The sequence below is a fragment of the Malaya genurostris genome, chromosome 2, assembly GCF_030247185.1.
Source record: "Malaya genurostris strain Urasoe2022 chromosome 2, Malgen_1.1, whole genome shotgun sequence".
Lineage (NCBI taxonomy): Eukaryota > Metazoa > Arthropoda > Insecta > Diptera > Culicidae > Malaya > Malaya genurostris.
Window position 1 is genome coordinate 258,392,954 of NC_080571.1, and position 55,261 is coordinate 258,448,214.

Genomic DNA, 55,261 nt, shown 5'->3' on the forward strand with positions numbered 1-55,261 from the left:
TTTGGTATAATTTTCATTTGGCATAATTTTAATTTCCTTTCGATATTCGATATTTTCTAATTGCGTGATTCTTCTTGAGGACTCGTCGCATGATGTTTCCGTAATCAATTACAAATAAAACGAAATGTCTGCTACTACTACTTACTTTGTATAGTGTACTTTGAAAGTCTGAAATACATAGCGTTGGTCGTTGTGCATTTGTTGAACGACATATCCCAAGTAACAATTCGAATGCCTTATGGTTTTGATTATAATTTATTGGAGTTTTGAAATTGATTTATCAATCACTACCTGTTTTATGACAACTATAATAAGTGTCTCTTTTAACCAGTAATATCATAGTTTTCAAAGCTTCTATAAAACCCTTTACCTACACTAAAAATAAAATAAAAATAAAACAATTTGCACTAGAATAAAACCATGCAAACACTCTTAATATTGCTTAGGTTAAGTGTAATTTGCATTAAAAGAAATTTCATGACCGCCATTATGATGCTCTATACCGTAGCATTTATTGACATCAAATAAACTTTGAAATGCAAAAACGAGGAAATATGTTGGACTTTCATGATTCATTTACAGATCGTATGCACAAGTTTTATCGCCACAGAATAGTTTTATACAAAAATGACGATGAATCACAAAAAATAATTTTCATAAATCATGGAGACTTTCACAAAAACCGCATTTATTTCAAGGCGATTAGTTATAATTCTTATTTTTATCCTTACATTCACGATAAAAATAAAAGCGCATGAAGTTTTTACGTTCGGAAAAGGTCTCAAACTCGTAATTAAAATATATATTCTTACTGATTGCATTCAAAGTAGACATGACACACATAGTCAAGAAAAATATCATCATAACGACAGTTTATTCATAGCGGAATTCATTCCATCCAAAGAAATTTAATGTTGATCGTAAAGCTGGTTTCAAAATTTTCTTGAATTTGGAGTTTTAAAGCAGGTTTATGCTGATTCTTCATTTTGATTTATAAACCTTATGAAGAATGGTCCACTTTGCAGGAACATGCTCTTATAGAGGTTTTCAGTAGGCTTTCGTGGAGTTTAAAGTTTTATTGCAAGATTTATTATGTAGCATTGAAGACAGCTACAAGTATTTAATAATATTAAAAATGTTACTTGGGATTGCACGAAATAGTCGTTCAGTTTGCTGGAATGATTTGTTGTTGTTTTTTCTCTTGCAAATATAGTGTGGAAATTAGGTGTTACATTCATATGGAAAGAAAATGTGTTGTTATACCGCGTGAAGTAGAAGTATTGTACAGGTATGTAGTGTTAGTTTAAACAAAATAAATGGAAAAACTTCGAAAATTCTCCAGTAAAACTAGTTTAAAGAGGCTCGACTTTACATATTAAAAACACAGACTAACAGACAGGACACTCAAATTAGATTCTTCAATCATTTTAACGGTCATTTCGAATATTCCTTTATTTGGGACAGTACTCACATGTGTCATGATGGCGCCACGTTACCCTATCAAAAACATCCTGTCTGTCATCTAGACTGTGTTTATTTTTTCATTTACCAACAGAGTTGCCATTCATACAGAATTACCTATAATGTATTGATTTGTATACGTCCATGCGAATTTCATGCAGGATACAGATTTAATACATATTGCCAAAACTATATACATAATTGTGCCTACTTCTCATCCTCCAACGCAAGACAAAATCGAACCCGTTTTGTTACAATATTTACTTGCTTCTGGTCTGCCGCCACTTAATTTCGGGTGATAACTACCAACACAATAAAAAATAGTCTAGATGAACAACGTTGAGTCAAATAAATGGTTACCTTCCAACATCGCGAAAAAGTTAAATATATTATCAACGTAATCCAATAATTTATTGTAACGATTCATTTTCAAATATTTTGATGAAATCAGGCATCACTGCAAGCAGCTGATCGGTGTTGACAAACGAGGGGAAACCAACTAGTAAAAAAACTTTTACATAACACAAGGGGTGTACAAATAGTAAATAGTTCGCGCAGTACAATATAGGTGGAGCTAGTGCATAACGAAAAATTTTTTTTATAAGAATTTACTCATACTGTCATGTCTGTTAGTCTGTGTTAAAAATGCCCCTAGTTTTGGATAGAACGGGTAAACAGGTGGATTACAGGTTACAATATGCTAAAATTTATAGAAAGTACTCTAGAAGAATTTCAACTTTATAATAAAAAGGCAAGAACATTTTATTAGAAGTACAATAAAATACATACGATATGCTGGTCTGTATGCAGCACAGTTAAAACTCGTGTGAAAAGTATTATGGATAAAACCCACATATGCTTACACTTGCATCGAAAATGAAGTTTATTACACCCGTTATCAGGCCTTCCGAATGCTCATGCGTGCACAAATGCGACAGCGAGAGCGCACCGAAAATGTGTGTGTCGCATATATATCCTATGAGCGTGAGCGCCGACTAAAAGAGCAAACCAAAAGCGTGTACGAGACGCGTAGGGAGCACATAGAAACGGGATGCGCTGCTTGAAATTTCAGAGCATCGCATTTTCTTCTGCGCGCGACTCGTGCGCTTTGGTCTCACGAGACAGCGCACGAGATTTTTTATGAGCGCAGCTTGTGTGCTATGTGAGCCACAGTAAAAGCTGCTGTTATTATTATTTGTTCGTGCCTAGAGCGGTTCGTGCGACTTGTGTCCTATCCTAAAGAAAGAGATGAAGAGGATGAAAATAACATACAAACCTCTCGTAGATCGCATGAAACGAGCGCGCCGCGCTATCTCATGCGACGATAGCGCTTGAGCCTCGCTCTTGGCAGAATGCGATGAGACTTTACAACGAAGCGTGCATCAGTTTCTGGTGCGGTACGTAAATGTGCCAAAGAGTTCTCTTGAGAGCGGCAAAAGTACGTCGCATGCGCGTGGTTGTCTTATGAGAATGAGAATTTATTTGTCTCAGCGCAAAATAAAGAGCGCGCGTGCATAAGGCCTGCCCGTTATTTATTACATAGGATTTTTTTCTCATTTTTTGGACGTAAGAGTACACTCAGAAAAATATTATGGTAACAGTTACTATATAGAGGGCCAACCTGACCATGCGAGTATAGTGGTTTTCAGCCGACTAATAAATCAGATGATTTCAACAATAGTCAAGTTCATGTTTACTATAAATGGTATCGGCTCTAGAATAGTAATATTGAACAGTATATTGTATGAATAACTAATACGATTGAGATGGTTAGGCTAACCATGACCGAATCCTTATTTACATTGTGGTTTTCGCTATAACCAGAGCCATGGTATTTTTGACATTTCACTCCTAGTTATTTCGAAACTGAAGGCAGTGGTTGATTCAACAATGCTGAAGATCAGCAAAACATGAGCTAATGTTAAAAAGTTTTATGAATTTGAATTCTAGAACAAGAACAACAAAATAGTTTCATTGAATTCTATTTTATTTTTGCAATTATTACAATTTTATTATGATGATGTGCCTGGTGAAATATTGATTATCAACGTAGACATGGAGCAGCATTGCTTGGTTGCAACTGTTGATCCCAGGCTCTGTTCGGTGAAGTTTTTTCTGAAGAAGAAATGGAAGAAATTAATAGCCAAGTCCAGAAACAAACCTCAATATCCACCTGCCATATATTGTTATTCTTTCCGTCGGATTCGAGCGATTTGAATCCGGGAATCGGATGATGTTCGTCGTTTTTAATCAATCGCTTGATGTTGTTTCTACAGCGACCGATAACGAATAATAAAAATTATACAGGACGACGATTTCACTAGAAAACAGCCATTACCGGCAAAATTGTTGAAAAATTAAATTTCAACGACGGAAACTAGTAAGGCTACAAAATTTACTCACCTGCAAGACCTTCCAAATTGCACAATATAAGTAACAATATACATTTTTTTTAAATCATTCACTGATGTGTTACGAAATTGTCTGCTGTATTGTAACTTTATGTGACAATAACAAAGTATATCCGTTTATTGACAATTTGTATAGTCAGCACAAATGAAAAACATAGTCGGTTAAAAAACACTATACGATAATGTGCTTACTACATAAATTCTGTTGGTATGGACTACATGAATAGTGTTTTCAAACTTCATAATTTCATTTAAACCATGTATCTATTTATGGTAACATTATTATACTGTGTACATATTTACATGGTAGCGATAACTATTCAGCTCCTCATATATATCAAGGCTCGAGAGCAATTTCACCTTACTAGAAATTGTGATTTTAACTATTTGAGATGACTACCATTGTCAGGATGACCATGCCAGAAAAGTCATAAATACAAATAGTTTAGTCAAGTCGTTGTCTTTGTTGTCTAGTAATTTATACAATACAGATGGTGAATAGTCATATATCATGGTTGTTGCTACTATTTAAGCGTACACTCAGAAAAATATTATGGTAACAGTTACTATATAGAGGGCCAACCTGACCATGCGAGTATAGTGGTTTTCAGCCGACTATTAAATCAGATGATTTCAACAATAGACAAGTTCATGTTTACTATAAATGGTATCGGCTCTAGAATAGTAATATTGAACAGTATATTGTATGAATAACTAATACGATTGAGATGGTTAGGCTAACCATGACCGAATCTTTATTTACATTGTGGTTTTCGCTATAACCAGAGCCATGGTATTTTTGACATTTCACTTCTAGTTATTTCGAAACTGAAGGCAGTGGTTGATTCAACAATGCTGAAGATCAGCAAAACATGAGCTAATGTTAAAAAGTTTTATGAATTTGAATTCTAGAACAAGAACAACAAAATAGTTTCATTGAATTCTATTTTATTTTTGCAATTATTACAATTTTATTATGATGATGTGCCTGGTGAAATATTGATTATCAACGTAGACACGGAGCAGCATTGCTTGGTTGCAACTGTTGATCCCAGGCTCTGTTCGGTGAAGTTTTTCCTGAAGAAGAAATGGAAGAAATTAATAGCCAAGTCCAGAAACAAACCTCAATACCCACCTGCCATATATTGTTATTTTTTCCGTCGGATTCGAGCGATTTGAATCCGGGAATCGGATGATGTTCGTCGTTTTTAATCAATCGCTTGATGTTGTTTCTACAGCGACCGATAACGAATAATAAAAATTATACAGGACGTCGATTTCACTAGAAAACAGCCATTACCGGCAAAATTGTTGAAAAATTTAATTTCAACGACGGAAACTAGTAAGGATACAAAATTTACTCACCTGCAAGACCTTCCAAATTGCACAATATAAGTCACTATATACATTTTTTTCAAATCATTCACTGATGTGTTACGAAATTGTCTGCTGTAGTGTAACTTTATGTGACAATAACATAGAACATTCGTTTATTGACAATTTGTATAGTCAGCACAAATGAAATACATAGTCGGTTAAAAAACAAAAAAATCACGATAATGTGATTACTACATAAATTCTGTTGATATGGACTACATGAATAGTGTTTTCAAACTTCATAATCGTCTATCAAACCATGTATCTATTTATGGTAACATTATTATACTGTGAACATGTTCACATGGTAGCAATAACTATTTCGCTTCTCATATATCAATGCTCAAGAGTAATTTCACCTTACTAGAAATTGTGAGTTTAACTATTTGTTTTTATATTTGAGATGACTACCATTGTCAGTATGACCATGCCAGAAATGTCATAAATACAAATAGTTTAGCCAAGTCGTAGTCTTTGTTGTCTAGTAATTTATACAATACAGATGGTGAATAGTCATATATCATGCTCTTTGCTACTATTTTAGCGTATAGTTGAAATGACAATGAAAAACAGGTTGCGGTTACTATGGTTCTTTTCTCAGTGTATAGTTGAAATGACAATGGAAAACAGGCTACGGTTACTATGGTATTTTGCTCAGTGTATACATGTTATAACTTAGCTAATAATCGGTAAATCGAAAAATCCGACATCCCTAACCGTCAGAGATGCCAGGTCTGCAGATTTGTCTGTAAATCTGCAGATTTGGGGTATAGTGCTGTAGACATTTTTTGTTGTGCAGACTTTTACAGACTTTTGAAATTCTCGCAGACTTTTGCAGATTTTTTTTAAATTCTCACAGACTTTCGTCTATATTTACAGATTTTTGAAATTTCCGCGACCATTTTTTTTTTTTTCTCGCCAAGTCAGTTTTGCGTGTCATACTTTATAGAGAAATTGCTGCCAGCAAGACATACTTCTGACTGCAGATTTTTTTTCAGATTCACAGACCCTGTCTGCAGATATTTGAAATTTTTACCTGGCATCTCTGCTCAGAGATGCCAGGTCTGCAGATTTGTCTGTAAATCTGCAGATTTGGGGTATAGTGCTGCAGAAATTTTTTGTTGTGCAGACTTTTGCAGACTTTTGAAATTCTCGCAGATTTTTACATACTTTTGAAATTCTCGCTGACTTTCATCTATATTTACAGAAAAATTTGAAATTTCCGCGACCTTTTTTTTTTTTTTTGCTCGCCAAGTCAGTTTTGCATGTCATACTTTATAGAGAAATTGCTGCCAGCAAGCCATACTTGCTGACTGCAGATTTTTTTTCAGATTTACAGACCCTGTCTGCAGACATTTGAAATTTTTACCTGGCATCTCTGTCTCTGCTAACCGTATTCAATCTTCTGTCAACAGGCTCTGCGAGAAACAACCTGCATAAGCATAATTATAAATACTTATGTGCAATTTTCTTACGCTGCGCTAAACACACACACATACGTACAATGAATGCAAGTATTCGGTCAAAGTGTGAAGCTAGGCTAGACGTTTGACTACCTCAAAACAAAGTAAAACGCTAGATAAGCTAGTTCGCTTCTATGTGCATGATTTGAAGTATCATACATTTCGGTTAAATTGATTATTTAGTGCTTGAATAATTAAGTAGTGTAATATTTGCAAGATTGTATCTATATGAGATAGCCATATGTGCTGTTCTGTTCCTAAGCCGTGTGTTTGAAACATAGTTTTTAATTTTGTCTTTATTTGGCAAGTAGGGAATGCAGTCATTTTTGCCGTTAGGACAGGATACTCGGGATGAAAACAAAATGAAAAAGGTACGGAATCCAACGCATCAGTAAAACAAATTTCTGTTTAAACTCACATATATTACAGGTACATAGCGGATCTAATTCTTCAAATGAAAACGATTATGAATGGGAAGACAACGAGAAACAGAGGTAATTGAAAAAATGAATGAAAAGCAGATTTTTAAAACTGAAAAATTTTAGTTTATCGTTATCAAAATGGTGCAGGCCATCGTGTATTCCGATTTCTATGGTGCTTATTTTGATAGTATTAGTTGTTTTGTTACCTTTGCTGGATCAGAATGAAAAATTGTATTATTTAAGAGCAAGGACAAATCGACTAAAAAAGGATATATGTGATCAAGGATGCAAGTTAGTGTTGATAACAGTTACACGATTAAACTATAGATATACTCTCGAATTATATTTTTAGCATACAAATAGTAGAAAGCATACCGGAAGGATTAATATATCCTAAAGGTAGTCCAACATTTATGTCAACCTATGACGCATGGAAATCTTTGATAGGTTTAGCAGAACATACCATTGAAATAGGATCGTTCTATTGGACAATGAAAGGTGAAGATGTCTATAACCATTCGAGTGCATGGCAAGGAGAAGATATTTTCAAAACTCTCCTTGAAACAGGATTAAATGGTAAAATTGCGATTAAAATAGTTCAGAGCGCACCAACCTCTGCTAATCCGAGTATCGAAACGGATATTTTGATGAAGAGAAATGCAGCTACAGTGCGGTCAGTTGATTTCCCACGATTGTTTGGAGGAGGAGTTCTACATACAAAAGTGTGGACTATCGATAGAACTCATTTTTATGTGGGAAGCGCGAACATGGATTGGCGATCGTTGACCCAGGTTAAAGAACTTGGCGTTTTAGCAACTAATTGCTCTTGCTTAGCTACAGATATAGCAAAAATATTTGATGTATGGGTTCTCACAATTCGTAAGCTGTCAGTTTTAAACTAAACTTCTTAATATTGGTAGGTATACTGGGCCATGGGAATACCCAATGCACAAATTCCGTCTCAATGGCCTGAAGCTTATGCAACCAAATATAATGCAAACAATGCGCTTTCGGTTCAATTTAACAACAAATTCAAAGTGGACACATATTTTGCGGTAAGATTTTTGGCAGAAATTGAGGTCAACCTAATTTTCTTTTTTGTTTTGAAGAGCTCTCCACCACCTATGTCAACACAGGGTCGCACAAATGATCTGGATGCAATACTCAATGTGATAGGACTTGCAGAAACATTTATTCACATATCTGTGATGGATTACTTTCCTCTTACTCTGTATACAGCTAAATCACAGTGAGTGAAAAGAACAACATTTTTATAATACTATCGAATTCTCATTTCATACACATTCATTTCCTATTTGCAGATATTGGCCGATAATCGATGACGCTCTTCGTAAAGCAGCTATTGAACGGAAGGTGACCGTGCGACTGCTTATTTCGCACTGGAAACATTCACGAAAATCTGAACAATACTTTCTTAATTCAATTGAGGCATTGTCAAACAGTATCCCAGGAGTAACGATTGAGGTCAAACGTTTCATAGTTCCCGCCAATAATGATCAAGACAGAATTCCATACGGCAGAGTAAATCATAACAAGTATATGGTCACAGATAATACTGCCTATATTGGCACTTCCAATTGGTCAGGAGACTACTTCATCAACACTGCAGGGATTGGTTTAGTGATGTCTACTTTTGAAACCAATGGAACTATGGTTAGTGATCTGCAGGCTATTTTCGATAGAGATTGGAGCAGCAAATACGCTGTCAGAATGGATTAGTAAGAATAATTTTATTACGTATCTCACATTTGTAGCAATATAATGCGTACCACGAATATAATACTGTTCATTAGTTTTTTGAGAAAGTGGCCTCCTCACTACGTTCATGTGTTTTCAAATGTATTAAAAGTGGTTTTTGCTCAATGAACCCTTTGGGGCAAAATGTACACTTGAAACTTTGTATTCCCTCGTGTTTGTCTCGAACATGTCTCCTTAGGGCTCGTTGATGAACATATGATGCAGAGCAATGACTACACTTGAATGATTTGAGACCGGAATGCTCAAGAATATGTGAATTCAGTCGGTTTTTCTGTGTAAAAGTCAAAGGGCACATAGAGCATTTATGTGGCCTATCCGTGGAATGAATGCGTAAATGAGCCTTCATTAGACCTTTCTTGCGGAAACCTTTTCCACAATACTCACAATGAAAGTTTTCCTGAGCATCATGATATTTTACGTGTACCTGCCAAGATGCTTTCATGGAAAATTTTGCTTGGCATATTGGGCATTCATATTTACGGACGTTACGGTGGGAATCTTCGTGACCCTCTAGCTGCGATCTTTCTCGAAAACTTCGACCACATTGAGAACAAATTAGATTTTTCTTCTTGAAAAACCGCAAACGATGATCTTTGAGATATTTGGCTGATTTGTAGCTTTTGTAACAAACATCGCATTCAACCGTATTACTGTTGTAATTTTGCTCGCGTTGAGGCAGGTGCACATTTCTTGCATGCTCTTTCAGTTCATGCTGAGATCCAAATTTAACACGGCAACCGCAACAAATATTGCTTTTCGTACGCATTTCTTCGAGTTCATGAATTTTAAGTTTTCGTTGATGATTGTTTTTCATATGTTTTTGAAGAACATAGAAATTAGCAAATTCTTCATCGCACTGTTTGCATGGATGTAACATTTCAACGTACATTTTTCGCTGATGCTGGAGATATGATTTCTTATTGTCGAAGCGCATGAAACACACCAAACATTCAAATATTTTGTCTGTATAATCCTTCGAATTTACGATACGCAGTTTAGAATGATATTTGATAGAATGTTCCACAACTTTCTCCGGTGTATCCAAGGGTAAATTTTTACAAGCGCAGCAACGTTTGGGCAAGGAATTCGGTTTGACACCATAATAGAGTCGTTTTTTCTCTTGGCTTTCATCAGCTTCGGTATCCGTGTCGTCAGAGTCACTCGACGATGCATAATTTTCATCATCTGATTGAATTATAGGAGTATCTATTTTTCCAATGTTACTGTGTTTTGGGGACTTCTGGCATAAACCATTATCTGATCGAGAATTTGTTAAAGAATCAGAATCGTCCATCAAATTTTTTTTTGGTACTGGAGTGTTAGGAGCATTTTTTCTAGTGCTGCCATCGTATAATTCTAAGCATTCTTCTTCAGTCTTGATGTTCGTTTCAGCAATAAAGACGGAAACTATTGTTCTGTCTGTAGGCTCTCTAAAAAGATATGTTTCTATTTTAATCTTATTCATACTATTGAAAATAGAAAATTACACAATTTCCAGCTTAGTTGTTTCTTCCATTATCAATGAAGTGCATTGTAGCCTATGTAATGATTCGCGTATTTTCTTTACTAGAACCAAAGCGGATATAATTTCCTTTCTACAGCAAGAACAGCATTCATTGATTTCTTCGTACTCTGATAACTGTGAAATGTTTTTGAAATTTCAAAAATATACACCAATCTAGGATTATACTCACTATTAGCCCGAAACATTCATGAATTATTTGAGTAGCAGTTTGCCCTTCGAAAACAGGAGTCGAGAAAAGGATCATGGTTTCAGCAGAACCGAAATTGCCACAAATCCAGCAACGGCTCATTATCGAAATCCAATGTTACAAACAATTGTAAACAAACTTATTTTGACAATTGACGTTTCTATACCATATTTCGTTTATTTCATTCTTATAATAGATATACAACACTAGATTAGGACTACCACCTTTGGGGCTACTGAAAGCATATTAACCACCACAAATGCAATCCAACTCGATGACCCTCTCAGCAGGCCGTTCAATTTTGTTGGTTTTTGAGCGCTTGTTGAACGACATATTGCCCGAAATATTCGTTCAATTTGCTGGAACGGTTGTCTTGCAAAAATAGTGTGAAAATTAAGTGTTACCTTTACATAGAAAGAAAATTTGTTGTTATTCTACGTGAAGTAGAAGTATTGTGCAGGTATGTATTGTTAGTTTAAACAAATAAATGGAAAAAACTTCAGAAATTCTACAGTAAAACTAGTGCAACGGGGCTTCAACTCCTCATGTTAAAAATGGCTCAACAATGGACCTCTGTCTGCCGGGTTTGTTGAACGAAAAAATGGCATTCGGTTCAACGGTCTGTTTCAAAATCGGCAAACGAAGGTCCCGTGTTGGCCTCCCGTTGAACGATTGATTGGACTTTCATTGGACCAATGATCTAACGTATTGGACCAGTGAAGGACCACCGTTGAACGTTTTTTTCTAAGTGGGGAGTTTGATTTATTTTAATGACGAAAAATCTAGCATTAACATAAATCGATTTAGAAAGAAAAAAATATGCCATTTAATTCCACTATATATAAAAAAATCTTTGCTATTTCGCCAGTAATGTCACAAGATAGTAACAGACATAGATACCAGTATTTCGGTGTGCTATTTGCAACCTTCTTCAGTGTATCAGTTCTAAATCTGTTTGAAGGAAAGGTAGTAAATTGAAAAGCCAAGAGATTCATTTCCTTGGTCACGATTTAATAAAATTTGAATTGAGTTTGATTTCGTCTTAGACTCATCAGTGCGTAGCAGTTTATGTTGAACTGCCAGCGCGATTTGACGGTTCAACATAAGCCAGGCATACGTAACGTTAATGCTACTTGCAAAACACATGTGTAATATTTAAACTGACGTCTCGGACGAAACCAGCTTCGGCTTGCTAGCCGTACAGATTGTGGTAATTTGAATCTGCAAGCCAAAATATTTTCAATTTTTTAAACAGGACCACACTACGCTCGCAGGAAATGTCCAACATTTTCCAATTGGAACTGCTATTGATTCAGCAATCAATAGAGCATTGAATTGAGATTAGTAAAAAAATTCCTAATTTTCTAAACAGCACCACTCTACACTGAGCTGAATTTTCTTTTTCACATTATATGATATTCTAATGATTTTGCAAAATTAGCATTTCCAATAATAGTTACAAGATGTGTTCAACATCATGTCAAATATATGAGATAATCTTATGAAACATAAAACTCTTCTTAACGTTATTTTTACAGGATTTCCATATAACGAATGAAATTTCCAGTCTGAGTCAAATTTATTGGCGCGTCTTATAACCATTACTAGATATCCGCACAACATACATTGGAACAATTTATGAAGCGCATATTATATTCACTTCGAATTTATTTAGATAGGTTCATATATACATATATACCATATGACTAGTTTTATAAAATTTATATATATATATATATATATATATATATATATATATATATATATATATATATATATATATATATATATATATATATATATATATATATATATATATATATATATATATATATATATATATATATATATATATATATATATATAACTTTCAATGGAGGTCATACAAATAGCAGATAATTGCCAACTACTACTTTTCTTTGAGGATTCAAGCTTTACTAGTATTCCATTCGGTAAGGGAGCACCTCATGATATTTGCGAAAGAGAAGTGAGATCCCGAGACTGAAAATAAAAAAAATGAATCTTACTAGACAGATAGAGTAATGAAATGTACCGGATATATATTTCATGGTCCGTTAACGCATATCCTTGAACGAAGTTGGATGAGCGTCGTGTCGTGTCAGCGATTTAAAATTACATTGAGATGCGGAACTTCCTGAAAAAAATGGTCTGGAGCAGTTGATGAATATCGAGGACACAACTATTCACGACTTTCATCGGATTTCCATATAAATTATATGGGATATTTTTATAACTTTCATTATGATAACGTCCAGTTAGATTTTACGTACACATTAAATAAAGATTATAAGTTTCCATATAATTTCTATGAATTATATTCTGTATATGATTCATATGACAAATCTAATGAATATAAATAAGATTTTCATTTCAGTGTACGGTCACAGAAAAAGTCCAAAATTATTAAATTATAACAATAGTCAAAAAATTTCCAAATTTTCATATTGCGCCACCCTACATTTGCTGAAAATGTGAAAAATTATCGAATTAGAACTGATATTGATTCACCAATCAATAGAGCATCGAATTGACATAAGTCAAAAAAATTTCTATTTTATAATTTTCTATTAGGCACCCTACGCTTGTTGGAAATGTCAAAAATTACTCAATTTCAATTGCTATTGACTCATCAATTAATCAACATCGAATTTGCAAATTCGATAAAATTTCAATTTATCATATTGAGCCACCCTATGATCGCTCATTCTCATTTTTCCGAAAAGCCTAGTTAAAACGCTAGAAATTGTAAGACCCATTCTGAAAAACTTCAAAATTCTACCCGTCAAATTATAATAGGATGATATGCAAAATGTTAAATTATGAATTGCAAGGAATGCTGCAAATGGTTTTCATCAATAGGATGTCAAGGCGAAACACATGACCTGTTTAAAGTATTTTCAATAATTTTCGCGTTTTAAATGAATTATTACACACATCAATTCGCACACTCTCATTCTGCTACTAACGCAGAAGTCGATAGCACCCAGTCGACGCCGTTATATTGACTAAATGTCATCATACACTCAGAAAAATAGTATGGTAACTGTTACTATATAGAGGGCCAACTTGACCATGAGCGTATAGTGGTTTTCAGCCGACTACGAAATCAGATGATTTCAACAATAGTCAAGTTCATGTTTACTATGAATGGTATCGGCTCTAGAATAGTAATATTGAACAGTGTATTGTATGAATAACTAATACGATTGAGATGGTTAGCCTAACCATGACCGAATATTTTTTTTACATTGTAGTTTTTGCTATAACCAGAGTCATGGTATTTTTGACATTTCACTTCTAGTTATTTTGAAACTAAAAGCAGTGGTTGATTCAACAATGCTGAAGATCAGCAAAACATGAGCTAATGTTGAAAAGTTCTATGAATTTAAATTCTAAAATAAGAACAACAAAATAATTTCATTGAACTCTATTTTATTTTAGCATCAAATCAAATGATAATATACCTGGTGAAATATTGCTTAGCATTGCTTGATAGCATCAGTTGATCCAAGGCTCTGTCCGGTGAAGTTTTTCCTGAAGCAGGAATTGGCAGCAGGAAAGAAATTATTAGCCAAGTCCAGATGCAAACCTCGATACCAACCTGCGATTTTCCGTCGGATTCGAGCGAATTGTATCCGGGAATCAAATGATAATCTTCCTTCAATCCATCAATTCCATCAATCGCTTGATGTTGTTTCTACAGCGACCGATAATGAATAATAAACCGTATACGAGATGTTGAATTCACTGGAAAACATAACCGTTGCCGGAAAGATTGTTGAAAAATTGAATTTCAACGACGGAAACTAGTAAGGCTACAAACTTTACCTACCTGCAAGATCTACCAAAGTACACAGTCACAATATAGAATATTTTGTTCAAATCCATCACTGATGTGTTACCCATGTACGAAATTTTCTGCTAAATTGTAACTTTATGTGACAATAACAGTACACCCGTTCATTGACAATTTGTATAGTCAGCACAAATGTAATACATAGTAGGTTGAAAAACACTATACGATAATGTGCTTACTACATAAATTCTGTTGATATGGACTACATGAATATTGTTTTCAAACTTCATAACCGTCTTTGAAACCATGTATCTATTTATGGTAACATTATTATATTGTGAACATATTTACTAGTAGCAATAACTATTTCACTTCTCATCTATATCTAGGCTCGAGAGCAATTTCACCTTACTAAAAATTGTGATTTTAACTATTTGTTCTTATATTTGAGATGACTACCATTGTCAGGATGACCATGCCAGAAAAGTCATAAATACAAATAGTTTAGTCAAGTCGTAGTCTTTGTTGTCTAGTAATTTATACAATACAAATGGTGAATAGTCATATATCATGATTCTTGACACTTTTTAAGCGTATAGTTGAAATGACGATGAAAAACAGGTTACGGTTACTATGGTTTTTTTCTTAGTGTAGGCTCACGGGGAGTTATAAAATATGAATTTGTGAGCACTTAGTTATCTCACCTTTTGACGTCCTCTCATGTAAGGACCGCTACAGGCCCACAAACTAAAGCATCGGTTCTTTCACCATCAGCATCGGTTCTTGGTTCGATAATGCTTGCTCGAACGTTCGTACTGGCAAATTTATACTCGCGATGGTGCTTCGCTTTTTGGTTTACGTTTCATAGTATGTTCACATTAGCGCTGATATCCAGTGATATATGGATATACTTGATATCCGATGATATCATGTGCGATATCACATGATATCCCATACAATTTGATATATATTTCACGCATATCATCATTTTGGCATGATATCCGGGATATCATGTACGATATCATGTCGAGTTGTCAGAAATCGCAACTAGCAACACGGATAATGGCATTGAACGCACTCATCTATGAACGTCATATTGAGAGTGACAATATAATTTCGAATTTTCAACGAATACTGGCGTTCGGAGACCATTAAAGGCAAGACTTCAATTATTGATTGAATTGTAGGAGAGAAAAGCAATATTATTGATCTTACTCCTAATGGAAACATTCAATATGACAACTTGACTGTCAAACGATATCATTTCGATCATATGTGAACACTTCCACGTGATATGCTGATGTCCCATAGTGTTATATACTATTCGACTCAGTTCGACGAGATCGGAAAATGTGTGTGTGTGTGTGCACTCGAAGCTATTTTTACCGCGCAAGTTTCTCGGAGATGGCTGAACCGATTTTAACAAACTCGTTTGAAAGCTACTGTCGGGCGATTGATCAAGTTCGAAGATCAAATGACTGTGACTTTTGGTTCCGGAGATATGATGGTATAAATGACGTAACCGACAAAACGTGTTGTTTTTAACCGCGCAAGATTCTCGGAGATGGCTCAACCGATTTTAACAAGTCTAGGACCGTTTGAAAGCTATTATCGGACCATTGATCAAGTTCGAAGACCAAATGGCTGTGACTTTTGGTTCCGGAGATATAATGGTATAAGTGACGTAACCGACAATTCACGTTGATTTTTACCGCTTTCATATATATATATATATATATATATATATATATATATATATATATATATATATATATATATATATATATATATATATATATATATATATATATATATATATATATATATATATATATATATATATATATATATATATATATATAAGGGTGTCAACATTTTGGGATCACCTCTGTTTTCGTAAAGCTCTAGTGCTCAAAAGTTTAAGCACTTCGAAAAAAGCCCTCATGTAAAATTTGAGCTAAATCGGACATGCCCGGTGGTAAAGGATTGACAATTTTCGATCTTGAAAAATCACCATAGGGGGAAAAATTTTGATATTTTCTTTAAGTCCCAAAAAGTCGACTTTAAAAAAAAATTTTTTTTGAGATGACACTAAATTTCGACGTTTCATGCAATTCTAAGCCTTTTGGTATCAAACTTTTTTTTTTCGATTTCGGAAATATATATATATATAAGGGTACCAATATTTTGGGATCACCTCTAATTTCGTGAAGCGCTAGTGCTCGAAAGTTTAGGCACCTCGAAAAATGTCCTCATGCAAAATTTGAGCTAAATCGGACATGCGTAAGGGGTGCTGCCCGGCGGTTAAGGTTTGAAAATTTTCGATCTTGAAAAAGCACCATGCACATGAAATTTCCAAAATCGAAAATTTTTTTTGATGCCGAAATATCATCTTTCTGGGACTTGATATTTTTTCTAAGTCCCAAAAAGTCGATTTTTTTAAAAAATTTTTTTTCGAGATAACACTAAAACTTGACGTTTCATGCAATTCTAAGCCTTTTGGCATCAACAATTTTTTTTCGATTTCGAAAATTTCATGTACATGTGGTGATTTTTCAAGATATATGAAAATTCCACTAAGTGGACTCAGAAGGCTTTTTTTAGATTAGCATCACTGTTCTCATACAAATAAGCAACGCAAATGTCAAGAACTAGTTTGGAAAAATGATGCTGACTGTGTGACATAAACACTGAAGCATGTATTTGTGAACTATTCGAATCAATGTGAATCAATTGGTGTCAAAATTAGTATCCAAAATTATTTAATAAAAGTATGAAACATATTTTCATGAGACTGTTATGAAAGAAGAGAAAGGCATTATCACACCACTAGGTGGATTAAGAAGGGTTTTGCCTTTCTCATATAGAAAGGCTATGCAATTACTGTGAAAATCGACTTTTTAACAGAGGCCCGGAGGGCCGAATGTTATATACCATTCGACTCAGCTCGACGAACTGAGAAAATGTCTGTGTGTGTATGTGTTCGTGTGTGTCCGTGTGTGTACGTGTGTGTGTGTGTGTGTATGTAACAAAAATATGCACTCACTTTTCTCAGAGATGGCTGAACCGATTTTCACAAACAAAGATTCAAATGAAAGGTCTCATAGTCCCATAGCCTGCTATTGAATTTCATTCCGATCCGACTTCCGGTTCCGGAGATATAGGATGATATGTACCGAAAAAGTGAAAAAAAATATGCACTCACTTTTTTCAGAGATGGCTAAACCGATTTTCACAAACTAAGGTTCAAATAAAAGGTATTATGGTTCCATAGCTTGCTATTGAATTTCATTTGAATGTGACTTCCGGTTCCGGAGTTATATTACCTTTTTTTAATTTGTAAACAATTAAGTCAAGTTAATATAGCTTTAAATATGGCAACCCTGCACGCTATACAAAATTTGTTTATTTGTTTACATGTAATCAACAGACAATGTGTAGTCCCAATGATTAAAAACTATTCCTATTTCTAAGTATGTTTAAAAAATTCGTTTGAATTCTGCTGCGCCTAATGTGAAAATCGAATCCGGCAGATACTCCATTGAAAGTTCGTTGTAGACCAATAATAGCACCGTTATATCCATAATTCGTACGGCTAAGAGGCATCGAAGAAAGACGTTATTCCGAAGAGCTCTACTGCGTACATTTAATGAAATTTCGCTGAGCAGTGCAGCGCAGTCTATTTTATTGTTCAACATGTCGGCGATCAACATAGCACGGGACAAATCACGTCGAATGCCAAGGGTGTCGAGTCCAATCAATAATCCACGGCTTTCGTAGCTAGGCAACTCGTTAGAGTTATTCCAAGGTAGCTGTCGAAGAGCAAAACGGACGAATCTGCACTGTATTGATTCTATTCGGTAGGAGCCGTTAAGGTAATATGGGTTCCATATCGTACAGCAGTACTCGAGCGTTGTACGAATGAGTGAGCAATATAGAGATTTAAAACAGTAAATGTCTGTGAAATGTTTTGCTATTCTCATTACAAATCCTAAACTACGAGATGCCTTTGCTACAATAAAGTTGATATGCTGCTTGAAAGACAATTGCTCGTCGAGAATTACACCGAGATCCTTAACACACGTGGTTCTGTTGATCACTACTTCATTGGTGTTGGTGTCGTTACTTCGAACTATTTGGAATAGCTTGAGATCATCAGCGAAAGATAAACGTGGACAATTTAGAGAAAGATTCACATCGTTAAAATATAGGAGGAAAATCAGAGGTCCGAGATGGCTGCCTTGTGGAATCCCAGAAGAAGCGATGAACTTTTTGGATACAGCGTCATTTATCTTGATTGCTAATCGGCGATTATTAAGGTATGAGGAAAACCAACGCAGCATGTTAGAACCAAATCCCAATCTGTCTAACTTAGCAACAGTAATGGCGTGGTTAATTTTGTCAAAGGCAGCGGAAAGGTCCGTGTAGATAACGTCAGTTTTTAAACCGCAGGATATAGCATTCGTCACAAACGTCATGAAGGTCAAGAGATTGGTAGTCGTAGACCGTTTCGGCATAAACCCATGTTGTGTTTCTGCAATAAACCATTTACAATGGTTGAATATGGATTCAAGTACCACCATTTCAAAAAGCTTTGGAATAGCACTGAGCGACGTGATTCCACGGTAGTTGTCGATGTCTTTTTTGTCTCCTTTTTTATGAACTGGAAACATGTATGAAAACTTCCAGGAATCAGGGAAGATCCCAGATGTTAGCGATAAACGAAAAATTTGGCAGATAAGTGAAATTGAACCGATGGAGCATTTTTTCACAAAGATTGCAGGAATACCATCGGGTCCGGAAGTGCTCGAAGATTTCATTTTGGCGATAGTCATTTTTACTGAATCTTCGTCAACACTGATAGTATCCAACAACTGATGTGATACTGGAACGTTCATTGCTGCTTGGGCGATTTGGTTTGGTGACAACACTTCATTGGAGAAAACGCTGGAAAACTTTTCGGAAAACAGTTTGACAAATTTCATCTAGATTAGTTCCAATACTTATCCCATATACCATCGACGAGGGCAAATTCGATTCTTTTCGTTGGTCGTTTACGTACTTCCAAAAAGATTTAGGATCAGACTTCAATTTGTTCTGAACATTCCGAAGGTAGCGTGCGTGGTAACGTTTTGCTGTCCTTTCATATAAAGAGTTGATGTGTACGTAGTTTGCGCGCAGTGCATACCCGCCATGCTTGGAATATTTTTTTAACGCAGATCTTTTAGATGATTTTAATCGTTTCAATTCAGTAGTTTGCCATGGAGCTTGTCTGAAAACATTACTTAGTCGTTTCGACACATAATGATCTATAGCATACGTCAAAATATTGGAAAAAGTCTGAACAGCAAGATTTGCATCGTCTTTGTCGAGAACTTCACTCCAATCAATATTCGACAAAAAGTCGATAATTTTTCTATAGTCTGCTTTTTTATAATCATATCTGACGGTTCCATCCACATTGGAGCTATGAGACTGCCGAGAAGCTTCTATCTCAAGGCATAAAGGAGGGTGGTGCTTTTCATATTTCACCATAGGAACGGGTGCAGCAGCAATCTTGGGAGCGGAATCGGATTTACTCGAAAAACAGAGATCCAGTATTTTATTGTTTTCATTCGTCACGTGGTTGAATTGGCGCATCAGATTTGTGCTGTAACGATCAAGCAAACTGATACTGCCAGCATGAAAAGATGACTGCGAAGGATCCGCGAAAAGAAAGCCGTTCGAAGCTGGTTGCCATTTTAGATTGGGAAAGTAAAAATCCCCAACGATTAATATTTCGTCAACAGGGCAACCGTAAGAGCATATCTCTTCGAGGGACAAAAGATGGGCATCGATCAACGGCAGGTCACGAGTACGGTCCGGCGGAAAATAAACCGCACAGAAAAAAGTTGAATAACTAGCCAACTTAATTTGTACCCATCCCAAGTAGCAATCCGCAACTAGTTCTGATGCGACTAAGTCCAAACTAAGTTGCAACAAGAGCACGAATATGTTTTTTATGCTATACTGGTTAAAACAAGGTGACAGCAATGTTTCTTCATAACATAACCAGTTACGAAATAGTTGTTTAGGTTTCAAATCACCACATCTTTTTGTCATATTGAATTAATTATAAATTATAAGCTATCGTAACTTAATCCAAACATATCTTTAATCACAACTTTATTTCTAGCTACTAGTTGAAAATAAGTTTATTTGACTCTAATATTGGCAACCCGTAACTAGTTCTGATACCACTTAGCCCAACTATGTTGCAACAAGAACACGAACATGTTTTTTATGTTATGCTGGTTAAAACAAGGTGACGCCAGTGTTTCTTTATAACATAAACATTGAGCTAACTATCATTTGTAAGTTATCGTTACTTGATTCTAACATATCTTTAATCACAGTTTTGGTTTTAGCTACTAGTTGAAAAAAGGTTGCGAAACGATTATAAAAACGTAAGCGTATATGTAAATCGTTACTATGTGAATTGATGTAGTAATAACTTAGATATTATGAGATTATAACATATAATTTCTTCATTGATTCAGGCAGGCGCGTAGCGAGAGAAAATTTTCGGGGGGGGGTTTTAGAACATGGTGATAAATCAACACATGTACAATTTATATCACAATGTTTCCCATGGGTTATAATTTTTTGTTTCGGGGGGGGGGGGGGGGGGGGGGGGGGGGGGGTTTGAACCCCTAAAACCCCCCCCCCCCCCCTGTGTACGCGCCTGGATTCAGGTAGTTATCGGTAGGTTTTCCCAAAGTTATAATAACGAAAATCCAAACAAAACAACCTTTGTTGGCTTGAATATGGCAAACACAAAATGGAGTCTCAAGAAGTGTATGAAACATAAATAAAACCAGGATATTACTTTTTTCAAAACTACTTTTTGCCGAAAATTGTGAAAGGCAGAATAGTCATTTTTGTTCTATGCACTATCATAAACACGAAGAAAATAATATAGGGATTGAACATCGATTGTGATAATTCTATAATTCTCATGATATATGAATTTAAAATGATGAGAAATCACTCTACTTGGAATAATTTTGAGCATTCTGAACATAGCGTTATTTTTTTGTATATTTTTTATATCTTTATAAACAGATTTTGATTGAAGGCGCATAAAAAACAGCTAAGTAAAATTGAATTTTGCTCGACAGTTTTAAAATCGTTGTAAAATTTGTACCTTGTATCAAGTTTGTGATTTAAAGTACTCTTCTGCTTTTTTATTAATGATAAAAAAGTATTCTGGATTCATTCAATGTTTATAATGTCGATGGTGACTAAGTTTCAACTAGTTTACTTGAAAACAAGTTATTTTGAAGTTATGAAAAGATAAGTTATTTCAGTATGGCATTACAACGTAACGACAACTTTTTTTAACCGACTTGACAACTAGTAGAAACTGCGCTTTTTGAGTCATGCAAGTGGTTAGATGTTAGTAACAATCACTCAAATATCTGGTTGCAAACTAGTCACAAACAAGCTAGCGTAACAAAAATTGTTACTTGGGATACCTGTTCAACGCAACTACCACTGGTACATTGGATTAGTTGTGCTTTTAGACGACGATGAACACCAACAAGTACGCCGCCACCAGTACTTTTCGTACTGTTGCTCGAACTACGATCCGTTCGGAAAACTTCATAGTTTTCACCGAGGACTTGCACAGACAGGGTGCAATCGTTAAGCCAGGTCTCCGTAAAAGCTATCACGTCGAAACATTCATCCGAGCAAGCCAACAAATACTCATCAATGCATGCATTCATACCACCAACGTTTTGGTAGTATACCCGGATACTCGAAAGACATGACTGATTCGCCGCCATAGAGCTGGAAGCGGGTAAAATTTCAGTGCTCGACACATCTATAACGGGAGCGTACTTGCCTATAGCATCGATTTGGAAGACCTCGTCCCCACTCCCACACACAGGACTGGGACGGCTGACGAACGCTGGCTGCAGTGGCTCGACTGTGGCGGGGGGATCAGAGGCTTCCATAATACCAGTGGCGCTGCATCCCAGTAATCGTTGATCTGGTGACAAGCTGGAAGCGGGAAACAAATCAGCGATGGAATGATCCGACAAAAATGTATACTTGCCGAAATTGGAGGCTTGGAAGACCTCATCACCATTACCACCCACAGGACCGGGACGGCTGACGAACGCTGGCTGCAGTGGCTCGACTGTGGTGGTGGGATCAGAGGCTTCCATAATTTCACTTTCGGCGCGTCCCAGTATAAAACCTCTTTCTATTGCTGCGACGTTGGAGTCAGAGAGAATGGTTCCCGAAATTTTTTATCCGGATAGCGGCCCTTACACGATCATTAAAAGTGTCATTACTAAAAAGGAATGGCACTTTTAATGATCGTGTAAGGTCTACGAGTTCAGTAATGATGGAATTGTGGATTTTCCATCATTACCAACATTATTTCTTCTTCTTATTTTTTTTGTGGAAGTGATGAATATCTTCAGAACTATACGCGAAAAAATGACAAAGTGTAGATTTAAATTGTTAATATTTCATTAACCTTAACGTTTCAATGGCAAATCAAATTTATTTTCAGCTACACGAAAATAAAAATATTGCTATTGCTGGAGTAGTTACAAATACTCATCATTAATAATGAACGTGTAATGCTAAAAAGTAATGATGTACGGTAATGCAGTAATGACGAGCGTTTGAGCATAAGTGTCATTACTTAGTAATGACACTTTTAATGATCGTGTAAGGGCCACTGATAGTCCTCGAACTCACGGAATAAAATTCCTTGTGGCCAGGTTGTTGGGTCCAAAGCGCTCATTTTTAGAGCTGGGTCCAAACCGACTTTAAAGGATATGAAAGTCATGTTGCTGACATCACTTCCTTTAGCCACCAACTTAACCACCTCGGGATCATATGATAATTCGAGGTTTGCACGAACCATTTTAGATATGTCGTCATTAGTCATGGTCTTATGCGTCAGGTCTTATGCGGGACAAGTAAAGCCAGAATTTGTTCGCCGGTCTTTCACAGATAGGAACACAAACAACATTCTCTCCTGGTTGTTTCGATCCCGACAAGCATTCGGATGCCCTTTGTGACAAGTCCGGTCCTCGGGGCCGTTTGGCTGCACGGTCAGGATCAATGGGCCATATTCGAGTTCTCGGTGTGATAGTACGTGGAGTTTGACTCGACAATTGCTTTATTTCGCTTTGCAAGTTGTTGATCGCCTCAGTGAATGACACTAGAGGTGATTTATCATCAGCCGCTTTTGAAATCGAACGAAGATGCGAATTATCAAACAAAGCGGCACAATTATCACACATCCAGTACAGATTTTTGCGATGCGATGTAAAATAGTTCATGAGGGCTCGGGAGACGTTAGAACAGGTCATATGGAACTTACATCCACAATACCCGCGGCATGAAACCGAATCGATGCCGGATATAACCTGGCTGAATTTGGCACAGTTATTCTCAGCGCTCATCGTTGCCGTGTTAGATCGGGTTCACTTAAGTAATATGTGAAAATTTGACTATGGTAATATGTGAAAATTTGAGAAAAAGTTTACACTCAATTATCTCTGGAACAACTCAACCGATTTTTGCAAACTAAGATTCAAATGAAAGGTCTTATAATATCCTAAAAATTTGTGAAACATTTTATCAGGATCCGACTTCCGGTTTCGGAACTAAAGCGTGATAAGTGGAAAATTACCAATTTTATTAGTATTTTTCCACGAACGATGGTTAAAAACAGGTACAAATCCCTTAAAACTGTCTGATAAATTCTTCTAGTTTGCAGAGCTTGTTAGTTTGTGGGCATGAAAACTTAATTCGGCACTACTGCTCCCCTCTTTTCCTGTTCCGAGAGCACCGAAAGTGGAGAAGAAAAACTCCTTAAACTAAATTCACTTCGATTTCTCTGCGATGCTTGAACCGATTTTGACAAATCTTGATTTGAATTAAAGTTCATACTGTTTTTAAACCTACTGTGAAATTTCATCCGGATCCGACTTCCGGTTCCGCAGTTGCAGGGCGATGAGTGTCAAAGTTTTCAAATCGCCATATAGAGTGACAATATGTACAACACCGAAAGAAGAAGAAAACACAAAACGAACAAGGCGTGCTTTGTTCTATTTCGTACACGTTGTGTAGTGATGTCAATAATAATAATAATAATAATAATAATAATAATAATAATAATAATAATAATAATAATAATAATAATAATAATAATAATAATAATAATAATAATAATAATAATAATAATAATAATAATAATAATAATAATAATAATCCTATTACATGTTTAATGCTGTTTAACTTGACTTACATATGCAGAAGTAACAAAAACACAGGTTCGTTTCGTTTGTTAGATTTCGTTTAATTGGTTTAATCGAAATATAGTATGAGATTGTAACTACGTTCAAAACTGTTCCAATTTGTAGGTCATATTTGTTGGTAGTAAACGAACCAACTTCGGCTATTCCGTTTATCTGTATCCGGTCTCGAAAGAATTGGAAATAGTGATCAAAAACTGCAAAAAGGATCTCACTCACTTTTCTAGGAGATGGCCAAATCGATTTTCACAAACTTATAGGTTCAAAAGAAAATTCTTACAGTTTCATACAGAATTCCTTAATTTGTTGTGGATACTACTTTCGGTTCCGGAACTACAGGGTAAACAGGTTTTATAGAGTTTGTTAGATTAGGTTCGAACAAACTTTCCTATTTCTATTCAATAAACAGTTGTTTTTGAGAATTTTACAGTTATATTTATGATGTAATGAGTAATATGAGAGTTTTTTTAGATTAGCATCACTCTTCTCATATAAAAAGGCAACTTAAATGCCAAGCGCTTGATTGGAAAAACGATACCGAGTATGTGACATAAACACTGAAGCATGCTTTTGTGAACCACTCGAATCAATCTGAATTAATTGGTGTCAAAAATGAGCCAAAATTAGTGTCAGAAATTATTTCATAAAATGATAAGCGGCCCTTAAGCAGCCCTTACACGTGACAATATTATTGTCAATCCAAAGTATTGTCAATACCGTCAATCCAATTGACCTGGTAACTTGAGTCCGCATTTTTCGAGAAAATTAAGCGTTTGGAACTTCAAATATTGCAAATGAACATTCCCAAGTAGCACACGTTATTACACTTCAATGACAGTAACTTATATGACACAAATTCATGGAAAAAGTAGAAGACTTTGCAACGTGCATTATAACCTGAAAAGCGTAAGAGGCGGAGCTTGTGCGACTTACCAAGGGTTGAGAAACAATTTCTCAGTAAAGAATTTTTGATTTGATTCAGCGCGCAAATCAGTCACAATGAAACTGAAAATATAAGTTTGTGTCAAGTTACAATTTGTTGGTGTTTTTCCCATTCAACATTTACGACCAAAAATTGGCATCCGATAGTGAGAGCTAAAATATAGAATACAATATTCTTTAAACTCACTATATCTACTCAAAATCTAAGTGCTATTCGATATTTATGGTGAAGTTGATAATTGTACTTATTGAAAAAAGCGCCTTCGATATTTTGGGTTTCAGAACATCGACATACAAAATAATATTCATATTTTTATTCCCGTCATATGAAATTTACAGCTAAAAAGTCGAAGTGTGTTCAGTTAGAATTTTTTGCCTTTCTCATATAGAAAGGTTATGCAATCACTTGAAAAACCGACTAGTGAAAATTGGCCCGGAGGGCCAAGTGTCATATACCATTAGACTCAGTTCATCGAGCTGAGCAATGTCTGTGTGTGTGTGTGTGTGTGTGTGTGTGTGTGTGTGTGTGTGTGTGTGTGTGTGTGTGTGTGTGTGTGTGTGTGTGTGTGTGTGTGTGTGTATGTATGTGTGTGTGTATGTGTCAAATAATCTCACTAGGTTTTCTCGGAGATGGCTGAACCGATTTTGACAAACTAGGATTCAAATGAAAGGTCTCGTGGTCCCATACGGAATTCCTGAATTTCATCCGGATCCGACTTCCGGTTCCGGAATTATAGGGTAAAGTGTGTTCAATATTGTACACCGTCACTTAAACCGGCGAAACAAAATACGTAAAAATATTTCTAAACTGGTCTCAAAACTACACAAATCGATAGTCATTATCAGTAGGCAACTAATCAAACCGATTCCGGCTATCCTGGTTCCCGGTATCCGGTTCCGGAAGTACCAGAAATAGTGGTCATATATACCAAAATGGTTCTCACTCACTTTTCTAAGCGATGGTTTGACCGATTTCCACAAACTTAGATTCAAATGAAAGGTCTCGTGGTCCCATACGGAATTCCTGAATTTCATCCGGATCCGACTTCCGGTTCCGAAATTATAGGGTAAAGTGTGTTCAATATTGTACACCGTCACTTAAACCGGCGAAGCAAAAAACGTGAAAATTTTTCTAAACTGGTCTCAAAACTACACAAATCGATAGTCATTATCATTAGGCATCTAATCAAATCGATTCCGGCTATCCTGGTTCCCGGTATCCGGTTCCGGAAGTACTCACTCATTTTTCTAAGCAATGGTTTGACCGATTTCCACAAACTTAGATTCAAATAAAAGGCTTTCCGGTCCCATACGAAATTCCTGAATTTCATCCGGATCCGACTTCCGGTTCCGGAATTATAGGGTAAAGTGTGTTCAATTTTGTACACCGTCTCTTAAACCGGCGAAGCAAAAAACGTGAAAATTTTTCTAAACTGGTCTCAAAACTACACAAATCGATAGTCATTATCAGTAGGCAACTAAACAAACCGATTCCGGCTATCCTGGTTTCCGGTATCCGGTTCCGGAAGTACCGGAAATAGTGGTCATATATACGAAAATGGTTCTCACTCACTTTTCTCAGCGATGGTTTGACCGATTTCCACAAACTTAGATTCAAATGAAAGGTCTCGTGGTCCCATACGGAATTCCTGAATTTCATCCGGATCCGACTTCCGGTTCCGGAATTATAGGGTAAAATGTGTTCAATATTGTACACCGTCACTTAAACCGGCGAAGCAAAAAACGTGAAAATTTTTCTAAACTGGTCTCAAAACTACACAAATCGATAGTCATTATCAGTAGGCAACTAATCAAATCGGTTCCGGCTATCCTGGTTCCCGGTATCCGGTTCCGGAAGTACCAGAAATAGTGGTCATATATACCAAAATGGTTCTCACTCACTTTTCTAAGCGATGGTTTGACCGATTTCCACAAACTTAGATTCAAATGAAAGGTCTCGTGGTCCCATACGGAATTCCTGAATTTCATCCGGATCCGACTTCCGGTTCCGAAATTATAGGGTAAAGTGTGTTCAATATTGTACACCGTCACTTAAACCGGCGAAGCAAAAAACGTGAAAATTTTTCTAAACTTATCTCAAAACTACACAAATTGATAGTCATTATCAGTAGGCAACTAAACAAACCGATTCCGGCTATCCTGGTTCCCGGTATCCGGTTCCGGAAGTACCAGAAATAGTGGTCATATATACCAAAATGGTTCTCACTCACTTTTCTAAGCGATGGTTTGACCGATTTCCACAAACTTAGATTCAAATGAAAGGTCTCGTGGTCCCATACGGAATTCCTGAATTTCATCCGGATCCGACTTCCGGTTCCGAAATTATAGGGTAAAGTGTGTTCAATATTGTACACCGTCTGTAGTGTGGGACTTCGTATTCGGATTATAATAATCTTCAGACACGTCGACAATCTCGTTTTATTACGCGGCTTTATTTCGCGTCCATTCAGCGTCCTGCTCTTTTTCCTTTTCCTCTTCCCTCACGCCCTTCCTGGACGATGTGTTGCTAAATCAACCATTTGTCCATATCAGTGCTTCCAGACCCTACAACCCCACCTAAACTTTTTTCAATCTAATACGGAATGTAATCTTTAAATTTCGATGGCTGTTGTCGTCCGCGTTGACAACGAATCGGTTCCTCTTCAACGATTTCGTGAGGATTTAATTTAGCGTCGATTGTACCGTTATGCATCGAATGATCGTTTTCTTTGTTCGGAGTTGACTGTTTATCGTCTTGGGCGACAGGAACTTTCTTCAAGTGCGAAACATTTCGACGTAACTCTTTTCCCGATTTCAGGCATTGCACGGTGACATCAGATCCATTTTTACTTATAACTTTATATTCTTCAGGAGAAAAATCCGATTGTAATTTATGATTTTTCTTCGCACGTTTTAAGAAAACGCTATCGCCTTCCTTTATTTCGCTATACGCAGCCCGTCGTTTTCTATCGCCATAACTCTTCCCCTTTTCTTTCTGCAGACCATCGAAGTCTCTCACAGCTTCATCATCGAAATGACGTGGAACATGAGGAAGTCTACTCTTAATTCGTCGTCCGAACATTAGTTTTGATGGAGCTTCGCCCGTAGTTGGGTGGTTAGTTACGTGGTATACAAGCAGGTATTCGTGCAACTCTTTTCGCCAGTCTTTACCAAGCTCCTGTGCAATACGCAACCGTTTTAAAATTGAACGATTTTGGCGTTCCACCTGACCATTCATTTGCGGCCAATAAGGAATTGTGTTTACTATCCGTATTCCGTATTCCTTCCCAAACGCTCTAAACTCCTCACTAGTGAACTGTGGACCATTATCCGCTTTGATCAACGATGGTATACCGAATCGCGCAAACATTTGTATCAAACAACCAATTGTCTCCGTAGAATCAATACAGCTCATTTCACGAATTTCTAAATATCTACTATAGCAGTCTACAACTACTAGCAAATGTTGGCCATCAGGAAGAGGACCAAGAAAATCTATAGCAATATCTTCCCAAGGTCCAGAAGGAAGTGATTTCCGAAACATTGGTTCAGGAACGTCAGGTGTAGACACCAAGGCACATCCACGACAGCTTTTTACATAATTTTCTACTTCCGCATCCATCTTTGGCCACCAAACGACGGATCGAAGATACGATTTCATCATTCGCACTCCAGGATGTCCATCGTGTGCTATGTTCAAAACTCGTTGTCGTAAAGTAGCAGGTACAATTATACGGTCTCCTCGCAAAAGCACTCCACCAACATCACAAACCTCTGTTGAAATAATACGATATGCAGTTGGTAGTGATTCAACTCTATTTTCCTTAAGGCATTTAAATATACTTATAATTTCCGCATCATTTTGAGATTCTTGAATCAACTCTTCCCAAGAAACAGCAACCGATTCAGTAATTACGGCTGTGAAATGACGAACAATAAGCTCTTCCGTCGTATCAAAGGGCTCAACGATAGGGCAAGAAAGTCGTGAAAGGGCATCAGCGAAATTTTGATCCCCTCGAATATGAACAATCGAGTAGTTGAAACACTGCAATCTAAGTACCCACCGTTCAATTCTAGAACACGGGCGAGAACGAGGTGTAAATAAATACATCAGAGCTTTGCAGTCCGTAACTAAGTCAAAATTTCGACCTATGAGATAGAATTGAAATTTTTCAACGGCCCACACCAATCCTAAAGCCTCCTTTTCCGTTTGGCAGTATCTCCTCTCCGTTTCTGTGAGCGCCTTGGATGCGAAACTTATTACGTTGTTATTCCCTTTATCGTCGGTCTGTACCAGCATTGCCCCTAGACCTGTAGGGCTAGCATCAGTAATCACAGACGTTCTATACGAAGAATCATAAAAACCGAGTATACGCACGTCAGACATTGCTTGCTTAATTGCTAGAAAAGCTTTTTCATGGCGAGGCTCCCAAGAAAACTTTATCCCCTTTCTAGTCAATTCTCTGAGGGGCTCATCTAAGGTAGCTAGGTGAGCAATGTACTTATTGAGATAATTCGCCAAACCCAAAAAACTGCGGACCTCACTTTCGGTTGAAGGTCGACGAAAAGTTGTTATCGCTGTCACTTTCGTATCCGATGGTGCTATGCCAGATTCGGTAATTTTATGGCCAAGAAATTCCAATTCGGCCACTCTGAACTGACACTTTTCTAGATTCAATTGAACCCCTCGCTTCGCAAGTCTCACTAAAACTTTTTCAAGTCTCGAATCATGTTCTTCTAAAGTACTACCCTCTATGAGAATATCATCAAGATACCAGTGTGTCCCATCACAACCACAAAGGATTTCGTCAACAACTCTTTGAAAGATTTCTGGAGCCGTCACTAGGCCGAAAGGTAGTCTTTTAAACCTGTATAACCCTTTTTCAGTTATGAATGTGAGAATGTCTCGAGATTCTGGGGCAATCATAATTTGAAGAAATGAGTCTTTTATATCCAACTTACTTCTTACAGTACCTTTTCCGATTCGTGCTAGTATTTGTTCAATCATAGGCATAGGATGATGCTCCCGCAAAATGGCTTGGTTCACTCTCCGAAGATCTACACACAACCGCAGTTCTCCATTTGCTTTAGCGACGACAACTAACGGGGAAACCCATGAGGTAGGACCCGTTTTACGTTCAATTATATCCTTGCTTAACATCTCACTTAGTTTCCGATTAACTTCTGCCTCCAAAGGGATAGGTAGTCTCCTTACGGGTTGTACGATAGGCTTTGAATCAGGTTTGATATGAATGTGGATTTCAATATTACTGATACAAGGAAATGGCTTCGACTTCTCTACGCAATTTAAACTGATACCGACTTGTAGAACATTCAACAGCTTTGCGGTGGCATCACCTAACAAACATGTTTGTCCATTCTCTACGACATAGAACTGAGCAACTGCAACACGCTCAAGAATCTTGATGTCAGCTTTAAACATTCCACGAACAGTAAGCGGATTAGTACTACCATAAGCAATAAAGGGACGATCTGAGCCTTTTGAAGAACTTGTAACGCGTATGCCAGCTGATTTTAAATTTTCCCATGCTTCGGATGTCACCAAATTAGCATCAGCCCCGGAATCAACTAACATCTTCAAAGGCACGCCGCCGACTTCAAATGTTAACATATTACTACGGTTACCGCTAAAAAAAGCGTAGTAAGCTTTTTTCTCATCTGAACTAGGATTTCTTTGCTCTTCAACCACACGAATTTTTTTACTGAGTGTTTCCGAAACACTTGCACGAGGAGATTTACAAGTAGAATCGAAGTGTCCTATTCGATTACAGTTTCGGCAATGTTTCCCTTTTGCTGGGCAAAGTTCCGATGTAGATATATGCCCTGCTTTCCCACAATTGAAACATACAATGCTTTTAGCATGTTGCATAGAATGATGACCCCGAAATCGAGCTGTGCCTGGTTTGTGAATAGACATTGATGTGCGCTTCGGTACATGTACTGCACGGTTCTCGATGTTGAACACCTTTTCAGTAACAATACCATCAGTTGATTTCTCAGACAGATCCTGAATCTGAGAGTCAACGCCTTCCAGTCCAGTTGCAATCTCTTCAATTTCTTCTAACGTCCGATCTTTTAACAACATTCGTCTCCGGAGTTCGATCGAAAGACAACCTTCAACGATTACATCCGTTATAATCATTTCCGTTAAAATTTGTTTCGTCACTTTTGGATACTTGTCGAAGCCGCACAACGCTACTTGCTGCCTCAAACGTACCATATAGTGTGAAAATTTTTCGTTTGGTAGTTGCTTCATCTGTCGCAAACGGCGGCGTTCGAGAATATCTTGCTTCACGGGGTGGAAATAATTATCCAAGGCAGCTATTGCCACGTCATAATATTTTTTCTCTGTAGCAACTAACGGGAATTTGTTTCCATCCGGAAGGTTAGTAAACACTTTGTCTAATTGGGGTCCTCCCAAATATAACAACTTTGCCCGTTTTTTGTATTGATCAGTGATGTCATGAGCATCAAAATATCTCTCCAAACCACTCTTCCAATCATTCCACTCATGGTTGAGACGCGATTAAGCAATGTCCTCGCATTTGAATGGTGGCATTGGTCTAGCGTCGCTCATCTGTAACGTAATTATTCATTACTATAGAATAGAGAAAGAATGACAATTAAAAACAAATAATGGGATTACAATTATATGTCACAAACAGTTCCGGGACTGAAAAAGTCTTCACAACACGCAACATTTCTGTTTTAACATCGGCTACCCTTTTTTATTGTGTATCGACCCTCACGAGACCTCAATATTTCAAAACTGATCATCCCTCATGATTCTCAACAAAGACTCCGAATCAATTCATCCCTGCAGAAAAAAATCAACCCTCATGATTTTTCTTCTACTTGAATTTGATTTTTTTTTTAAGTCGTCCCTTACGACCAGTTCTAACCAATTTTTTTTTTAACTCATTTTATTCGCCCCTTGCGAACATTGATCAACCCTTATGATCCCCATTGCATCATCGACGCTGAAGTTCGAGTGTCGCCCTAGATTATTGTTTGATTCGCAATTGCAAATTCCAATGCACATTACTACGAATGAAACCAATAACGGAGAAAATAAACGCTATTGTTCTAAGAAGACACCATCTTCTTGGGCAAATCCACTATAGGATTTATTAAGCACGATTCCTACCGTTCAATCCAATCGGTGTTCCTTCATACATACCCTGAATTTTCCTGCGTCGCCAAATTGTAGTGTGGGACTTCGTATTCGGATTATAATAATCTTCAGACACGTCGACAATCTCGTTTTATTACGCGGCTTTATTTCGCGTCCATTCAGCGTCCTGCTCTTTTTCCTTTTCCTCTTCCCTCACGCCCTTCCTGGACGATGTGTTGCTAAATCAACCATTTGTCCATATCAGTGCTTCCAGACCCTACACCGTCACTTAAACCGGCGAAGCAAAAAACGTGAAAATTTTTCTAAACTGGTCTCAAAACTACACAAATCGATAGTCATTATCATTAGGCAACTAAACAAATCGATTCCGGCTATCCTGGTTCCCGGTATCCGGTTCCGGAAGTACCAGAAATAGTGGTCATATATACCAAAATGGTTCTCACTCACTTTTCTAAGCGATGGTTTGACCGATTTCCACAAATTTAGATTCAAATGAAAGGTCTTCCGGTCCCATACGGAATTCCTGAATTTCATCCGGATCCGACTTCCGGTTCCGAAATTATAGGGTAAAGTGTGTTCAATATTGTACACCGTCACTTAAACTGGCGAAGCAAAAAACGTGAAAATTTTTCTAAACTGGTCTCAAAACTACAAAAATCGATAGTCATTATCAGTAGGCTACTGAACAAACCGATTCCGGATATCCTGGTTCCCGGTATCCGGTTCCGGAAGTACCAGAAATAGTGGTCATATATACCAAAATGGTTCTCACTCACTTTTCTCAGCGATGGTTTGACCGATTTCCACAAACTTAGATTCAAATGAAAGGTCTTCCGGTCCCATACGGAATTCCTGAATTTCATCTGGATCCGACTTCCGGTTCCGGAATTATAGGGTAAAGTGTGTTCAATATTGTACACCGTCACTTAAACCGGCGAAGCAAAAAACGTGAAAATTTTTCTAAACTGGTCTCAAAACTACACAAATCGATAGTCATTATCAGTAGGCTACTGAACAAACCGATTCCGGCTATCCTGGTTCCCGGTATCCGGTTCCGGAAGTACCGGAAATAGTGGTCATATATACCAAAATGGTTCTCACTCACTTTTCTCAGCGATGGTTTGACCGATTTCCACAAACTTAGATTCAAATGAAAGGTCTTCCGGTCCCATACGGAATTCCTGAATTTCATCCGGATCCGACTTCCGAATCCGGAGTTATAGAGTGCGTACTAGAAGAGTTTGTGTGTCATGTTAGTTGGTGGCCGTACGAACCGACTTTGATTATACCGGTTCTCGGGTTCCGGTGCCGGAAGTGCATATAATAGTGAACCCATTTCGTTCTCTTAAGGATGGCTTACGCAATCAAAGCACTGTTTTATTCTGTATGTTATGCATAAACAATCACTTGGTTTCTTTCAAAAATCGAAGAGAAAATTTTTGAATAGAATACCACAATATTATATGTACATGAGAAAGGCATCATTACACCACTAGGTGGATTAAGACAGGTTTTTGTGATTAATATTAGTTTTTCATATACCAAAGTTAAAACAGTTGACCAATCGCAATAATTAAAAATTGCACTTATTTTCTTCAAATTTAATGCATATTTCGTTCCATGGTGATGGCATAAGTGTTTCCATGCATACAGTGCCGTGACAAAGTGTAGAAATATTTTCTCTGGTAGTGCGAATGTACTTCGAAAAACGAAACCAGTTTACTTCGCACATGTACCGGCGAAAAATTTGCGTATAAGCGCAGATTCGACTTTAGCCAATTTTTTAAACTGAAGGAACTTACTACTTATTTTACTTATTGATTTAATATTATGGTCCGGGATAATGTACGGGAGCTTTGAACCGACACTGTAATTGTATTTCTTTGTTGCATCACAACGAATACGGTAACCGATATGAAATCATTACTTAACTTTGTCTTGTAGTGTGTCACTTTTTCATCGTCACATTTTGTTACGGTGACCAGTTAACGACTAAAAACAGTCAATGCGAGCACATCGTAAGAGTTAGATGACCGAAAAGTTACGTTGGAACTTATTGTAACTTAGTATGATGAGATGTCAATTCGTAGCATTATTTTGACTCCATTGTCACCATCATAATATGACTTGTTTCGTCGTGTTTGTCATGCAACCATTATGCAGCATCTGTTTTGTTTTGATTTTTTTATGAGCAAGTTACAAGTGCTACTTGGGTTGAAATATTGAGAGATGAATTCACTGCACATATTTGACAGTCTCCTCTCTGGAGAGAAATTATTGTCGGGTTATTATTGTCAATACAAGGAGTATTGACAATACTTTTGATCGTGTAATGGAAACTTCATTGGATTGACGAAAATATTGTCAAAAAATCAAAACTGCTGATCAATCCGACAATATTTTCTCTCCAGAGAGGAACTGTTAAATATGTGCAATGGCTTCGTCTCTCAATATTTTAATATTCATTTGCAATATTTAAAGCGCCAAACGCTTGAATTTCTCGAAAAACTCGGACTCAAATTATCAAACCAATTGGATTGATGGTATTGACAATACTTTGGATTGACAATAATATTGTCACGTGTAAGGGCGCTATAAGAAATTCATGAGACTGCTTCGAAGAAAGGCATTATCACACCACTAGGTGGATTAAGAAGGGTTTTTTTTATTTTAATCCAGTAACAATTTGATTTTTAGTTTCGTCTTTGACTCATAAGAGCAGTTAATGTAGAACTGCTAGGATGACTAACGGTTTAGTTGAGCCATCAGGTCGCGCTAGTAGTTCAAAATGGACTGCTACGAACTGATGAGTCAAAAACGAAACATAAAATCAAATCAATAAGTCTATTTTAATCCACCTAGTGGTGTAGTGGTGCCTTTCTCATATCAATCATCCATCGTACTATCAATACTGTGGTATTCTTGAAAATCATTTTCTTGTACTCTTGAAAAAAATAACCGAAATCGGTTTGTTTGGCCGTCTACTGATAATGACTACCGATTGAAGTAGTTTTGAGGCCGATTTAGAAAATTGTTTACGTTAACTGATGGTATAAAATGTTTAACACACTACCCTATAATTCCGGCAACAAAAGTCGGAGATGAACTTCAGAAGTTTCGTAAAGGGCCAAAAGACCATTCATTGTTACTGATAAAAATTAGTAGGCATATTTTCATTTTGTTGCACATTTTACCCTATAGCTTCGGAACCGGAAATCAGATCCTAAAAATTCAGGAATTTTGTATGGGACCATCAGAACTTTCATATGAATTTTTGTGAAAATCAGTTTGGCCATCTCCGAGAAGTTGATGCACTTATTTCACACTTTTTTTGCACATTTTACCCCATTATTCCGGAACCGGAAGTCGGATCCAAATAGTGTTCTGGAATTTCGCATGGTATCACAAGACCTTTCATTTGAATTTAAGTTTGTGAAAATCGGTCCAGCTATCTCCAAGAAAAGTAAGTGTAAAAAAAAACATACACACGTACGCACACACACAGAGACATTTGCGTACTTGACGAAGTGAATCGGAAGATATAGGACACTCGGCCCTCCGGGCTTCGGTTCAAAAATTGGTTTTCACAGTGATTGCATAACCTTTCTGGTAATTCGAAACATGTTTTAAAAAATATAATGCATTGAATAAGAAAACTTCAAATTTTAAGCATTCTACGTTTATTGAAATATCAAACTGATTTTTTAGATAGCTTCATGCGTTTTAAGATGCACTAGCAATGGCTTCTTTCGATTAAATGCTTTAGGGCAATACGTGCACTGGAAACTTAGTATGCCCTCGTGCTTCTCACGAATATGGCCTCTCAAGTCTCGTTGGTATCGATACGACGCCGGACATTGCTGGCACTTGAACGGTTTATTGCCTAGATGAAATTCAATATGAGAATCCAACAGTCGTTGTTGTGTAAAAGTGATTGGACACAGATGGCATTTAAACGGACGATCCTCGGAATGAACAGTCAGATGTCCTTTTAGTAGACTTTTTGTCCGAAATCCACGACCACAGTATTCACATTTGAATTCGTCCTTTGCATCGTGCAATCTCACGTGTGCATCATAAGATCCTTTGATAGAAAAACGTGCATCGCATTTAGGACATTCGTATGGTTTTTCTCGTCGATGAGAATTTTCGTGGTCTCGAAGAAAAGCCTTTTCTTTAAAGGCTTTTCCACAAAGGGCACAAATAAACTTCTTTCCTTTGAACATTCTATATTGATGAACTTTCATAGACTGTCGAGTTTTGAAGCGCCGGTAACAAACTTCGCATTCGAACTCGAAATCCCCTTCATACGTGTTGCGTTCTTTCACATGCACTTCATCCGCGTGTGCCTTCAGAAGTTCATTAGAATCAAACTTTTTCTTACAAGCACAGCAGATATGTGATTCCTGGCGCAACTCTTCCATTCTTTCAATTATCATCTTCTTCTTATGATACAGTTTGAGATGTCTTTGCAGTACATAATGATTTGCAAACTCTTCGTCGCACTTAGGGCACGGATGCAATCTTTCAACATACATTTTACGTTGATGACGTAGAAATTCTTTTTTTGAATCGAACCGTTTATAGCAGTTTGGACATTCAAACGGATTTTCTTCAATTTCTCTCGTGTTAGTTATTCGATATCTATAGTGATATTTATCGGAATGCTCTTGCACTTTTTCGTGACTGTCCAAAGGCATATCCTTACAACCACAACACCGTTTCGGTAGTGAATCAGCTTTCACTCCGTAATACAGTCGCTTTTTCTTAGGTTTCTCTTCTGCGTCGCTGTCGGAACTTTGTGCACTATCATAATCAGAGAAATTATCATCACTAGATAAACTGTCTGAGAATTTAAATTCCGTCCATCGCTTTTTAGCCGGTTTCGAAGTATCTGGTTCTACTTCTTCAACAGTAGGTTTCTGATCAACAGAAGCGTCTACTGCCAATTCAATGTCTGATTTAGAGACATCTTCATTTGATAACCATTTTTTCTTCCTGCGTTTGTTCTGCGTCTTATACTTTTGTGGTTCATTTGTTTCAATTTCTTCCAATGAGGACTCGTCATTTAATGGCATTTCTTCACAATCCGATTGGTCGTCATCCTCGGTTTTGATAAACATTTCCGAAATAAATACTGATGAAATGGTGCCATCAATTGGTTCACTGAAATTATTCACATGAAGCAACACAATTGGAAGTAATGTAAATCATCTTATACTTTATTTCAATCTTCGGCATAGCGATCAGATCTATGAACTTGGCTTCGGACTCCTGTAACCGGGTGTGAAAACGAATAGCACCTATTAAATCTTCCTTGCAATTTTGACAATACTTTGTTGGTAGTCCATCTTCCGAATTCATCTAGTAGTAGGGATGGAATATCTTTTACTGGTGGTTTAAATAATTGATGAACCCTTTTACCGTGATACCAAAACAATCCTCAATTAATTGGGCAGGCGTCCATCCTTCTGTTGTTACATCGTACAGGGAGTCCATATCGTCCGTATCTGCTTGGGTGCAGATACGACAAGCCAACGTATATATCTTCGTAGTCATTATCGTTTTCTATATTTAACCAACCTAGACAATAATTTCTTAATCACAACTATAAAGGAAAATAATGTCACAAACAAAATAGGTTCACAATTTTCAGACGTCAAAACTAAATCAGTATACGCAGCCCTAGAGTTTATGCACACTATTAGGTTTTTTATCGTGACGACACAAATGAACAAGTATTCATCCTTGACAGTTCAGCGGTACTGTTTACAAACAAGCTTGAACAAAAATCGAAGAACACATCTAAAACAATCATCTTTACACTTTGCAACTAGTCACTTTTATTTAATAAATATTAAAAACGAACCGTATTCAATCGTGAACAAATGTTTTAAAACTTTATTTAGGCGATACGGACCGTAAATGGTCTGATCCAATTTGTCAATAAATAAACAAAAGAAATTTCTGTTTACAAACAGTACTGCTGGACTGTCAAAAAGTGTTCATCCGATTGAGGTTAGCAGTGACGGTAAAAAACCTTATCACTGTGTCGTCACGATAAAAAACCTAATTGCAATGTGTTTTGAATTCGATACAGAATTTCCTACTCTGCGATCCCTGCAGCAAAGTGAGTATTATTTCTGTCAGAAATAGATTGCAAGGTATCTGTTAATAAAGTTATACCGACGACACGACTCCGAAGAAAAATCTGAACAAAAAGTGTTCGTGAGTGATTTACCGCCAGTTACCAAAAATATAGCGACCCCTCGATAATCATGAAAATAATCTTATTGAGCAACACTGTTCAAGTTGCTATGAACTAGTTACCAAGGAGCACTATAATAAATAAACAAATCATTTGAGAAAGTTGTGAAACTTTTCTATAAATTTAAATTTTGTTACGTTTTTTTTTAGATTTGCGTCGACCACAATAGCACAATAACCAAATCTGGTACTAGAAGTAGTGTTGCGACAGAAAGGCGTCATCCTATATCATCCACAGCTATCCATTAGCTCTATCTGCAGTGTAGTCATCTAACTCATCCATGATGATGGTCTTTCTTATTAGAAATATCCAGTCGAGTTTCCGAAACACATTACTTTTGCTTACTGTCAACCAACCCGGAAGTTAGTACCAGTCTTCACGAAACGAAAATGTAACTTCATTGATAAATTGTATCCGACACTCTTCACATTCGACTACTTCAACAAATTCCAGCCGCCTTACGCTAGACCGTAATTACAGTCTGTTTGAGATACAAATAATCAAATTATTTGAAGGAGACCTGTTTTCACTGGAGGCTTTCGATGTGCACTTCAAAACCTATAATTTCGATCAGATTCAATATCCTGAGAAATTAATTTTTTATTGAGTGGCTATACTGAAGTGTCTTTCATATTCATCAAAGTATACACGCACTTTGCGAAGACCTCAAATCACTGAGAGTAGAAGTAGATAAGTTTCCAAAATATGACAGCGCATTGTTTCACAACATGTATGCTGATTAGCAACGAGGGTTGCACGATTTGGAACAAGTGGCGAATTGGAATGGTTTTACTTTAGAAAATCATTCAAAAAGAATAAACTGATAAAAAGTTTCGCAATGACGGATTGAATGGCTGCAAAACCTAATATCATTTAAAAACTCATTGACATAGCAGATAGTCATTATAGATCTAATTATGGTTACGTAAACTATTTAACAAACATCCATGAATATTGAATTGTCTGGAATTCATTTTTAATTTGTTCGAGCACCAGCAAGCCTTAACGAAGACCTCTATCCGATTAAACTAAATGATAATTCCACTCGAGGCAGTTTGTTTTGTTTCCCAAGTCTTTAATGTGCAGTAACCAAGGTTATGGTAACTGTTAATTAAAATCAATAATCTATCAACTTGTGTTGCCAGTTCCAATAGTTTTTCAGGCGATTTCGTTTTGACATTACCAGTTACTGAGGGGTAGTTAAATTTGCGATACAGTTTCGATAGACGAGTGGCAGGTCGTGTCGTCGGTTATGATAACTATGCTGGGAAAAAATATTACATTTAAATTTTCAGACTTTAGGTTTTTGATTTGAAATAAACATGAAAAATGTTTTGGTGAATGCATTTCTTTATTATATATTAATGCTTAAAAACAAATAATTGAGCTTTGATGACAAAACACGAAATATTTCATGTTGAACATAAAATTGAATCCATTGTTGACGTATTACCGGATCTTTAGGAAACCGGAAAAAGTCAGGTTTGGATAGAAATGCTTAGTGCGACCACAGTGTGGAACACAACAGTTCATTCGACGACACGACCAGACACTCCATAGAAAAATCGAATAAAAAGTGATCGACAACGATTTACCATCAGTTACCACAATTTTAGTGACCCCTTGTTATTGATAAAAATAATTTTCGTGAGCAACACTGTTTTAGTTGCTAGGTACTAGTTTCCAAGGACTCCAGCATAAATAAACAAACAGTTTCTAAAAAATACGGAAACCAGACAAACATAATGAAAGTAGTGCATCAAATTCTAAAAGCAAACGTGAATTCAAGACATCTTAGTTCTATAAGTCCTAAATCTGAAGCATTAGAGACGCGGCAACGTGAAAAACAATAAGAAAAGCACACAAATGATTTATATTACAAATTTGGTTAATTCTTCGTTTGGAAGTAATGTTGACCAATAAGTTCTAAAATAGGCAAGCATTTTATATAATTCTCTAAGTAGCATTATTGAACATATTTTTTGAAACAGTTCTCTTTCGAGTATTTAGAAAAAAATAACGAACTTTATGAAGTTACCTTCACTCCTAATGAAGAAAATCGCAAGATAAATGCAAAGAGGGCAGATAAACGTAAGGGATCCATGATTCACATTAGAGGTCGTTGTAAGTAATATTTCAATTCAAATGTCGTCAATAATTTCACCAATGTGATTAATCACTTCCGGAAAATGAAAGCTGAAGAGAAAGTCAGGAGACAGGATGCAGATTGAACAACTACATAACTTCTGGCAAAACGAAAGAATTTTTAGATATCGGAAAAAGGGATGTTGGTGAAAAATTGTGTTGATAGTTTTCATAAGTTTTTTTTTTCGTAGAATGTAACAATATTTATAAGAATAATTAGGTTTCGTTAGCTATTAGTACGCTAAGCTGGGAATGTTTTTTAGTTGTTTTTTGAATACGATGTGTAACATGTTCTTCAAATAAATACTATCTTTTTTAATGTACCACTCATATACTATTATGATTTGATTTATGGTTTTCTTGCAACAGTTAAAAACAAAACTTCGTTTGCATATGAAGATTGAAGAAAAAAAGGTAAAACTATAAAGCTACAAAAAAATTAAATTGAAACAGGTATAAACAAAAGACATAAATATAATGATAAAATTGAAACAGTAAATAGTTTTGCGGATAATATCAATGTATAAGCATCATTGCTCGCGTACCCTGCACAAGTTTTTTCTGTTCACAATGTGCAGGTAGCAACATCAAAATCAGCCAATCAGAAACTGGTCCATTTTGGAACAAAAGCAGCCCCCCCCGATGTCAAGTCTTGTCTTAGGTTGTACCCATTGCCTACAGCCAAAGACATTATATTAACAAGATATCCAGCTCTCACATTTCCCGAACAAATAATTGGCAACATCCTTTTTTGCGAGCATGTCGCCCTCAGGTGAGTCCGCATCGAATCTCTTACATAGAAGTAGGGGAGAGAAATGTCAAATTCGTACGCGCCAAAATAGCAGGGCTGCGCACCCATACAATTGACATGACATGTTGAATGAGACGCCGTACGATGGCGTTGCTGAACTGAAGATTGAGATCGCTCCAAGCTGACAGGGTCTGCTACAGCTCAAGATTTATTTGCTGGTTTAGCAGGTTGTAAGGTTTTTTGCGCATTAGATTTAGAAGGCGCATATACCCAGTTATCACTCTCTAATAAATGTAGAAAATTCTTGGTAAATAATAATATAAAGGGTTTATTTTCTTACAATAGACTGCCACAAGGGGCATCATCTAGTACGTCCATCTTCCAGCAAGTGATGGACCAAGTATTAAAGGGTTTAGAATATGTTTTTTTTTTTGTTATTTGGACGATGTACTTATTGCAGGAGATAGTGTGGAAGATTGGAAACAAAAACTTTTTGTTGTTTTAAAAAGACTTGCTTAAGCCAATTTTACATTTAGAAGCTCTAGCTTTGGTGTCCACAATTAAAAAGTTTCATAAATACCTTTATGGGAAATTTTTTAATGTTTATACTGATCATAAGCCTTTAGTAGGAATATTCGGGAAGGAAGGTAAACATTCAATTTATGTTACAAGATTACAGAGATACATTTTAGATCTTTCCATTTATAACTTTGAAATTAAATATAGACCCTCTGCCCAAGTGGGAAACGCGGATTTTTGCTCCAGATTTCCATTAGAGAATTGATTCCAAGAATACGTGAATCGTGAATACGAAAAAAACTGACACGCTCCCATCACTTTTCCGAATATCAGTTAGTTGATTGATTGTATGAATTGTGCAAGCTTTCTCCTTTTTCACTAATAGAGTTTGAAGCGATGCATCTACATTAAAGTACAGATTAGTTACATTAAACAGCTACTATTCTACAACTATATATTCCAAACTTGAAACAATTTCTTTTTAATTTGCTGTAGTTTATTTTTATTGAAGCTATGAAGTTCGAAGATATCAGATTCTTCTCGAAATTTCAGTACAAGACAATTGCAATGGCCTGATCTGAAATGTATCGACGATCTTTGGTATGCAAGAGTAATTTTAATAATACAGATTAATCTGTATATATATATATATATATATATATATATATATATATATATATATATATATATATATATATATATATATATATATATATATATATATATATATATATATATATATATATATATATATATATATATATATATATACATATATATACATATATATATATATATATATATATATATATATATATATATATATATATATATATATATATATATATATATATATATATATATATATATAAATATGTGTTCAACATAATCACTTTCGCTTTCGCATTGCCGTTCGTAATTGAATGTGTTAGTGACGGTACAAATAATTTTAATTTCCATCTTGATGAATCTTTTGGTAGGTAATATTGAGATCTGAGATGGTTCTCGTGTGTGTCTTGTTTCGGTAACAGTTGCTCAGAAAATGGTAGGAAAGCGACAAAATTCAACTAGTTCTTTAGGATGATATTTAGCACTAAAAAGTGCTTAGAATGGGCCTTGCTGGACTTTTTGGCTGCCTTTCAACCGGTTTTTGGTGTCAGCGTGCTGACGGTGTCTCGTGCGTTCAGAGTAGCTGCTTTAACTTAAATGACGCTATTTCTCACATCACATTTCATTTTATACCTGCTACTGGCAGCGGTGTACGGACAGCCCCTTTTCCAAAACAGTTCCCCTTTTTCTTTTATTTCATTCTAACTATAACCTGAATAAACTTACTTGTTATTTGATTTCCAACCTGAACGCTAGTCTTTTTGGTTGTCTGTCTGAAAGCCCTCGGATCGTGTTCGTCCTCGTGCTGCCTTTTCAAGTAGAGCGTCAGCCAGTTATACTGAATTGACTGTCTAGCTGTTAACAGCATCTCGTGGAATTTTTACGCAGAAACACGCACACAGAAGGAACAGTTAAGGGCAAGGCAAAGTCCCGCTCGAACCGTGCTGGTCTGCAGTTCCCAGTTGGCAGAATACAACCGGAGGGGAAACTACGCCGAGCGTGTCGGTGCCGGTGTACCGATCTATCTGCTGGCAGTGATGGAGTACTTGGCTGCTGAAGTGTTGGAATTGGCCGGTAACGCAGCCCGAGACAACAAGAAAACCAAAATCATCCCTCTGCAGCCGAGTAAGGTAAAAACCATACGGGCAGTATGGTTTTTACCGTACTCGGCGACTATTCAGATTTACCGTATGAATTGTATATCTGTTTACAAAATTCTGTAATAAAAATTTACGTAAGACTGATCGTTCGGTAAAAATTTGCATAATTATTGTAAAAGAAAACTCATGTACCGAAATATCGGTCATTTCTATAGATTACCGAAATTTCTCGTTTACCGAATTTTACCGAACAAAGGAATTAAATCTCAGTGTGTGAATATGTTCACCTTGTTGATTACATGTTCGAAAAAATCAAATCTAATTACACGTATTGTGATTAGTGTGTATTGATCGAAAAGTCGATCAATACACAACATAAAAACATCAACAAACAGAGGCAGGTCCTTTTTCTATTTTAAACTTTCAACAAGTGTGTTTCGCTAGTGAGAGCTCATCCGAAATAGCCAGTAGGTCAAGTGTGATAAGTTAATATTTTACAATTTACAATAAGTTTCATGTATTTTTTTTTGTTTTGTTCTTAATACAAAACCTAACATAATTTTGAAAAATTAAAATCTGAGTAACAGAATTACAATTATATTCAGCCTTAGCTGTTTTCTTTCTTTTCGATCGCCTCTGTATAAGTTTCGTTAAACCCATTAAGGCTCCCTTGATTTTCTTACATTCTTACTCGATGTTATTTTATTATCCTCGAGCGTGGTGTCCACGGAAAATCCAGGAAAATGTAGTTTATTGGTTTTCACCAACACTTTCTGATGTGATGAAGATGTTAAGGAAATATCGGATTGATCCATCGTGTCCTTCGACATTCTAAGTCCTTTGCGATAGGCCTTTGCCCTTAAATTTTTTATTGGAATCTGTAAAATATATTTTGAAACGAATTTTGAATATGCTATTTTTAGTCTAATAGCTTTATGATTTTGATTATGGTATTTGTTCCAGATCTCTCCTTCAATCCACTTTTCCAAAGGAACAACCCCGGCTCTCTGGTTTACCAAATTTTACTCCGACATATCCGGTCCTAAAAATAACATTTTTATTCGTCCTACAGGCCTTTCAAGAATTGTCCAGTTAGACACTGTTTTTGATTTAAGAATTTTTGTTATGCCATTGCAGTAAAAGTATTTTCTCACATACTCCATAAAACCAATATTCACACCAACCTTATAGAAACATACACTTTCTCTAACTCTTACTACAACATTTGCGACCAACTCTTTCTTCCTTTGAAAAAAACATTTGTATGCTACCATGATTAATAAAAGAAAAGTTCTTGTTTGAATGTTTAAAAATATCAATACGTAAAGTTTTTGATTATTTGTCCACGGGAATGAATGATTTATCATAGTGCTTTATAATTAGTTTATAATTCAATGTAAAACCATTTAGATGCAGCACTAGAATTATATTTCTTTCGATTTCCAACTTTGATCTATAGACTCTCACTTATTCGTCAGTACATATTTTTTTTTTGTTATTTACTGATATCCAACAGTCTATTTTAATTTCCAATATAATTTTTCAAATTTTACAAGGATAATTGAAAAAGCTAATTGGAGGCACATCTATACAATACGTATACTCAATACAATCCTGTTCATCATATTGCTCTATATTGTTAGTTTTCATTCTATTCAAGATATCGGACAAATGTCGCTCCGCACTAAAATCTGGGCTGAATGTGCCCGCCGTTTTTATATTACTTAATGAGTTAATCGGTTCGTCATTACCAATATCTAATGTCTTCGCGTTTTCTGTCGCGTCCGTCCATATGAAAATGATATTTTCCGCGGATTCAATATGGAGATTCTCTTCTTTAAGCAGCCTTAGCTGTAAGGATTTATCATTGATTCCTACTATAAGTCTATCTCTAATCGCGGTATTTTTATAATCACTGAATTTGCAAAATTCAGCGTGTAAACAGAAAATTCTTCTACTGTTTCATCAATTTGTTGAAATATGTTGTTGAATTTAAATCTATGAATCAGATCTGATTCCACCTTATCTAGTCTTGCTTTTAATTTAATCACCAAATCATTATACGAAGCTTCCCGCAGACTCCCATTAGGGAAAATGAGCTTTAACTCAGCAAAAATTACTGAACCTCCCAAAGTAATAACATGCGCTTTTTTGTCGTGAATACGACTTACTTTACTATGGGGCGCCTTTTCAAAATTTACCCTCTGAGAGAGTGATAAGTTTTTGATCGTGAATATCTCCTGTTATATCTAACGAATCAATATAATTCTTGCTACATGCCATCGGAAATATGATCACAATTTTATGATAAAACTTTCAGTTGTGTGACATATTCTTAAATAGTTCACAATTAAACTTTTCTGAATTGTTTGGTATAAACGAGTATCAAAGAGGATAACTCATATGGCGCGTTTGCCTTTCTCGTATTTTGAAAGCTCATAGCTCAGTGATCTGTAAAAGGATTTATATAATCTAACTACCAATAGAATCGAAAATCTTCAACTTGAACGTGTATTACAACAATATTGAAGTTTTTCAATAGTACACTATTGAAAAACCTGTTTGATTTAACCCATGACAGCACCAGCCAATCAGAACGCGAGATGTCTGTATCTATACAAGAGCATCCATATAAAAGTTGAATGGTTCACTTTTCCTATCATTTGCTGAGCAACTCTTCCCGAAACAAGACACACGACAGCAACATCGAGGACCTGTCGTCTCATTGTTTCCCGATATGAATGCACGAGACACCGTCAGCACAATGACACCGAAAAAGGCAGCCAAAAAGTCCAGCAAGGCCCATTGCCGAAACAAGACACACACGAGAACCATCTCAGATCTCAATATTTCGTACCAAAAGATTCATCAAGATGGGAGTTAAAATAATTTGCACCGTCACTAACACATTCAATTACGAACGGCAATGCGAAAGCGAAAGTGATGATTTTGAACACATCTTTATACTAGTTTACAAATATGCCGTGCGAAACAGAGTTGCCACAGATCAATATGTATTTTTGTCGCGAGTACTTTAGTATGCGGCCGAAAACAAAAATTGTTAGAACAAATGTTTCCACTTGATTTGCGCATTCTACTTTCCAGGCGTATCAGAACTGGCTAAACTTAAAGCAATTCTAAATATTTCTTTATCACAGTGATGTGGTCATCCTGAAAAGGACGGGGTTTTCAACGGATGGCCAGCTGCAGATGGCGAGGGATGATTTTCGTTTTCGTTGTCATGGGCAGCGTTACCGGTCAACTCCAACACTTCGGCAACCAAGTACTCCATCACTGCCGCCAGATAGACCGATGCACCAGCACTCACACGCTCGGCGTAGTTCCCCTTCCGAGGCAAACGATGGATTCTGCCGCCAACTGGGCACTTCAAACCAGCACGGTTTGAGCGGGACTTTACCTTGCCCTTAATTGTTCCTCCACAATATGCTGTTAACATCTCGACGACCCATTCAGTATTACTGGCTGCCGCTCTACTAACTCTCTCTTTTATATCGTTTCACTGTTTCCCGTTCTGCGTATAGGAAAGGAATTCTAACAAAGGGGACGTCCTACCGTGCTACCACTAGCACGTATAAAAGGAAATGTGATGTGAGAAATAGCGTCATTTAAGTTAAAGCAGCTACTCTGTACGTACGAGACACCGTCAGAACGATGGCTCCGAAAACAGGTAGAAAAGCAGATTTGTACCGTCACTAACACATTCAATTACGAACGGCAATGCGAAAGCAAAAGTGATGATGTTGAACACATCTTTATACTAGTATGGGGTCGTGTGAAAATATGCCATGCGAAACAGGGTTGCCATATATACAGGTTAATCTGTATTATTATTATTATTACTATCATTATTATTATTAGAATCACTCTTGCATACCGAAGATCGTAGATACATTTCAGACCAGGCCATTGCAATTGTCTCGTACTGAAATTTCGAGAAGAATCAGATATCTTCGAACTTCATAGCTTCAATAAAAATAAACTACAAATTTGTCGTACCTAGCTTCCTATATTAGCAATTTAAAAAGGAATTGTTTCAAGTTTGGAATATATAGTAGAGATGGGCAATTCGCTCCTGAGCTGCTCCAGTGAATCGAATCTTTAAAGTGAGCTGACAGCTCACAGCTCTTTTTAAAAGAACCGCAGCTCACCAGTTCACCACACTGGTAAGGTGGAAACAAGCTACGAGCTGAACGGATCTTCGGCTCTTGAATAGCGAGTTCTAAATGAGAAGAAATGTGTGATTTAATTTGTTCTACCAAATATGCATCTATCCTTCTTTAACAGATTGAATGAGCCATTGTCAATAAGAAATTTTACCTCTCACGCAGTAGGCTACGGTACATTCAGGGATGCCAACAAATGTGACATAATAATGATTCGCACACAAATTAGTTCGCATAGCATTGTTCTTTGTGCATTAATGATTTCGATCATGCATATGAAAGAAAAACGGAGTAAGAGAAACGGCGCAAGAAAAACGGCGCTAAAAACTAACCATCATTTAATCTAAATGAGCTGATGAGCTGATGCATTGAATCGATTCACTTTAGTGAGCTGATCGGTTCGGAGCTGCTCACCGGTATGAGCTGTATCGCACATCTCTAATATATAGTAGTAGAATAGTGGCTGTTTAATGTAACTAATCTGTACTTTAATGTAGGTGTATCGCTTCAAATTCTATTAGTGAAAAAGAGGAAAGCTTGCACAATTCATACAATCAATCAACTAACTGATATTCGGAAAAGTGATGGGAGCGTGTCAGTTTTTTCGTATTCACGACATCCAGTTATGTCTCTGACATTACTCACCCGCTTTTTTGCATTCTCGGCAATATTGTTCATCATGAAATAATACCCGTCTCTCTTCCCAATCGAAAAAAGACGAGCCCTTGCGATATGGTTCGATGGTGATCATATTGGCATTCGCCATCTTGAAATTGGAATATGTAATATATAATAAAATGCCATTGTTGTGAAACAAAACGTTTTACGGTATAAATTTAGAGCATAATCGACTCACCGCTTGTTTTTTTACGAAGCAAGAAGCGAGGATATCGGGAACTCTCCGACAAGAAGAGCTAGAAAAGGCTGAATCGTCTATTTGGAGAGCGATACAGCTCGAAGCGTATACAGATGAAATATTAATTCTTGCTCAACACCGAGAACATCCTCTGGAGAAAAGCGAATTGAAACTGGCACGTGACAGTAAACTTCGATTATTGTCACCTGTGATGGACACGCGAGGTGTGTTGCGGCTTGAAGGAAGAACCGCTTTATCGGACTATCTTTCCTACGAGACCAAGAATTCTATTATTCTACCCGCGAATCACTCTGTCGTCAAACTTCTTATCAATTGGTACCACAGGAAATATTTGCATGGTAATAGCGAAACAGTTCTGAACGAAATAAAACAACGGTTTCACATTTCCCATCTTCGAGCAGCAGTAAGACGGCAAGTAAAAGCCTGTATGCTCTGTCGGATAAAACGAGCACGACCAGCAGTTCCTCGTATGGCGCCGTTGCCAAAGGCAAGATTAAGATCTTTTGAACGTCCCTTTTCCTATGTGGGTGTCGATTATTTTGGGCCGATACTAGTAAAACTGGGGAGAAGCTGCGTGAAACGGTGGGTAGCCGTATTTACATGCCTTACAATACGCGCCATCCACTTAGAAGTGCTACATACGTTGAGTACAGAATCGTGCAAGCAAGCATTCCGTCGATTCATAGCGCGACGAGGCTCGCCGTTAGAGATCTACATCGACAACGGCCTTAATTTCGTGGGAGCCAGCAACGACTTACAAAGGGAGTTGGATATCGACCAGCAGCAACTGGCCGAGACATTTACCAACACCATCACCAAATGGTTCTTCAATCCGCCTAGTGCTCCCCACATGGGAGGCTCCTGGGAGCGTATGGTGAGGTCAGTTAAAACTGCACTTGCTGCAATGCCATTCGCTAAACATCCCGACGATGAAACTTTCGTCACGGTTATCTCAGAAGCAGAGAATATAATTAATTCCCGTCTTCTAACCTTCATTTCATTGGAAAGTCCGGAACAGGAAGCTTTGACCCCAAACCATTTCCTTTTGCTGAGTTCGAGTGGAGTCGCACAGCCGCTAAAAACGTTTGGGGAGCAAAGATTGGCCCTGCGTAGTAATTGGAATTTATGTCGTTCGATGGTTGATCAATTTTGGCGTAGGTGGGTGCGCGAGTACTTGCCGACAATAACTCGACGCAAGAAGTGGTTCGCGGACGTGGAATCCATAAAACCGAATGACTTGGTCATTGTGGTTGATGAGTCGATCAGAAATGGATGGAAAAGAGGGCGAGTTCTCGAAGTTATTGAAGGTGCAGACGGCCGTGCAAGGCGGGCCGTAGTGCAAACTGACGGCGGAATCATGCGGCGACCGGTTGCCAAACTGGCGCGATTAGATCTGGAAAGGTGCAAATCTGGAACCAATGTGAAACAACAGATTTACGGGTCGGGGAATGTTACGGAATCACGCACCGCATCCTCGGCCGTTCTCTCAACTGGACTGGCAACAGTGAAATAAGAAGAAGATTATCATTTAGTATGGCGAAGAAAGGAAGTGAGACCACGGTTCGAACAACGTGCGGTTAAATTATAATTATTTCTCAACGTTATTTTGGATTTGTACAAGTAAGATTTTCGAATGTTTAATAATCAGTTGATTTATTACTATTTCACCTAACATAGTTTAGGACAGTCTCTGATTCGGAGCACGAATTGTTGCCGTTTTCTTGAGACATAAGTGAGGTTACGAAATGTAAGATACAATGAAATTGAATTTGTTAAAATAATTGCACTAATAACAATTGTAGCTTTTAGCTGCGTCAATCATCGTTGCGTGTGCGGTCTGCTTGAAGGATCCGAAAACCCTTTGTCGTAAACTACAACAACAGGTATATCGTACTTTACCAAACCAGTAACCAATTTCAGTTCATCAAGAAAAATTTTGACCTTCGTCACTTCCGAATTATATGATTTGTCGTCCAGAAATACTCAAAAAAGTTCTTGCTAACTCCTCAGCTTGCGCTTTTTTGTCGTGAATACGACTTACTTTACTATGGAATGCCTTTTCAAAATTAGCCATATGGAAGAATGGGCAGAACTTAATCGTGAATATCTCGACTTGTATTAATGGCAGCAACATAATTCTTTCACTATTTCATCAAAAATATGATTAGGAATTTAGGATAATATTTTGAACAGTGTGAGATAACCACAAACAGCTCAAAAATTAAGTTATCTCAAAATTTTAAAAACAACGCTGAAAACTCTTCACTTTCGCTTGGGTTTTTCGCGCAAGGACGACGATTTTGAGGTAGTCAGGCACATATCTTCAACTGAACGTTATAAAAGGGGAACCGTGGTCGAAAAACGATGATTTTTTTCTTGTGCGTTTGATGGAAGCAGGTGATAGATGGAGCAGGCGAGAAGACGCATTCAACCAGCAGCATCGGAGAGTGCACATTCTGCGTGGTTAAAAACCTCAAACGCTCAAGTCGTAGTTCTCATTTGCCTTCCGGTCGTCAAGGCGAGAAGACGAATCATTTGGCACTGCGAGCGGATGTGTTGCGATTTGTACGCAAAGCTAGTTTCAACTCAAACAAGAGCAATTGCATTATGCAACAGAGCTTCTGGTCGTTTGCATTGGAGAGAAAGAAAACGAAAAGTTTCAACATTATATAAAATCAGCCGTTCTAATGGTTGTTCTAAATGTTCTCGAAATTACTATTAAGATTACTTCTTCGCAAATCGAAGGTAAAAATCCAAAATAGTTTGACGTGCTTCGTGCACTCTTCGCTGTGCAAAAATCGTTCGAGAAAAATGTTCCGAACTGTGCTAAATATCGTAGAGGATTCCACAATTTAGTGCTTCTAAAAGGTAGAAATATCGTGATAGATTATTTCAATGAAATATGCAAATCCGAAATGAGATAATCGACGTCAAAAGTTTCACAATTCACACAATCGATCAGCTATCAATTCGATTTCGAAAGTATAAAGAAAACGTGTCAGTTTTATTCGTATTCACGACATCCAGTTATGTCTCTGATATTACACACTCGTACTTTTTTTGTATCACACAACCGGAAAATAGAAAGAAAACCCAAGCATTAACTTAGGCGTAATTTCTTATAATTTCTATAACAAAATGGCGTTCAATCGACATGTAAGATGAATCCTATGAAAGCTATAAAAAAACGTGCTCTCCTTATTGATTTATATGTTCTTCCCTTTAATCTTATTGATAACGATCAACACTAAGTTTTACGAAATTATACGATTTACCTGAGAATGATTGGATTCTGCTCGTACCATTATGCTACAACATAAGAGAGAAATAAAAAAACCCACACCACAGAGAACCAAAAAAAATGCTATTGTTCCCACTGGTTCATTTGCCTCGTCGCCAGTTTTAATGTTCTAATAAAATAATGATTGTTTAGCCAAGAATAAATCTCACCTTAATTAACCGTTCAGTAATAATATAAACTTAAATAATTATAGAACAAAATACTATTGGGGAACTTTCGGTGATTAGATAAAAGCAAAGACATCATATTAACAAGATATCCAGCTCTCACATTTCCCGAACAAATCATTGGCAACATCTTTTTTTGCGAGCATGGCGCCCTCAGGCGAGTACGCATCGAATCTGGCACATAGAAGTTGGGGAGAGAAATGTCAAATTCGTGCGCGTCAAAATAGCAGCACTGCGCACCCATACAATTGGCATGATATGTTGAATGTGATGCCGTGCGATGGCGTTGCTGAACTGAAGATTGACTTCGCTCCAAGCTGACAGGGTCTGATAAAAGGCAAACGCTCTAGAGTAAGGATCAAACACAACTGAACGAGCTCAGCTCGTTATCTTCATTCTACCCTATGATTTTGATAGTCACTGATAGAGGACGCCTTTCCAGCCAAAAAGAACCACACAAACAAAACGCTAGTGGAAGCAAAAATATTCCACATATGCACAGATGTGTGCTGGTATTAGAGTCTTCATGAACCACAGAAGCCGTGAATATAGTTTACTCTCTCATGGTCCTGAACGTCGTTCTTCACGAGGCTAGTAAGTGATGAAGATTGTATATTCAGTTTTCGCTAACAGACTGATGACTGGCTCTCGAAAAACGAACGGCTGTTAATGATGACTTTATGCCACGAAAACTGTTGCATATTACTTATTAAATTCGTGTCAAGTTAGTAGAGGGTGAGAATTCCTAATTATACTTGAATATTATAAACAGAAGTAGCAGGAGCGAAGCAATTAGCAATGGCGATCTGGTGATCTCACCAAATACTGCAAACAAACAAACGCTTCGTTTGCTGGCTGTTAGAGAGAAACTGGCTCCTGCACTCTTGTTACTTGGGTAAATCAAATTCTTGCTGAATAGCGTAGAATTGGATTTAATCGTAGTAGTGCATGATAGTTAATCAACCAGTAGAATAAAAAATGAGTCTTCTAATCAGTATTCCGCATTGAACATTTTTTCATTGAATTTTTATTGGGTATTGCTATGAGCTGTGAGTGCTGTGAGAAACACATGTCCCCATTACATCAAAACCTTTATTCTAATAAACGCTCTAGCGGTGGCAGTGCACACAAATTGAATTCTGTATAAACAAATGTGAATCGCGTTCGGACCTCGAAGAAACATACGACAGTCAAGAGCCAGTCATCAGTCTGCCAGCGAAAACTGAATATTTAATCTTTATCACTATCTTGCACCGTGAAGCTAATTTGCTTGCTGTGAATTTTGGGGCTAGAGCTTCTCTCTTACCGAGAGAAGGAGAAACAGTAGTAGGGATGAATATTGTTCGCTCTCTTCCATTCTCGTGCATGGACAGCCACTTCAATAAAGCAACAAGGCTCACGCTTCCTCAAAAGCGACATGATTCATAAAGCAGGTATATTCATGAATATTATACGCCGTGAAGCATGTATACTCATCTTCAATGCTTCGTTCATCCAAACCCTGTACAATTGATTAGGCAAGTTTGAGTAGTCGCCGAGTACGGCAAAAAAAAACAAACAGTTCGCAAATCAATCTTTGGTTATTTACCACAATTAAAAATTCACTGTCAGTCATTGAAAACTCTAGTATAGTATCGGAAAAAACTCTAGTATAGTTTCGAGAACAAATGAAGCAAGATAAAAAATCTTCGAAAAGATTGAGGTACATATGTACATGTTTTTGAAACAGAACTCAATTTGTATACATACTTATAGGCAGAGACAAATTACTTTTTACCATGCCCACTTGTTATCAGCACCTATCGTTCGAAGGTAATCTAGAGCGGACTAGACAAAAGAGCTTTCTACGATCTCTTTAATAAACTGAAATTTCGTAGCTTGAAGACACGCATATACATTGCACAATACAAGCCGTTGGTAGAATCTGTTACCCTGCACTGCCACAAGGTATGGTCATAGAAGGAGTTAGGTTTTCGATGTGTTTGAAAATATTCTGCGGTAAAAAAGAACTGATATTGGAAGATTTAAAAAAAGGTAGATTATAGTAAGCAAGCAACATGTAATAAGAATATCGAAAGACAGTATGACCTACGTGATGTTCAGTAGATAACCTGAAAGAAGTCATCGACTGCAGGACAAACCTTACAATCGCCGAATGTTTTAGTTCACTTGGATCCGCTAGTACAACTAGGAGACGTAAAATTTAACTCTATTTGAGCATCATAATATTGAATTGAGACGCAATGCAGTGTTATATCCTATGTCGAAAGCACTAAAATTAATGTTGAATATTATTACTATTACAATAACAAAGTGGCGTCGAACCAATTATTTAAGAAGATATACTTCTGTGCACTGCCAATAAGACTATTTTATCAAGTCGGTATTAAAACATACTAGCGGGGGATTGTGATGTCAGCGACCAATTCAGTCAAACGAACTAAATTTCACAATTTCGTACATGAAAAACGTCAC

At 36.9% G+C, this 55,261-nt stretch overlaps 3 protein-coding genes across 8 annotated transcripts; 1 reads left to right on the forward strand and 2 right to left on the reverse strand.

Annotated features, from left to right (window-relative positions):
• The first annotated feature begins 6,650 nt into the window (after positions 1 to 6,650).
• LOC131429660 (5'-3' exonuclease PLD3-like) lies at positions 6,651 to 8,935 on the forward strand. Of its 5 annotated transcripts, XM_058593938.1 has the most exons (9): positions 6,651 to 6,759; positions 7,024 to 7,083; positions 7,142 to 7,206; positions 7,258 to 7,425; positions 7,487 to 7,632; positions 7,702 to 7,994; positions 8,055 to 8,189; positions 8,244 to 8,383; positions 8,457 to 8,935. In XM_058593938.1, exons 1-9 carry the CDS (start codon positions 6,754 to 6,756, stop codon positions 8,872 to 8,874), a joined length of 1,431 nt encoding a protein of 476 aa, XP_058449921.1. In that variant the 5' UTR covers positions 6,651 to 6,753; the 3' UTR covers positions 8,875 to 8,935. The 5 variants fall into 5 exon arrangements, with proteins under 5 accessions (XP_058449921.1, XP_058449917.1, XP_058449920.1 ...); XM_058593934.1 differs by having other exon boundaries at positions 7,487 to 7,994; XM_058593937.1 differs by having other exon boundaries at positions 6,653 to 6,862; positions 7,487 to 7,994.
• LOC131429659 (zinc finger protein 84-like) lies at positions 8,929 to 10,782 on the reverse strand. Of its 2 annotated transcripts, none has more exons than XM_058593933.1 (3): positions 10,608 to 10,782; positions 10,401 to 10,545; positions 8,929 to 10,343 (listed from the first exon to the last, which is right to left on the reverse strand). In XM_058593933.1, the coding sequence occupies exons 1-3, from the start codon at positions 10,621 to 10,623 to the stop codon at positions 8,945 to 8,947; spliced, it is 1,560 nt and encodes a 519-aa protein (XP_058449916.1). In that variant the 5' UTR covers positions 10,624 to 10,782; the 3' UTR covers positions 8,929 to 8,944. The 2 variants fall into 2 exon arrangements, with proteins under 2 accessions (XP_058449916.1, XP_058449915.1); XM_058593932.1 differs by having other exon boundaries at positions 10,401 to 10,552.
• Positions 10,783 to 36,528: 25,746 nt separating this feature from the next.
• On the reverse strand, positions 36,529 to 40,103 carry LOC131429661 (zinc finger protein 567-like). Its single transcript, XM_058593939.1, has 4 exons — positions 40,077 to 40,103; positions 38,290 to 38,473; positions 38,087 to 38,229; positions 36,529 to 38,031 (listed from the first exon to the last, which is right to left on the reverse strand). Exons 2-4 carry the CDS (start codon positions 38,422 to 38,424, stop codon positions 36,570 to 36,572), a joined length of 1,740 nt encoding a protein of 579 aa, XP_058449922.1. The 5' UTR covers positions 38,425 to 38,473; positions 40,077 to 40,103; the 3' UTR covers positions 36,529 to 36,569.
• Positions 40,104 to 55,261: the final 15,158 nt, after the last annotated feature.

Coding starts and splice junctions, on each gene's coding strand:
- LOC131429660 (XM_058593934.1), top strand. Junction 7,995..8,054: donor ATATAGCAAAAATATTTGAT/GTATGGGTTCTC, acceptor TAATATTGGTAG/GTATACTGGGCCATGGGAAT. Junction 8,384..8,456: donor CTGTATACAGCTAAATCACA/GTGAGTGAAAAG, acceptor TCCTATTTGCAG/ATATTGGCCGATAATCGATG.
- LOC131429659 (XM_058593932.1), bottom strand. CDS start 10,727: ATGAGCCGTTGCTGGATTTGTGGCAATTTCGGTTCTGCTGAAACCATG. Junction 10,553..10,607: donor ATGAATGTTTCGGGCTAATA/GTGAGTATAATC, acceptor AACATTTCACAG/TTATCAGAGTACGAAGAAAT. Junction 10,344..10,400: donor ACAACTAAGCTGGAAATTGT/GTAATTTTCTAT, acceptor ATATCTTTTTAG/AGAGCCTACAGACAGAACAA.
- LOC131429661 (XM_058593939.1), bottom strand. CDS start 38,424: ATGACTACGAAGATATATACGTTGGCTTGTCGTATCTGCACCCAAGCA. Junction 38,230..38,289: donor AGGATTGTTTTGGTATCACG/GTAAAAGGGTTC, acceptor CCCTACTACTAG/ATGAATTCGGAAGATGGACT. Junction 38,032..38,086: donor ATGCCGAAGATTGAAATAAA/GTATAAGATGAT, acceptor GAATAATTTCAG/TGAACCAATTGATGGCACCA.